Source organism: Oryx dammah, unplaced genomic scaffold, assembly GCF_014754425.2.
Source record: "Oryx dammah isolate SB20612 unplaced genomic scaffold, SCBI_Odam_1.1 HiC_scaffold_2, whole genome shotgun sequence".
Lineage (NCBI taxonomy): Eukaryota > Metazoa > Chordata > Mammalia > Artiodactyla > Bovidae > Oryx > Oryx dammah.
Window position 1 is genome coordinate 113,908,755 of NW_024070186.1, and position 72,089 is coordinate 113,980,843.

The window sequence follows — 72,089 nt, forward strand, 5'->3', positions numbered from 1 at the left end:
TAATCTACACAAATTTTTGACTTTTAATAAAGTAGTAAGTATATTAATGTATGGATATGAGAGTTGGACTGTGAAGAAAGTTGAGCACTGAAGAATTGATGCTTTTGAGCTGTGGTGTTGGAGAAGACTCTTGAGAGTCCCTTGGACTGTAAGGAGATCCAACCAGTCCATTCTGAAGGAGATAAGTCCTGGGTGTTCTTTGGAAGGAATGATGCTAAAGCTGAAACTCCAGTACTTTGGCCACCTCATGCGAAGAGTTGACTCATTGGAAAAGACTCTGATGCTGGGAGGAATTGGGGGCAGGATGAGATGGGGATGACAGAGGATGAGATGGCTGGATGGCATTACTAACTCAGTGGACATGAGTTTGGGTGAACTCCGGGAGTTGGTGATGGACAAGAAGGCCTGGCGTTCTGCGATTCATGGGGTTGCAGAGTCGGACACAACTGAGCAACTGAACTGAACTGAACTGAAGTATATTAATATGAGATCTAAGCATTTCTCTTTAACGTTTTTGCCAGTGAATCTATGACTTTCTTATTTCTCAAACTGTAGATGATTGGATTTAACAGAGGGATTATGACCATATAAAACAGAGAGTCCATCATATCTTGATCATCTGCTTGTGCAGATCCAGGGCGCACGTACATAAAGAGAAGAGACCCATAGTATAAAGAGACAGACAGGAGATGGGCTCCACAGGTAGAGAAGACCTTCCTTATGCCTTGTACAGACTTCTTTTTTAAGACTGTAAGAAGAATAAGTGTATAAGAGAAAAGAACAGTAAGAATAGTGAACACCTGTATTGACCCAGAGAAAATAAATACCATCAGAAAATTAATGGAAGGATCAGTACAGGAAATCTTAAATAATGGTACAATGTCACAGTAAAAGTGATGTAGTATGTTAGAGTTACAGAAGGTCAATCTCAGTAAAAAAGCATTATGAAGTATGGCATGAAAAAGGCCACCTGAAAATGATGAAATTAATAGCTGGATGCATAGTCTTTTGGTCATAATAACTGGGTAAAGTAATGGTTTGCATATGGCCACATAGCGATCATATGCCATTGTTGCCAGCAGAAAACATTCTGTGGTTACACTGACTGCAAAGGAAAAAAATTGTATCTTACATTCAGTGAGAGACATCATTTTGCTCTTTGCAAAGAAATTGACCAGCAACTGGGGTGTCACTGTGGATGATATCCAGGCAGCCAGAAAAGCCAGGTTCCCAAGAAATAAGTACATGGGAATGTGAAGGTGAGGATCATTGCAGATGAGAGCAATCAAACCAAGATTTCCCAAGATGGTGATAAGATATATCATCAAAAACAGCAGGAACAGGGGAATTTGCCATTCTGGTTGATATACGAGTCCTGTGAGAATAAATTCTGTCAGCAATGTTGCATTTTCCTTTTCCATGTCCTCACTGAATGTTACCTGAAATGAAATAGAGAAAATGATTTTTTTTTAAGTCACAAGGAATTTAAAACATGAATATATGTGGAAGAGAGTTGAAATAAAGCATGCATATCAGAATGCTCTAAGTTTGTTATTATCTTTGAAATGAATGAGGTCTCTTTCATTGGAATAAAAATAAATACAATTCAAAAAATGTGAAGCAGTGAACACATTCAGAAAAATGAAAAATTCTAAATATGTGATAAATGTTTGAGCATAGAGTTGAGTGTAATAAGGAAATTCTGTCTGAAACATGGCTATAGGTTCAGGGAAAAGAAGTTTGATGGATCTGGGTAATAAATTGAATGTCATGTGAAGGATCTTGAACACTTCATCAGGTTATAAATATGCACTGAAAATAAGAGATGGGAGTGACACTGTAAGAGTTTTTAAAATAAATATATGTTTCTATAGAAATTGGCTACAGAAATGAAAAAGTAAAATCAGGAAAAAAAAGTCAGGAAGCTGTTGCTATTGTCCACTAATTTCCAAACCAGATTACACCAGATAAACATTTGCTAAGTAACTTTTTGGGCAAAATATAAATGATAACGTTTTACTGTAAAAATTGATTTAGTGGTTCAGAATGAAGTTTAATGATCTGTGTTTTAAACTTACTTTTCAAGTGATTAAAATACATATGAAGTAACTAGTCCTTGGGTGAAGTGATATTCAGAGTGATGAACAGGGTGAAGACGTAGATACAAAAGAATTCAGAGTGTGCTGCTGCTGCTGCTAAGTCGCTTCAGTCGTGTCTGACTCTGTGCGACCCCATAGACGGCAGCCCACCAAGCTCCCCCGTCCCTGGTATTCTCCAGGCAAGAACACTGGAGTGGGTTGCCATTTCCTTCTCCAATGCATGAAAGTGAAAAGTGAAAGTGAAGTCGCTCAGTTGTGTCCAATTTTTCTCGACCCCATGGACTGCAGCCTACCAGGCTCCTCCACCCATGGGATTTTCCAGGCAAGAGTACTGGAGTGGGTTGCCATTGCAGAGTCACCAATACTGAATGTGAAGATGGTTGTAAGTGAAGAATAGAGAGGGGTCTCTTGGTGCTTGAGTAGCTTTTCATTGAAAATAGGTTGATAACTCTTATGCAGGGACCAGTTTGTGGAGATAGTGATCTCTGAACATCTAAGTGATATACTTTGTGGTATGAGTTTTCCTTGAGTTTATTAGAAATAAATGTCTTGGAGTGACTGAGGGTAGCTTAGAGCATACCGGTATATGACATCTTTACTAGAGAATGTGCACCAAGTGAAGAAGGAGAGCGAAAATGAAACATAAGAAAGTATATTAAAGAGGTTATAGAGGATTTATGTCATTTTTTTTTGTATAGCCAATATCTGACCCTCTTTTCCACCCTCCTGCCACCGGTGGCAGGTACCTACCACCTACTCTGGAATCCCAGAGACTCAGAAACTGAGTTTTCCACTCTTCTTGCATCTGGAGTGAGGGGACATGATATAAATTTGGCAAGTCCAATCCACCTACAGAGGATGTGAAATTTAGAGAGAAAGAGTGACAAAGGGACAAGGAGAAAAAAGAGTTTTCTTTGCTAAGGTGGCCGCGCAGCAGTGGAAAGCTTCAGAAAGTGCACCCTGCACCCACACCAGCTCCCTTGTCAGTACGATCAGTGGCATCAGAGCCAGCACCAGTGACAACAGCTCGCAAGGAGCTAATATTGGGACATGACTTTGGTTGTTGATTGGCTGCCTTTCTTCCTTCTGTTGCTGCCATTTTCCCAACAGATTCCTTTAATCTCACTAGCATTTCTGTGTTAAAGAAAATTTCTATTCCAGAAAGCATTTCATGTTGGAACCCGTAGCCCTGTTTGTCAGTGATGAAAGACAGAGAAAGACCAGAAGAGCAGAATGATCAGGAAATCAAGGGGAAACTGGAGATACGAGGGTTATGAACATAAAGAGACGAAAGATACTCAAGAAGATCAAAGAAGTGTATAGTGTCGGTTGCCAAAATAAATGAACTGATGAGACATGGAGTGAATAAATATCATTGAGTATGAAAATTAAGAGATTTTTAAATGACTTTAGTGAGAGTAGTTTCCATTATGTGATGGAGTTGATACCAGAGAATAATGAAAAGAAACACGTGGCACAAATAGTGACAAGGATGAAGTAGAGAATCCAAGATCTGGAGAACAATCTATTGTTCTACTCACCGTAGACAGATATAAAATTTTTTTCCTGTAGATAATTTTTTTAAAGTTTTCAAGAAAAGGAGAGGAAGGCATCAAGAAGAGAAAGGAAGCAGGAGAATTGGAAAGATAAATTTGGGTGGGTGAAAAATTCACAAGATGGAAGAAGAGAAATAGGCATAGATGCATAAGTATAGGCATAGACACATAAGACAAGCCACAGAAGAGAAGAAAGGATATGTAGGAGGAAGGCTGAAGACAGTAAAAAGGGAAAGGCTAAGATGTAGGCATTAAATGTTTACCTTATTTCTGGTTTTCATTAAGAACTGTCAACCATGGGAATCCTTTGTTTTTCTTTTATTCAAAATTTCATTTTTGTATGAAATTTTTATATGAAATAGATTTTCATCTTAAATTTTACCTTAGAAACTTTGTGATGCCCATAAGTATACTATTTCTGCTTATAAAGCTCTTTCCATATTTGAGTTAGTTTATCTTTGTTATTACATTGGTTAGAACTGAATTTCTCTAGAAGTCCTCCGGGTTTTACTTGACACGCTTTTCTCCACCAGATTATTTTTAGCAGAATAAAATTGAGCAAAATACTGACACTTAGTTTAGGCTACATAAATAATCAGCAACAGTATTTGCAGTTGTTATTTTTTTTTTTTTTTGGAATGGACTTCCTTCTATGCAATCCTAAGTCACTAAGTAATTGAAAATTCTCAAACTCAAGTATATATGTGGATCCTTTATTCAGAAATGCTGGAAATAGCAGTGGAAGAGCATTTTCTGCATATTTCCTGATACATGTATATAAAATGTTCAAATAAATTATTGTCAGAAGTATGTGAAGGATAAAGGGGTTAAAATGTAAGTGACTTAGAAATTTTATTCAAAGAATGTCGTCAATTAAATAAAGTGTATTTTTCATTAAGAATAACTGGAGAGAATTCTTAGCTGCTAATCATTATGAAGTGATATTTAAATACTGTTTAAGTTGTTTAATTTTCAGTTCATAAAAATTTATCTCATGAAGTCATTATAATTAAGTTCACAGATAATAAAAAATTTTCTGTGTTTAGGCAGTAATCCAGGCTTACAATCATTTTGCTTGTTTAGAGTATAGTCATTAAAATAAAATACATATAGTATTCACTATTTGTTTTTCATATTCACCTGGCTTTATTAGCATCTTGTAAATCCAACCTCATATTATTGTGAATTCCTTAGAATTCTAACTTTATATGTAAAGAACAATATGTAAAGAATAGTAAATATTACAAAAGTATTTTCTCTTACCTATCTTGTATGAAATTTTTTAAATGCTTCAAAATGTTAAACATTCTAAAATAGAAAAAAATATAATAGTGCAGGAATGGCAATAACAATTTTGGAGGCTTTATTTTCCAAGCACAGGAAAATGCTCTTAATATAAATTTGCTTCAAAGCCAAGAGTCAACTAGTTGTGTAACTGTGTGCTTTTGTCCAAAGAGGAAGTGAAGAACTAAAATTCCCCTAGTAGTGCCCAAGAATTCCCTTTAGGACAAAACCAAGCTGTTCCTCTGGGAACTGTAGATTTGAGCATTCAGGAGAAGTCCAGGTTGCCCCAGAGGGCATTATAGCCTGTGAAATCACAAACATCAAGTTAGTGTAGACAGTTCCAGTTTTAACAGTTGATAATTGCATATTATGTCACTACTTTCCACCAGGTATGATGTTTCTGGAATGTTTGTGCAAACCCCATTTTATCTGTAAAATGTTACTTTGTGTACTCTGATTAGTATGGTCTTGCCTGAGCTAATCATGATTTTAATGAGGCCACCATTGTAGATTCCCTTCAGGAGCCAATAGTTGTCTTCCTCATGCAAAGTGCAGCTCACCTTCCAGACCTATAGGAAACTTGCCTCTTAACCTTAAATCTGATGAACAATCTTACTAAGCAAAAATCTCTGAAGGAACAAGGGAAAACAAAGACAAAGATCTCAATGGGAGGTGCCGGGGTCAGTGCTTCAATAACTTTAATGCCTCTGAATCTCCTGTAAATATTGTTTAAAGCAGATTATTTTTCAGTGGGGTTCTATGAGGTGTGTGGGTTTTCACATATAACAAGGTAATGTCTGTGAAAGCTTGTGATACACAGGGCATTTGCCATACACAGGATACTCCTTTGTCATTGGAGGACATAGAAAATTACAGGGCATATATTATTGGAGTCACATAAAATGAGATTTAAGAAGTAAAAATTACTAGATATAAAATGAATCAGATTTAAGGATGTAATATACAGTGTAGGAAATATAACCAATATATTATAATCACTCTGTATAGAATATAATCAGTAAAAATGTAGAATCATTGTTTTATAATTAAACCTACTATAATATTAGAATTCTAATTTCATTCTTTTACATGTAGCTCTCCAGTTTTCCCAGAACCACTTATTGAAAAGACTGTCTTTGATCCATTGTATATTCTTGCCTCCTCTGTGGTAGACTAATTGATCATAAGTGTGTTGGTTTCTTTCTGGGATTTCTATTCTGTTCTATTGATTTATATGTGTGTTTTCGTGCCTGTACTGTACTTTTTTGATTACTGTATTTTTGTAGTATGGCCTGAAGGTAGGAACGTGATTCCTCCAGCTCTGTTCTTTATCCTCAAGATTGTTTTGGATGTTAATATATAAATTTTAAATTATTTGTTTCATTTCTGTTAAAAATACCATCGATAGGAGTTGCATTGAATCTGTAGATTGCCTTGAGTAATATGATTATTTTAAGAACATTGATTCTTCCAATTCAAGAACAGTTTATTTTTCCATCTGTTTGTGTTGTCTTCAACTTCTTTCATCAGCATCTTATAGTTTTCAGAAAACAGGTCTTTTGCCTCCTTAAGTAAGTTTATTCCTAAGTATTTTATTATTTTTGACTTGATTGTAAATGGGATAATTTCTGTGATTTCTCTTTCTGATAGTTCACTTTTGGTGTATAGAAATGAAACAGATTTCTGTACATTAATTTTTATCTTGCTACTTTACTGAATTGTTTGATGAATTCTAGTAGTTTTCTAGTGTTATTTTTAGGATTTTCTGTGTACAGTATCATGTCATCTCAAACAGTGACAGTTTCACTTCTTCCTTTCCAATTTGGATTCCTTTTATTTGTTTTTATTCTCCTATTACTATCACTAGGACTTCCAAAACTACATTGAATATAAGTGGCAAGAATGTGCATTCTTGTTAAGAAATCACTTTTATCTTAGTTCCCTTATAAATGATAGTGTAATGGAGTACAACTCAAAGTTTATTTTGTCTTTCAGAATTAGCATATTTTCATTTTTGAGACATAATTTTTGTAAACTTTTCTAAACAGTTTATTAAGATGTCTAATATTGTGATACATTTTATCTAGTTGTTTCTATTTTATGATCAGTATAATACATCAGAAATTAGAATAATAATTTCACAACAATAATGAGCACAACAATGTCTTCAAGATGAAGAAAAATTTGTTTATGATATTCCTTATGTATTAAGGAATGTATTTATACATATTAATACATAAGGAATGACACCACCCTTATGGCAAAAAGTGAAGAACTAAAGAGCCTCTTAATGAAAGTGGTGTATTCCTTATGTATTTATGATATTCCTTATGTATTCCTTATGATATTCCTTATATCATTAAAATGAAACAAGTTTCAAGTTTCAGTGAAACTTCCTCTAAGTGTACCTTTATTATCATGAAATTTGAGTATAATTAAATGTGCAGAATATTTTTCCTTTTGATTATTTTGGTATCTATGTAATATTCTTTTGTACAAAATACAAGATGGAAGCTTTTACCCAAGTTTAGTTTCTCAAAAGGAGGTTCATGCTTATGTAAGACAAATTTCCTCTTTTACCATTTAGCTGAATCAGACTCAGAATGAATTAAAAGGTGTCATGGACTCAAGAGACCAGAACAGATCACTCTATAGGGATTGTAAAATTTGTGTAGATTTTAACTTTTCTGAAGAAAGAGAAGAAATAAAGTATTAAAGTGCAAACTATTTTTGTTTAAAAGGCACTTTATCTTTAACCCTCACATCGGTTCTTAAAGGGTACTACTATTTTTCCCATTTAGGAGTAATTCAGATTTAGACTTTCCCTAAATTGTAAAACTTACTGTATCTATGTATTCAACCTATAAGTCTAGTTATCTTGCTATCATTTTATAAACTTTAAAAAATTATAAGATAAAAATCAATTTTAAACTGCTATGATTTTCTTCATGGGGTTGCAAAGTGTCAGACATGACTTGGTGACTGAGAAACAACATAATTTTCTGCTTCAGTTCAGTTCAGTCTCTCAGTTGTGTCCGACTCTCCAACTTCCAGAGTTTACTCAAACTCACGTCCATTGAGTTGATGATACCATCCAACTATCTCATCCTCTGTCGCGCTCTCCTACTCCTACCTTCAGTCTTTCCCAGCATCAGGGTCTTTTCAAATGAGTCAGTTCTTTGCATCAGGTGGCCAAAGTATTGGAGTTTCAGCTTCAGCATCACTCTTTCCAATGAGTATTCGGGAATGATTTTCTTTAGGATGGACTGGTTGGATCTCCTTGCAGTCCAAGGGACTTGCAAGAGTCTTCTCCAACACCACAGTTCAAAAGCATCAATTCTTCGGCACTAAGCTTTCTTTATAGTCCAACTCTCACATCCATACATGACCACTGGAAAAACCATAGCCTTGACTAGATAGACCTTTGTTGGCAACGTAATGTCTGTGCTTTTTAATTTGCTGTCTAGGTTGGTCATAACTTTTCTTCCAAGGAGTAAACGTCTTTTAATTACATGGCTGCAGTCACCATCTGCAGTGATTTTGGAGCCCCCCAAAATAAAGTCTCTCACTGCTTCCACTGTTTCCCCATCTATTTGTCATGAAGTGATGGGACCAGAAACGATGATCTTAGTTTTCTGAATGTTGAGTTTTAAGCCAACTTTTTCACTTTCCTCTTTCACTTTCATCAAGAGGCTCTTTAGTTCTTCACTTTCTGCCATAAGGGTGGTGTCATTTGCATATCTGAAGTTATTGATATTTCTCCTGGCAATCTTGATTCCAGCTTGTGCTTCTTCCAGCCCAGCATTTCTCATGATTTACTCTGCATGTAAGTTAAATAAGCAGGGTGACAATATACAGCCTTGATGTACTCCTTTCCCTGTTTGGAACCAGTCTGTTGTTCCATGTCCAGTTCTAATGTTGCTTCCTGATCTGCATACAGATTTATCAAAAGGCAAGTCAGGTGGTCTGATAGTCCCACCCCTTTAAGAATTTTTCACAGTTTGTTGTGGTCCACACAGTCAAAGGCTTTGGCATAGTCAATAAAGCAGAAGTAGAATTTTTTCTGGAACTCTCTTGTTTTTTCGATGATCCAGCAGATGTTGGCAATTTGATCTCTGGCTCCTCTGCCTTTTCTAAAACCAGCTTGAACATCTGGAAGTTCACGGTTCACATACTGTTGAAACCTGGCTTAGCTGACTGCTTTTGTGCTTTGCTGACTGCTTTCTGGAGGCTGCTGTACTTTCCTGATGTTGTTAGTATTAACACAGTGGGGTTCCCATGGGTTCCTGAAGACTGCCTACTTATATGCACTAATTATCATGAGGATTCTTAAAATCTATTTCTCCTCTAGTTTGTGCTTGAACAATAGGAATCTTGGATTTCCACTGAAAGTTTTCTTTGCTATGAAGTGTTCAGTATTTTCAGATATCTCTAATTTGTTGAATCAAAGCAACTATTTGGATAGCTAAGTTTGGAATTTTACATATCTGTATTTATGATTAACCTTTTTGCTAATTATATGTACATATGTATGTATTATACACGCATATATTTATATATATCCAAATAAGAGATTTTAGTTTTAATAATATAAGACCCTTCTAAAGTTATAAAGTTATAGAAATTCACTCTAAACAGTGGTCATTTAAATTGATGTGCTATTGATTTACAGTCTTGTGTTAGTTTGAGTTGTACAGTCAAGTGATTCAGTTTTATATACATATATTTCAGATTATTTTTCATTGTAAATTATTATAAGATATTGAAAATAGTTACCTGTGCCATACAATAAATCTTTGTGGTTTTTCTAAATCATGTATAGTAGTTTGTACCTGTTAATTATATACTCCTAATTTATCCCTTCTTTTCTTCTCTTTGCACTTTGGAAACCATAAGTTTGCTTTCTGTATCTGTGCATCTCTTTCTATTTTATATATAGACTTATTTGTATTAATTTTAGATTCTACATATAAGTGATATCATATGATATTTGTTTTTCTCTGACTATGGTATGATAATCTCTAGGCCTATCCATGTTGCTGTAAATGGCAGTATTTCATTCATTTATTAATGAGTAAGATTTTATTGTTTCTGTATACCACATCTTCTTAAGCCCATCATCTGTTGTTGAACATTTGGGTTGTTTCTATGTTTGGCTATGGTAAATAGTGCTGCTATGAACTTTGTGGTGCATGTATCTTTTCAAATTAGTGTTTTCCTTTTTTTCAGACATATACCCAGGAATGGGAATGCTGGATCATATGATAGCTCTATTTTTAGTTTTTTAAGGAATCTCCATACTGTTTTCCTTAGTGGATATACCAATTTACATTGTTAACAACAGTGTAAGAGGTTTCGCTTTCCTCCTCTGTCACACTTTGATGGAAGAAACACGAACCACTACCCATGAACCACTACATGAATGTCAAGAAAAATGCAAGGAATTAGGTGCTTTAAAAAATCATTAGGCTTTATTTTCAAGGTCACAACTCTTTGCTGCATCAAGAGGTCAAAAAATTCCTGCTATCTATTTTACACATGGTAATGTAAGTTTCCATGCTACTCTTTCTATACATCCCACCCTCTCCTCCCCTCTCCCCATGTCCATAAGTCTATTCTCTGTCTGTTTCTCCATTGCTGCCCTGCAGATAAATTCTTCAGTACCATTTTTCTAGATTCCGTATATAGATAGCCAATGGAAATTTGCTGTATGTCTCAGGAAACTCAAACAGGGGCTCTGTATCAACCTCGGGGGATGGGGGATGGGGAAGGAGATGGGAGTGAGGTTCAAAGGGGAGGGGATATATGTATATCTATGGCTGATTCATGTTGAGGTTTGACAGAAAATAACAAAATTCTGTAAAACAATTACCCTTCAATTAAAAAATAAACAAATTTTAAAAATTCCTGTTAACATCACTGTCAACTGCTATTGCAGCTCTAGTGTCCCACTCCCCAAAAGCTGATTACTAGACATTGGAACATAGAGGGTATCTGCTTCCCTACTCATGTCATCTTGAGTCTGCTCATTCACTTGCCATGAGAGGGAAAATAGCATCTGCCCTATATTGCTTTCCAAATGTTATATGAGCCTGTCAAATTGAAAAAATATAATTCATTATACATATATAATGTTAGTTGTTAATAAATTTATATAATGTAATTTGTTAGTTTTATAGCAATTTGCTATGGAGAAAAAGGAAAAAAAGCAAAGAGAGGAAAGGGAAGGGAGAGAAGAGAAGGGAGAAGAAAGAAACACAAGAGTATAAGAACTTTACTCTCTTGTTTTAAAACATTCAGTTCAGTTCAGTTCAGTTGCTCAGTCGTGTCTGACTCTTTGCGACCCCGTGAATTGGTCTCTAATAAAAAGCAAATTATTTGGAGAGGTACAAATCATTTGTCTTTTGTCAGTAATTCTTTATTCAGTGAGGATAATGAATTTGCAATTCTTCCTTAAGAAGGAATTGGCATAAAAAAACATATCGTTGATGTTTTAAAAATATCTCCAGTTTCATTTATTTCTCAAAGAGAGTGGAGTGGATTGGTATATTTCAAATAAACATGAAAGCACATATGAGCAACATATATAACTCAATAACTTATCATACATTTATAGCTATGTTTATGTGCTTTAAAATACTGTTTTCTGCTTCTGTTGGGCAGAATATTTTATGCTGTCAGTATGTCAGTTTAGTTGCTATCAACAAAATCACTTATTTTTTTTCTAGGTAATTTCATGATGTTTTCCTGTCCTTTTAACTGATTTGGAACTTCTTGGGGTCTTTAAGGTTGGTTTTGTGTAAGCAGTATATAGTTAAGTCTTACTTTTTTGGTTCAGTCTTACATTTTAGACATTTTTGAAGTTTTTTTTAACACTCACTGTAAACCCTGTGAATCTCTTTGTTTTCCTTGAAAAATAAAGGAAATATGAGAAGATTCTTTTATTGCTATCAGATAATTCTAAAATAGAGGGTACTTCCACAGAGGGGATAAACATCACATCATTATAGCAAGTGGAACATCTTATATATGAAATTTTCTTTTAAAATGATGGTACAAAAGTGGTACAAAAGTTGGCAGTTAGTGTTTTTCTCATGGACAGATTTTATTCCTATTAATTAACCTTATTGATATGGTCCTCAGTGCATCAGTAAGTAGGTGTATGGAATTTCAGTGTTGTCAAAAGAAAGGCAGGAGTGCACCCAAAGATAGGTCTCTCATTGTACTTAGAGTATAGAGTGAGATGAAAACTAATGTTAAAGGACTTGAGGACACAAAATATCCAAAATCTTGCTCATTTTTTTTGTCTTTTTCAGCCACCCACTAGGCACTATGACATTATATTAAGTTAACATTATTTGCGGAGAAGGCAATGGCACCCCACTCCAGTACTCTTGCCTGGAAAATCCCATGGATGGAGGAGCCTGGTGGGCTGCAGTCCATGGGGTCACTAAGAGTCTGACACGACTGAGCAACTTCACTTCCACTTTTCACTTTCATGCATTGGAGAAGGAAATGGCAACCCACTCCAGTGTTCTTGCCTGGAGAATCCCAGGGACGGGGGAGCCTGGTGGACTACCGTCTATGGGGTTGCATAGAGTCAGACATGACTGAAGTGACTTAGCAACTTAGCAACATTATTTGAACTTTTGTAATATGCATTCAAAATCATGTAAACACTGCATTCCAGAAAGACATATATTACTGATTTATTTTAAACGTTTCCCTTTAAAAAATCTAGCAAGATTGACCATTTCGTTCCTATTGTGCCACTTTTTCTTTAAGCCCATCCCAATTAAATTCTGCAGTCTCATCTAGCTTTCTAATTAGGGAAGGTTTTCAGATTATCCTACAAAATACAGGCACAACTGGGAAGTGACATCATAGACAGTGAGAGCCAACTCCCTCTTCTTGTTGCTCATGGACAATGACTGGGCTAAGAGCATCCTCTTAAAATGTGACTCTCCCGACACTGTCTTAACTTGCTTCTCATTTTTTCTTCATTGCTTTCCCCATTTCTTTTTATTTCTCTCTGGTATATGACTGTTGAATCCCCATGGTGATGGGGGAATTCACCGTGTCCCAAATAAAGTAGACTGGAAGACCTTTTGGTCTGCAGCAGAATTCTTGTGATTTACATCATTTCATTCAAACACAAACATTGCATACATTGTGGATTTATATGCAGTTAAGTCTCCAGGCTGTGCAGCTATATACTATCAAAGACAACAGAGTCAAAACCTATTAGAGGAACATTACTATTTCAGTGCCTAATCATTTTATAAATCTACATTATAGAATACACAAGTATGTAAAATATTTTAACTTGTTTCCTGCTTCAATTATTCTAATGTGAGATGAAAATTGTTGAAAATTCCTTGTGCTTTTTGAACAGTATACAGGAATATCTTAAGGAGTATGTTAGTACTAACAACTTAACTCAAAACACTAGAGTAATTATAACTGCAAAAACCTTGAACCTTAACCCAATCTGAACCACATGTAATCTGCACAATTTTGTGACTATTTCAGCAAAAAGAAGAACTGATAATAGTACGACATCTAAACATTTCTCTTTAATACTTTTGTCAGTGAATCTATGACTTTCTTATTTCTCAGGCTGTAGATGATTGGATTTAACAAGGGAATTATGACAGTGTAAAATAGAGAATCCATCATATCTTGATCATCTGCCTGTGTGGATCCAGGGCGCACATACATGAAGAGAAGAGGCCCATAGTATAAAGAGACAGATAGGAGGTGGGCTCCACAGGTGGAGAAGGCCTTTCTTATGCCTTGTACAGACTTATTTTTCAAAATCGTAAGTAGAACAAGTGTATAAGAAACAAGAACAGTCATAATGCTAAGCACCTGTATTGACCCAGAGGAAATAAATACCATTAGGACATTAATTGAAGGGTCAATACAAGAAATCCTTAACAATGGCATGATGTCACAGTAAAAGTGATGTATTATGTTAGACTTACAGAAGGTTAACCTGAATAAAGCACCTACATGAATCATGGGATGAATAAGCCCTGCTACAAATGATGAGACTAACAGCTGGATGCATAGTTTGTTGGTCATAATCACTGGATACAGTAATGGTTTGCATATGGCCACATAGCGATCATATGCCATTGTTGCAAGTAAAAAGCATTCTGTGGTTCCACCAAATGCAAAGGAAAGAAATTGTAACATACATTCAGAGAGAGATATCATTTTACTCCTGGCATAAAAATTGACCAGCATCTTGGGGGTCACTGTGGATGATATCCAAGAATCCACAAAGGCTAAACTCCCAAGGAATAAGTACATGGGGATGTGAAGGTGAGGGTCATTGTAGATAAGATAAATTAGTCCAAGGTTTCCCACAGTGGTGATGAGGTATATCACCAAGAACAACAAGAATAAGGGGATTTGCCACTCCAGTTGATAGGGAAGTCCGGTGAGAACAAACATTGACAGCAGTGTGGCATTTTTAGTATCCATGCTCCCTGAAATGAAATGCAGTAAATGTAAGATATAAGTAGATGTAAATGAACCCATGGACTGTATCCCCCCGGGTTTTTTCATGGGGATTCTCCAGGTAAGAATACCTGGAGTGGGTGCAATACCCACCTCCAGGGGACCTTCCCAACTCAAGGATCGAACCTAGGTCTCCCACATTGCAGGTGGATTCTTTACTATCTGAGCCACCAGGGAAGCCCAAGCAGATGTAAGCTTTATAGAAAGACTATTAGGAGAAATAACTGAAACAAAGTCATACACTTATCAGAGTGCCTTAAATGTGTTTAGTACTAGCACACCCACTCCAGTATTCTTACTTGGGTAATCCCACAGAGGAGTCTGGCAGGCTACAATCCATGGGGTCACAAAGTGTTGGACATGATATAGCAACTAAACAACAACAACAAATAGCAATGGAAACTAATTTTGGAAATTGGTGTAGTGGAAAATGCAATTATTGCATTAAAAATGTGGGAGAATGAAAGGATTTAGAAAAAAGAAAAAGACTCTAAACATTAGTTAAATTTATGGAGATAACTGAATGTGTGAGGGACATTCTGTCTAGGATATGGATGAGATTCCAGGGAAAAGAAATTTGAGCTATTACAAAATGATTTGGATGCCATGTGAAAGATCTTGAACTTTGTCAGACAGCAGGCATGCACTGGGAACTTTTAATACAAGGAGCCACATTATCTTTTTTAAAATAAATATTTGGTAGTGTAGAAATACTCTGTAGGGAAGGGAAACTAGTGTCAGGAATACTAATTAGGGAGCTGATACTCTTATTGAATTGTTCTCAAATCAGAATACACATCAAAATTGGTGAAATATTTGTACAAAATACAGATTATGCAGTATTATTGTAAATGTATGTTCAAGAGGGCAAGAATGAAGCTCAACAATCTGCATTTTAAAAATTCCCTCCAGTTGATTCAAATTCATGTGAAGCTCTAGTCTCTCTGGTATAATTTACTACTAGCACACCCATTCCAGTATTCTTGTTTGGGAAATCCCACAGAGGAGCCTGGCGGGCTACAGTCTATGGGGTCACCCATGATGAGGAGGAAAAAAAGAAATAAATCAGAATGTAGAGTCACTAAGACTCAGTAACATAGATGTGAAGGAGGTGGTCAGTGAAGGAGAAAGGAGACAGTTGGATAGATGGTCATCACAAATTGAATTTGAGAATTCAGATGTTTGGGCTACTTTGTGGAGAAAGCATCTTCTGAATATCCAGGTGGGATAGCTTAGTAGTATGTTTGTTAGCACTTAATATAAAAAATGACTTTGGAGTATTTGGATAACTTATGAATGACCTAACCATTAGAAAGGAAAAAGGAAAAAGGAAAAGGAAAGGAAAAAATAAAAGGAGGATATAGAAAAAAAAAATTCAGCAACTTTTATTAAAGAAGTTTGAAATAGATACATATCATTTTAGATAGCTGAAAATGATTCTCTTTTCTACTACATGAGTCTTGGTATCAGGCAAGTCTACCACTTACTCTAGAAGTCAAAGGAGCCAGAAACTCACTTTTCCATCCCCTTGCAACTAGAGTAAGGGGACTTGATCTAGGTTTGAATAGTCAAACGTACTAACACTGGATTTGTAACATCGAGCGTGGAGCAAAGGGACAGGAAAAAATGAATTTGCGTTGCAAAGTCAGCCACGGCAGCCAGATCAAGACCCTAGGAAATGCCTCTTGCGTCTGCACCAGCTGCATTGTCAGCGTGAGCCATGGCTTCTACAATTCAGCAGCTGCAATAGGAGCTCCTACTGAGCAAGTGTGGAGATTTGATTTGGGCTGCTGTCTCACTGTATTGTTTTCTTTTGTTCCTACCCATTTATCAGCAGATTCCTCCAATCTCCCTGGAATTTCTATGCAATAGTCAATTTCCATTCAGCTAACTAATTTTCTGTTACAAACAAGTGCCCTAGCTTTAGCCAAAGAGAGATCAGTTCAGTTCAGTTCAGTTCAGTCAATCAGTCGTGTCCAACTCTTTGCGACCCCATGAATTGCAGCACCCCAGGCCTCCCTGTCCATCACCAACTCCCGGAGAGATAAGGGAGAGACCAAAAAGATACACTGAGCAGAGTAATCAGAGAAGTGGAAGGTAGAACTGGAGAGTTGAATGTTGTAAACATAAAGAGAAAAAAGACACAAGAACATAATGAAGTGCAACACTGATTGGCAAAATGAATGCTCCCGTAGAACAAGAGATGAACAATCATTGAATCTGGGAAATGAGAGATTTTTAGTGTCTTTAGTGAGAGGAGTTTCCAATTTATGATCGCGTTGAGGCCAGAGAATAGTGAGAAATGAACGGGAAGCATTGCACATAACATGAGGAGAATGTTTTTGAGTACACCAAGAAAAAAATGGATAACAATTATAATTTTTCTACTTCCTATAGACAATTTTTTTTTTCCTGTAGAGTATTTAAATACATATTTTCTAAAGTGTTTAGACACATATTTTCTCGACTTTCCCTGGTGGCTCAGATGGTAAAGAATCTGCCTGCAGTGCAGTAAACCTGGGTTCAATCCCTGGGTTGGGAAGATCCCCTGGAGAAGGGAATGGCAACCCACTGCAGTATTCTTGCCTGGAAAATTCCATGGACAGAGGAGCCTGGCAGTCTACAGTCCGTGGGATTGCAAAGAGTCAGACACAACTGAGGGACTAACACTTTCACTTTCTTTCACACTTTCTGAAGAGAGGAAGGTACCAAGATGAGAAAGAGGGTAGAAGTAGAAAGGAACAATTGGATGAGTTATTTAAAAAAACAAGTGGGGAAATATAAAAAGCATAACAGAGCCGCAGATAAAAAACTAGGAAAGACAAGACAATGAAGACAGGTAGTATCAGATAAACACCAAGAAGGAAATATGGGGAAAATTTGCAGGTAAATATTTGCCGTCATCCTGGTTTTCATTAAATGTTGTCAACACTGGGAATCTTTCTGTATTCTTTTTTTTCAAAATTCAAAGATTATCTTCCTAAGGAATTTGTGTGTGACCCAGAGAATTTAATTTTAAATTTTACCTTAGAAACTTTGACTGTTTTTAAATATATTAGCATTTCTGGAAAGTTCTTTCCATAATTAATTAAAAATTGATTTATATATTTTATTAGAGTGATTAGAGCTGATTTTCTCTAGAAATCCTGCTGTGTTTATTTGAGAGCACTTTCTTCTCCACCAGTTTTTCTAGTAAAATAAAATTGAGCCAAAGACTGGAGCCTAATTCAAGTAATATAAATAACCAATGCCAGTAATTCTAGTTGTCAAATGTATTTAATTTGGAATAGGCTCCCTTCCTTGCAATTCCAAATTAAATGATAATTAAAAATGCTCAATTCAATATGTGTGCGGGTCTTTATTAAGTATAAACTTGGAAGGAGCAATAAGGGAACATTTTATGCATATTTCTTATAATATATATTAAAATAATAAAAAAGTAGGTGAGAGAATAGAGAAATTAATATGTAAGTGACTTACCTTAAAAGTTTAGTCAGCAACTGTGATTAAGAAGAATGAAACTTTTAATCAGAATACCCAGAAAAATTTCTTATGTAGGAAACATGTGACCTATATTTAAAGCCAGTTTAAATTCTTTAAGATTCTAGTTCACCAAAATTTATGAAGTCTTTATAGTTATGTTAGAAAGATAATGAATTATCATTGAGGGAAAATTCAGTCTTACAGTTATTTTGCCTATCTAAATTTAGTCACAAAAATATGATATATAGATATTTCATTAATTGTTAATTTTTTCACCTGCTTTTTTGGCATCTAGTAAGTCAATTTAAAATTATAGATTTTACAGTATTCTGACTCTTTTACCTAAGAATAATATGCCTTACAGAAGTTATTTCTTTTTTACCCATACCTTGTGAGAAATTGTGGCGATCCTTTCAAAGAGGTAGTCTTTTTAAGTAGAAAATAATGCAGCATCACTGGAATGATTATGACACAGGCCAGGATTCCTTGCACATTCATTTCCCAAGGTCAGGAAAATTTTGTTTATGTAAATTAGCTTTGAACAGAAGAGTCAACCAATTAAATGAAAGTGTTCTTTTTAAACAGAAGAGGAAGGAATGAAGCACTAACATTTCCTAATATCATGCATTGATTCCCTTTAGGACAAAACTAAGTTGTTCCTCTGGGCATTATAGATTTGAACCTGTAGCAAAAGTCCAGGTTGTTCCACAGGGCATTACAGACTCTAAAATCATAAATATCAAGTCACTGTAGACAATTCTAGTTTTAACAACTGAAATTGTATTTTATGTCACTACCTTCCACAAGAGATGACACTTCTGGCATGTTTATACAAACTTCAATTCATCCACAAATTTTGATGCTCTCAGTGCTTTGATTAGTATGGTCTTTTCTGAGCTGATTATACATGAATTCAATGAGGACAAAATTCTAGACTACCTTTAGGAGCCAAGTACGAGAAAGTTGTCCTCAGGGTGCAAACTATAGCTCACATTCCAGATCTGCAAAGAACTCCCCACTTTACAGTGAAATTTTTGGAGAAAACTTTTACTAGACATAGGTCAGGGGAAGGAGCAAAGATAAAACAAAACAAAGGATCACAGTGGGAGGTGGCCTAGATCAGTGCCTCTCCAACCTTAGTCCCTGTGACTCTCCTGGTGATTTTCTGAAAGTGCATATTCTGTTTCAATAGGTCAGGGCTGGGTCCTGAGGGTCTTCATTTCTACCAAGGTGCTGCCTCTAGACATTTAGCATCCTCAGGGTTTTCCATCATTGGGAGGCCTAGCTTATCAGAGAACTAGATCATTAGTGAAGTTGGAGGTGGGGTAGGGGGGAATGGGAAAAAAAGGCAGATGGAGCTGACATGCAAAAGAGGAAAGCAAAGAAGAGCCAGAATGGACATGGCAGGCCAGCATGGGTTGAATCACAGCATGGAAGACTAGGCTGGGGACTTTTATCTTTATCTCAAAGGAAAACTACTGAGGGATTTTGAACAGGGTTGTCACATGTTCAGATTTGCCTCTAATTATTAACAGAGTACTTGGCATACAGAATTCATTTAGAAAAATAACACTATTTATGCCAAAAGAACATAATATGAAAATAGTAATATTGTACTTTGAAGAGCAGAAAAATCTTTAATCTCGACTTAGGACATGACTGGCAGCTAGTGAAAAAAAGAAGCATATATTTTGGTAGATTAATCAATCATAGTATTTCTTAGATTTGTGCCAGTGAAACCTTAAAAAGAGATGAAAAAATCATAGATAAAGGAGAAGTCACTGTGAGAACTCAGCAGTGTAAAAGGATGGAGTAAGCAGTATAATGTGTATTGATAGCCTCAATCTAACCCTCACCTGACTTAAACACACTGCCCTCTTCAATTTCATGTAATTACCTTTAAACTCTTTGTTGCCTAATAGTACAAAAGTCTGTATTGCTACTTCCAATAGGAATAGTCTTTTCAATTTTAGTTATTTTAATAGTTGGGTCATGGTATCTCATTGTGGTCTTCAGTTACATATCCTCAAGAACAATGATATGGAGTGTGTTTTTGTGTTCTTATTTGACATATATACATTTAGTTTAGTGACCTGTCTGTTTAAACTTTTTGTCCTTTTTAATGAAGCTATATGTTTTCTTATTATTAGGTTTTGAGAATTTTTTGTATATCCAGTATACAAGGCTTTTATCACATACATGATTTATAAATTTTTCTCTAGAGATTTTTATTTCTTTTCCTTCTACAAGATATCCCACTGGTCCATTATGCTGACGACCTAGGGAGCAAGAAATAACAACTGGTTTAGACTTATTGGCAGACATTTGCCTGTTAGAAGATGAGAAATAAACCCCCAAAATTTCAGGGTCCACTTAATTTAGTGAAATTCTTGAGATTCAGTTGTGTGGGTCATGGGGAATTATAACTTCATAGATATAGATACATTGTTGCATCTAGCCCATCCTGCAACCAAAAAGGAGACAGAACCCTTAGTAGGCTACTATGGATTTTAGAAGGAAAATTATCCTTATTGAGTACATTAAGACAACCACTTTATCAAGGGACCAGAAAAACTGCTTGATTTGGGCATGGCTCAGAACAGGCGAAAGATTTGCAAAAGACCTGGCCTTCTCTCCAAGCTGTGGTGCCACTTGGACCATATGATCCAGCAGAAACAGGTGCTTGAAGTGGTAGTGGAAGATAGGGATGCTCTTTGGAGCCTTTGGCAGGTCAAGATAAGTGCTAAACCTTAGGTTTGGAACAAAGCATTCAGATCTGTTGCAGATAAATACTCTCCATGGGAGGAAGCATAACTTCATGGCAAATAGATGGGGAAAAAATGGAAACAAGTAACAGACTTCATTTTCTTGGGCTCTAAAATCACTGCAGATGGTGATTGCAGCCATGAAATTAGAAGATGCTTGCTCCTTAGAAGAAAAGCTATGACAAACCTAGACAGTGTATTGAAAGCAGAGACATTACATTGCCAACAAAGGTCTGTATAGTAAATTTCATTCCAATTCAGTCACTCAGTCGTGTCTGACACTTTGTGACCCCTTGGACTGCAGAAGACCAGGCTTCCCTGTCCATCACCAACTCCCAGAGCTTGCTAAAACTCATGTCCATCAAGTCAGTGTTGGCATCCAACCATTTCATACTCTGTCATCCCTTTCTCCTCCTGACTTCAGTCTTTCCCAGAATCAGAGTCCTTTCCAATGAGTCAGTTCTTCACATCAGGTGGCCAAAGTATTGGAGTTTCAGCTTCATCATTGGTCCTTCCAATGAATATTCAGGAATGATTTCTTTTAGGACTGACTGGTTGGATCTCCTTGAAGTCCAAGGGACTCTTAAGAGTCTTTTCCAACACCACGATTCAAAGGCATCAATTCTTCGGTGCTCAACTTTCTTTATGGTCCAACTGTCACATCCATATATGACTACTGGAAAAATCATAGATATGATTAGGCAGAACTTGGTTGGCAAAGTATTCTCTGCTTTTTAATATACTGTCTAGGTTTGTCATAGCTTTTCATCCAAGGAGCAAATGTCTTTTAATTTCATGGCTGCAGTCACCATCTACAGTGATTTTGGAGCCCCCCCAAAATATAAAGCCTCTCACTGTTTCCATTGTTTCCCCATCTATTTGCCATGAAGTGATGGGACTGGATGCCATGATCTTAGCTTTTTGAATGCTGAATTTTAAGCCAATTTTTTCACTCTCCTCTTTCACTTTCATTAAGAGCCTCTTTAGTTCTTCTTCACTTTCTGCCATAATGGTGGTGTCATCTGTATATCTGAGGTTATTGATATTTCTCCCAGCAATCTTGATTCCAGCTTGTGTTTCATCCAGCCCAGTGTTTCTCATGATGCACTCTGCATATAAGTTAAATAAGCACAGTGACAATATATAGCCTTGAAGTACTCCTTTCCAAATTTGGAACCAATCCATTGTTTTATGTCCAGTTCTAACTGTTGCTTCTTGACCTGCATACAGATTTCTCAGGAGGCAGGTAAGATGATCTGGTATCCCCATCTCTTTCAGAATTTTCCACAGTTTATTGTGGTCCACACAAATGTTTTGGCATAGTCAATAACACAGAAGTAGATGTTTTTCTGGAACTCTCCTGCTTTTTCAAGGATCCAATAGATGTTGACAATTTGATCTCTGGTTCCTCTGCCTTTTCTAAATCCAGCTTGAACAAATGGAAGTCATTGTTCATATACTATTGAAACCTTGCTTGGAGAATTTGAGTGTTCCTTTGCTAATGTGAGAGATGAGTGCAACTGTGCATTAGTTTGAACATTCTTTGGCATTGCATTTTTTGGGATTGGAATGAAAACTGATCTTTTCCAGTCCTGTGGCCTCTGCTGAGTTTTCCAAATTTGCTGGCATGTTGAGTGCAGCTATTTAACAGCATCATCTTTTAAGATTTGAATTCCCTCAACTGGAATTCCATCACCTTCACTATATTTGTTTGTGGTGATGCTTCCTAAGGCCCACTTGACTTCGCATTCCAGGATGTCTAGCTCTAGGTGAGTGATCACACCACCATGATTATCTGGGTCATGAAGATCTTTTCTGTATAGTTCTGTATATTCTTACCACCTCTTCTTAATATCTTCTGCATCTTAGGTCCATACTGTTTTTGTCCTTTATTGTGCCCATCTTTGCATAAAATGTTCCTTTGATATCTCTAATTTTCTTGAAAAGAACTCTAGTCTTTCTCATTCTATTTTTTTCTATTTCTTTGAATTGATCACTGAAAAAGGCTTTCTTATCTCTCCTTCGTGTTCTTTGGAACTCTGCAATCAAATGGGTATATCTTTCCTTTTCTCTTTGCCTTTTGCTTCTCTTCTTTTCTCAGCTGTTTGCAAGGCCTCCTCAGATAACCATTTTGCCTTTTTGCATTTTGATTTCTTGAGGATGGTCTTGATCACTGCCTTCTGTACAATGTCATGATCCTCCATTCATAGTTCTTTAGGCACTCTGTCAGATATAATCCTTTGAATCTATTTGTAACTTCTACTGTATAATCATAAGGTTGATTTAGGTCATACCTGAATGGTCTAGTGGTTTTCCCTACTTTTTTCAATTTAAATCTGAATTTTGCAATAAGGAGTTAATGATCTGAGCCACAGTGAGATGCCAGTCTTGTTTTTGCTGACTGTATAGAGCTTCTCCATCTTTGGCTGCAAAGAATATAATCAATATGATTTTGGTATTAACCATCTGGTGATGTCATGTGTAGAGTTATCTCTTGTGTTGTTGGAAGAAGGTGTTTGCTATGACCAATGCAGTCTCTTGGCAAAACTCTAGTAACCTTTCCCCTGCTTCATTTTGTACTCACAGGCCAAATTTGCCTGTAACTCCCGATATCTCTTGACTTCCTACTTTTGCAGTCCAGTCCCCTATGATGAAAAGGACAGATTTTTTTGTGTGCTAGTTCTGGAAGATCTTGTAGGTCTTCATAGAACCATTGTATAGTCAAAACTATGGGTTTTCCAGTAGTCATGTACAGAATTGAGAGTTGGACCATAAAGAAGGCTCAGCGCCAAAGTATTGATTAAATGCTTTCAAAATTTAATGCTGGCGAAGGCTCTTAAGATTATCTTGGCCAGCAAGTTGATCAAACCAGTTAATCCTAAAAGAAATCAATCTTGAATATTCATTGGAAGGACTGATGCTGAAGTTGAAGCTCCAATACTTTGGGCACCTGATGTGAAGTGCTGACACATTAAAAAAGACCGTGATGCTGGGAAAGATCGAGGGCATGAGAAAAATGGAGTGACAGGGTGAGATGGTTGGATGGCATCATTAACTCAATGGACATGAGTTTGAACAAACTCCCGGAGACAGTGAAGGACAGGCAAACCTGGCGTGCTGCAGTCCATGTGGTTGCAAAGAGTTGGATGTAATGGAGCCAGTGAAGAGCAGCATGTGACGAACAGCTATTAGCCTGCCCTGTGCCCTATTAGGGGCTTCCCTGGTGTCTCAGACTGAATGCTTAACAACGGGTCATCAGTTTTACATGGCATCTGAGCTGCCTTTCCTGAATTGGGTGTTGTACGATTGCCAGGCCATTAAATTGGGAGTACACTCTCACATCATTATTAAATGCAAGTGGTATGTGCATGTTTTAGCCTGAGCAAGCCTTGAAGGTACCAGGAATGTCCATGAAGAAGCAACCCAAATGCCCACGGTTCCCAGCCTGCTGCACTGGATTCTCTATCCCAGCCTGCACTTGTGGCCTAATAGGAGGGTAGAGGTTGTCTATAATTAACAGAGGAATAGAAGACCTGGATCTGGTTTACCAGTGGTTCTGCATCATATGCAGACAACACCATCCCAAAGTGGACTACTCTAACACTATTCCCGCTCTGTGACTTCCCTGGCAGACAGTGTGATGGAATATCTTCCCAATGGACAGAACTTGGATACCTGATAGCTTACTTGCCTGTAAAGATAAATGGCCAGGTATGTGGTTATATAGTGGTTCATGGGCTTTAACCAATAGTTTGGCTGGATGGTAAGGGACTTTGAAGCAATAATAATGGAAAATTGATGGCAAGGATAGTTGAGAAAGAAGTATGTGGATATTTCCCTCTAAATGGGAAAAATCATAAAGATATTTGTGCCCGATGTGAATGCTCACTGAAGGGTGACTTCAGCAGTGGATGAATTTAATAATGAAGTGGACAGGATGACCCAGTCATGGATACCAGTCAACATTTTTCTTCAGCCACCCTGCTGCTGCAGCAGCTGCTGCTGCTAAGTCGTGTCAGTCGTGTCCAACTCTGTGCGACCCCATAGGCGGCAGCCCACCAGGCTCCCCCATCCCTGGGATTCTCCAGGCAAGAACACTGGAGCAGGTTGCCATTTCCTTCTCCAATGCACGAAAGTGAAAAGTGAAAGTGAAGTCACTCAGTCATGTCCCACTCTTAGCGACCCCATGGACTGCAGCCTACCAGGCTTCTCCATCCATGGGATTCTCCAGGCAAGAGTACTGGAGTGGGGTGCCATTGCTTTCTTCTCAGCCACCCTACCCTGGTCATCACCAAATGGACTCAAAGGGGACCATGGTGGCAGGAATAAAGTTTACCTGTGGGATCAGCAACATGGGCTTCTACTCACCATGGCCAGCCTGGCCATGGCCACATCTTAGTGCCCAGTCTGTCAGCAGAGACCAACAATGAGTCCTTGATAGTGTACTGTTTATCAAGGTGATCAGCTAGCTTCCTGGTGACAGATTGATTACACTGGACAATTTTCCATTGTGGAAAGGTCAAGGTTTTGTCCTTACTAGAATAGGTACTAACTCTAGGTACTGATATTCCTTCCCTGCAGACAAAGTGTTTCTGCCAAAACAACTCTTTGTGGACTTACAAGATTACTTATCTACTGCTCATCTTATTTCAACAGCAAATGAAATGTGGTGATGGCCCCATTACTATTGAGTTCCCTTGTTTTACCTGGTTCCCCTTCATTCTGAAGCTGTTAGATTGAGAGAATGTCAGAATGGCCTTTTATAACTCAGTTACAGTAATTCCTGGATGGACAGTACCATAGGTGATCAAGGTTCTTCAGAAGGCTGTGTGCTTTTAAAATCAGCATCTAATACATAGTACTGTTTCTCAGATAGCCAGGATTCATAGGTCAAAAATCAAGAAGTAGAAATGGAAATGGCACCACTCGGTATTACACCTAGAGATCCGCTAGACAACTAAACTTCATTTTCCAAGATATTATGCTCAGAGGTTGAGAGCCCTTATAGCCAGAGGGAAGAATATTTCCACCAGCACACGTAGCAGTGATTCCACTGCGTAGGATCTTAAGAGTGCTACTGGGCCACTTTGGGCTCCTCATTCCTCTGAATCATCAGGCAAGGAAGGCTAAGTCACCAGAAGTGACTGATTCTGACTTCCAAGGGAAATTGGACTACTGCTCCATAATGGGACTACTGCTCCAAAAGTGTGTCTGGAAAAAGAAAATCCCTCAGAGCATCTCTTAGAAGTACTAGTCTCTGAAACTTACTTCAGTGGCAAACTTCAACAAATGAAGCAACATGAACAGATCTAGAGATTGTCATTCTGAGTAAAGCAAGTCAGACAGAGAAAGACAATTATGATATCACTTATATGTAGAATTTTTTAAAAGCCTACAAATTAATTTATCTATAAAACAGAAATAGAGTTACAGATTTAGAAAACAAACTTATAGTTACTAGAGGATAAGAGGAAAGGGATAAATTGGAAGATTGGGATTGACACATACACACTACTATATGATATGAAACAGATAACTAATAAGGACCTACTGTATAGCACAGAGAACTCTATTCAATACTCTGTAATGACCTATATTGGAAAAGAATCTTAAAAGGAGTGGATATATGTATAACTAAGTCACTTTGCTATTCTGCAGACACTAATATAACATTGTAATCAGCTATTGTTATTGTTGTGTTGCTAAGTCATGTCCGACTCTTTTGCAACCCCATGGACTGTAGCCCACCAGGTTCCTCTGTCCACGGGATTTCCCAGCTAAGAATACTGGAGTAAGTTGCCATTTCCTTTTCTGAGGGATCTTCCCAACCCAGGGATTGAACCCTCATTTCCTGAATTTGCAGGTGACTTCTTTATAGCTGAGCCACCAGGGAAGCCCCCAATAATTTTTTTTTTTTTAATGGGGCAGAACTTCAAATTTTCTAGACTCTTTGAGAATGATGATTTGGGTCACCTTACCAGATAAAGAATAGTGACTAACTGCAGTACCTTATGAAAGTAAAGGGAAAATATATTTGAAAGTGGAAGAAGGTAGTTATAAATGCCATGAGTTCAGTTACAAAATGCCTTGAGTATTTCTTCCTTACTTTGATAAGAGTACATTATGATGTGTGTATGCTTGTGTACAACAAATGTCTTACTTTTCCTTACACTGTTATTCCCTTATCATAAGATGTATTGAGTAAATATCTTATGATTAATCATTGTCAATTTAACATCATTGTATTTGTTATCAGATATTAAAGAGTAAATATTTTCCCTCTTAGTGCCTTTTAAAATAATTTATTTACTTATTTTTGGCTGCACTGGGTCTTCGTTGCTGCAGGAGACTTTCTGGGCAGGCTTTCTCTAGTTGCGGCAAATAGAGACTACTCTTCCTTGAGGTACATGAGCTTTTTATTATGGTGACTTCTCTTGTTGTGCAGCTCAGGCACCAGAGTGCACTGGCTTCAGCAGTTGTGGGTCGCAGGCTCTAGAGCACAGGCTTAGTAGTTGTGGCACACAGGCTTAGTTGTCCCTTAGTTGGCATGTGGAATCTTCCTGAACAGGGATTGAACCCATGTCCCTTGCACTGGGGAGGCAGATTCTTAATCACAGGACTGCCAGGGAAGCCCCTTTTTGATGCATTTTTGATTGTACACAGCACAATTGCATCATCATTGGTAGAATTATGCCCTTACTGTTATCTTTACTTGAAGTTTAATTACAGTTTAAAAAAGTGTTTGTGGGTGCCAAGTTGACAGTGGGTACACTTGAAGATCTACAAGACTTCCTAGAACTAACACTGAAAAAAGATGTATGTCCTATTCATAGGGTATTGGAATGCAAAAGTAGGAAGTAAAGAGATACCTAGAGTAACAGACAGATTTGGCCTTGGAGTACAAAATGAAGCAAGGCAAAGACTAACAGAATTCTGCCAAGAGAATGCACTGATCATAACGAACATCCTTTTTCAACAACACAAGAGATTACTTTAAATATGGACATCATCAAATGGTCAATACTGAAATGAAATTGATTACATTCTTTGCAGCCAAAGATGGAGAAGCTATATACAAAATAGACCTGGAGCTTGTTTTAAAGAAAGTGGGGAAAACCACTAAGCCAGTCAGCTGCGACTTAAATCAAATTTACAGTGGAGGTGACAAATAGATTCAAGAGATTAGGTCTAGTAAACAGAGTGCCTGAAGAACTATGGACAGGGGTTCATAATATTGTACAGGAGTCAGTGAGCAAAGCCATCCCAAAGAAAAATGCAAGAAGCCAAAGTAGTTGTCTGAGGAAGCTTTACAAATAGCTGAGGAAATAAGAGAAGCCAAAAGCAAGGGATAAAGGGAAAGCTACACTCAACTAAATGCAGAGTGCCAGAGAATAGCAAGGAGGGACAAGAAGGCCTTCTTCAATGAACAATGCAAAGAAATAGAGGAAAACAACAGAATGGGAAAGACTAGAGATCTCGTCAAGAATATTGAAAATATCAAAGGAACATTTCATCTAAAAATGGGCACAATTAAGGACAGAAATGATAAAGACCTAATAGATGCAGAAGAGATCAAGAAGAGATGGCAAAAATATACAGAAAAGATCTTAATGACCCAGATAACCACAATGGTGTGGTCACTCACCCAGAGCCAGACATTCTGGAGTGTGAAGTCAAGTGGGCCTTAAGAATCACTGCTGCCAATAAAGCTAGTGGAGGTGACAGAATTCCAGCTATTTAAAATCCTAAGAGATGATACTATTAAAGTGCTGCACTTAATATGTCAGCAAATTTAAAACCCAGAAGCAGCCACAGTACTAGAAAAGGTCAGTCCTCATCCCAATTCCCAAGAAGGGCAGTACTAAAGAATGTTCAGACTACTGGACTATTATACTCATCTCCCATGCTGGTAAGGTTATGCTCAAAATCCTTCAAGCTAGGCTTCAGCATTTCATGAACTGAGAACTTTCACATGTCCAAGGTAGGTTTAGAAAAGGCCCAGGAACCAAATTGCCAACATGTGCTGGATCATAGAAAAGGAAGGGAATTCCAGAAAAACACACATGTAGGATCTTCCCAGACCAGAAATTGAACCGGTATCCCCTGAATTGCAAGGTGGAGTCTTAACCACTGGACAGCCTGGGAAGCCCTATTTGAACACTGTGTAGGATAATATTCTGAAACTTCCCAACAGCATAAGATATTGTAAAATGATGAGAAAAAAATGTTTATAAAGGTACATAAAGAGAGAGGAACCGTGGAGTCTTTTAAATCTCTAAGTTAAGAACATCAGTACAGCTCCATAATAAAGAGTATTTATGTTATATTATTAGCATCTCCAATGTGTAGTTTAATCCAATATAAGTAGTGTTCCAGACAACTGGATGAACTTAGCATTGTCATAAGCAATGTGATAGTTCATTGCATCTAAATACCATTAAATAATATATATGTAGTTTAATTTCATAGTTTCTTGAGCTTTACTCAAGTTCATACTTGACATCTTTTCCAACATGATACTGAAATGACATACATGATATACAAAAATGAAAAAAAATGTTTAATAGAAGTGAGAATGGGAAAACATCAGTGAGGAGATTTGGTGAATTTCTGGAGAGCATAAAATAGTTAAGATCTTTTTTGAAAGACACATCAGAAGAGTAGGATCTTTTTTAGACATGTTCAACAGAAGGCTACATAGGAAGCCTGAGTTTCTGAGAGACCCCTAGTGCCTTCTTCATACCCATCTAACCTAAAGAAGGACTTGACAGGTAAACCATGCTCACATACTCATAGCTTGTTGTCAACCTTTTCATTCAAACAAAAGGCCAATTAGGGAAACAAACCTTTATGATTATAAAACACATATATCATTTGCTTATATTAGCAGTGTAGTCTTTGGGTCATAACTGTGTGTGTATGAAAAAGCAAAACTTTAAATTACAGGAAAAAAATCAGAACAATGGGAATATTATATAGCAATGAAAATGACTGCATTATAGATATATGGAAATACATAGATTCCCTAGTGAAAAATAATGAAAGCATCATGACTGTTATCGTTTCATTTGCTTTCTGGGGTTTGGTGATGTCCCTCAAGAAGCAAAAGGAGAGCAGAAATCCTGTTCTAATCTTGTGATCTGCACCTCCAAAAATATGTAATAATGTTATTTGTTATAAATATTTATATGGTTTGTATCTTTAACCCAAATGTCTAACTAAAGAGCTTCACCCTGATATTTTGTCATACTCTATCACTGGGGCTGATCCTCTTTCTAAGAACAAGATTAATTCACTTTAGGTATGTGATGCTTGTGATCATCTTGAAAGAAACACATGAAGGTGCATTGACATAGAGTAGCCATCCCAGGCCTAGTAATCTCTGTGGGCTCATTGCAAGACTGAAAAGTAAGTGATGCATTCATACTTCATTTGAAATATTTGTGCTGTCAGAATCATTTCAAGTTTACATATATTGCATATTTATTTAGGACCTCATGTGTGTAAGCAACTGTGCTAATCATCACATAGGAATAAATGAGAGAATAGTGAGATTTCTAAACTGTAACCTAAAAATGGCTTATAGGCCCAAAATAAGAATTACAGTGTTATACATGGCCTAAGAGTATAAATAAACTATTCAATGTTTCAAAATGAGGGAGCATTCTTTTTCTCTTTGAGGTGTTCTGGAAATGTGTTGTGGAAAATATAACATTTAAGACAGACCTTGAAGGAAGGACTGTTACAATTTCAAATGAAGATAGACATACTTGGGGAGAATGTTCCAGTGGAGAGACCTGTATGAAAAAAAAAAAATGTACCTGAGAGGAAGATTTGTCCAGAAGAGTTTCAGTGATTCATTTTTGTTATAGCATTGGGGCCATTAGGAGAATAGCGGAAGAAGAGAATTTGGCGTTAAATCAAGATTTTTGGAGGGAAAGACCCCAAATAATGCCAACATGAACAAATGCAGGGTAAGTTATAGTTAAGGATAGATATGTTTATAAATCATGCAATGTGTTGGTACACATAAACAAATAAACATATACATATGCATATAGAGATTCCTAGATAGGTATTCAATATATATACATAATCTGGTAGCAATACAATTCATTAAAAATTATTGAAGAGAAATATTAATCAGAGTTCTTTTCATAACAAATAATCTGACAACGATGTTTGGAACATAACCAAGTAGTAGAAGTATCAAGAATGTTGAAAATGACAGATGTGAGTAGTTTTAGAGTGAGGGCATCAATGGTGTTAGTAGGAATGTGTATGGGATCAGTGGTGAGACTGGAAGGTCAGGGATATGCCTGAAGACGAATCACTTATTATTCTTACAGTATGGATTGTGACAAAAGCTAACATTTAAGGATCGTGGGGGCACAAATCATGCAAACTTTGGCTCATTTTCATGTCTTTCCCAGCTACTCATTGAACTCTGATAGATCATTTTAATGTTATTTGTACTTTGGTAATATGCACTTGAAGCCTCTTGTTAACAACACATTCTAATAATCTATACATATTACTTCTTTTTTCTGATTAGTTTCGTATTTCTTAAAGTTGTATGAAAGTTGAGACCATTTCCTTCCTATTCTGCCACTTCTTTTTTTCCTTTCTATGCCCATCCCAATTAAATCTTCAGTCTCATTGTTTAGCTTTCTCAATCAGTAAAGCTTTTCAGATTACCTTACAACATACCCCCACACTGGACAGAACCATTCAAGAGGAAAGATCGTGAGAGACACCCTCCCTCTTCTTGTTAGACATAGACACACACTGAGCTAAGAGCATACTCTTGCATTTGACCTGATTTTCCCTGCTTTAACTCCTTCTCATTTTTCATTTTTATTGACTACTCATTTCTGTTGCCTTTTTTGTGTGATTAGAGAGTTGCATGGCTTCCCAGGTGGCTCAGTGGTAAAGAACCTGCCTGCCAATGCAGAAGATGCAGGCTCTATCCTTGGGTTGGAAGATCCCGTGCAAGAGGAAATAGCAACCCACTCAGTATTCTTGCCTGGGAAATCCCAGAGGAGCCTGGTAGGCTACAATCCACAGGGTTGCAAACAGTGAGACACAATTGAACAACTGGGCACAACTGGAGCACAGAGAGTTGAAACTCTACAAAAAAGTGAAATTTACTATGTCCCACATAGAGTCAAATGGAATACTTTTCGATGGCTAGCAGAATTCCTGAAATTTGCCCACTGTTTATTCAAACACAGGCCTGTCACCACTGGGGAGTTTAAACATGATATGATTCTTATGCAGTTTCTTAATATCAAAGATATCATATTTCAATCCTTTTCAGAGTGAATATACTATCATAGCACTTAATGCATTTATGAAGACCTATTGAGAAGATATGTGCAGAATATTTTAATTTGTTTTCATCTTTAATTTTTTTGGTATAACATGAACACTTGATTAGAATTTTATCTACTTTTTTGAGTAACATGTACACAGAGCTTCAGATGCTTATTAGTACTCTCAGCTTAATTCTTTAAAACACTAGGGTAATAATGATAACTGCAAAAAAATTTGAACCCTGGTTAACAGTAGCAACATCTAATCTGCACAATTTATGACTATTTCAGTAAACAGTGAACTGATATGAGTATGAAATCTAAGCATTCTTCTTCAACACTTTTGCCAGTGAATCTATGACTTTATTTCTCAAGCTATAGATAATTGGATTTAAGAAAGGAACTAGGATCATGTAAAACAGAGAGTACATCATATTTTGATCATCTGCTTGTGCCGGCCTAGGGTGTATATACATGACGAGAAGAGGCCCATAGTATAAATAAACAGATAGGAGGTGGGCCCCACAGGTGGAGAAGGCCTTATATATGCCTTGTACCAACTTCTTTTTTAAGACTGTAAAAAGAATAAATGTATAAGAGATGAGAACAGTAAGAATGCTGAACACCTGTATTGACCAAAAGAAAATAAATAACATCAGAAAATTAATGGAAGGGTCAGTACAGGAAATCTTAAAGAGTGGTACAAATTCACAGTAAAAGGGATGTATTATATTAGAATTACAGAAGGTCAATCTTAATAAAAGTTATATTATGAAGTATGGCATGGAAAAGGCCACCTAAAAATGATGAAACTAATAGCTGAATGCATAGTTTATTGGTCATAATAACTGGATAAAGTAATGGTTTGCAAATGGCCACATAGCAATCATATGCCATTGTTGCCAGCAAACAGCATTCGGTGGTTATGCTGGTTCCAAAGGAAAAAAAAATGTATCTTACATTCAGTGAGAGACATCATTTTGTCCTTTGCAAAGAAACTGACCAGCAACTGGGGTGTCACTGTGGATGATATCCAGGCATCCACCAAGGCCAAATTCTCAAGAAATAAGTACATGGGGACGTGAAGGTGAGGCTCATTGCAGATGAGAGCAATGAGGCCAAGATTTCCCATAATGGTGAGGAGATATATCACCAAGAACAGAAAAAAACAGGGGAATTTGCCCTTCTGGCTGATATGTGAGTCCTGTGACAATGAATTCTGTCAGCAACGTTGCATTTTCCTTTTCCATGTCCTCACTGGGTATTACCTGAAATGAAATGGAGTAAACCAGAAATAAAGACACAAAGAATTTTCAACATGAGTAAATGGGAATGAGAGTTGAAATAAACCATGCATATCAGAATGCCCTCAATTTTATTTTCTATAATAGATGAGATCTATTTGGATGAAGTATGCCTGCATGTGTGCTAAGTCACTTCAGTCGTGTCTGACTCTTTGCGACCCTGTGGACTGTAGCCCACCAGGCTCCTCTGTGCATGGGACTCTCCAGGCAAGAATACCGGCGTGGCTTGCCATCTCCTCCTCCAGGGGATCTTCCCGAACTGGGGATTGAACCTGCCCTCATGTCTCCTGCACTGGCAAGCAGGTTCTTTACCACTAGCCACCTAGCCCTGGGTAAAATGACTTTGAGAGGAGAGTGAAGAGAATGCAAAAGAATTCACAATGTAGAATCACCACTTTGGTGATATATTTGATGTGAAGGGGGTGGTCAGTGAAGAACAGAGGAGTCATTTAGTTGACTGGATAGATTTTCATTAAAAATTGATTGATAACTCATCAATCATATAACTCATATGCAGTCTGTTCCATTGTTCTATATGTCTGTTTTTGTGCCCCAAACATTTGCTTACTGTAGCTTTATCATATAGTCTGAAGTATAGAAGGGTTTATATATATATATATATATATATATATATATATATATTCAAGCTTTGTTGTTATTTTTTCCCAAGACAAATTTGGCAATCTGGGGTCTCGTTGTTCCATATAAATTTCAGGTTATTTGTTCTATCTGTGAAAAGTATCCTGGACATTTTGATAGGGATTGCGTTAAAGGCACTGATTGCTTTGTGTACTATGGCCACTTTAGCATAATTAATTCTCCCAATCCAAGAGCATGAGATATCTTTCCAATTCTTTAAGTCATTTTCAGTTTTATTTATCAGTGTTTTAAAGTTTTGTATATAGGTCTTTCACTTGCTTGGTTAAGTTTATTCCTAGTTATTTTTTGATGCAGTTTTAAATGGAATTGTTTTCTATTTTCTTTTTCTGATATTTCATTGTTAGTGTAAAGAAATGCAACCGATTTCTGTATAGTAATCTTATATCCTGATACCTTGCTGAATTAATTTACTGGTTCTAATAGGTTTTGCGTGGAGTCTTGGAACTTCTCTATAGAGAGTGTTATCTCATCTGCAAATAGTGACAGTCTCACATTTCCCTTTCCAATGTGAGTACCTTTCATTTCTTTTTCTTGTCTTGTTTCTGTGACTAAGACTTCCAATACGATATTGAATAGAAATGGTGAGAGTGAGCATCTTTGTTTCTTTCCTAAATTTCAGCTCTTCATTATAACACTCCATTGAGTATTATATTGGCTGTGGGTTTGTTGTAAATGGGTTTTTGTATATTGAGATATGTTCCCTCTATATCTACTTTGGTGATAGTTTATTCCTAAATGGATGTTGAATTTTATCAAATGTTTTTTTCTAAATCTACTGAGATGATCATGTGTTTTTTTTCTTTCCTTTTGTTGATATGGTGTTTATTGATTTGCGTATGTTGAATCATCTTTGACCCTGGAATGAATCCAGCCTCATTACGGTGTATGATACTTTTGGGTAGTGTTGAATTTGATTTGCATCTACATCCTTCAAAGTTATTGCACAGTAATATTATTTTTTAATAATGTCTTTGGTTTTGGTATCAAGGTGATGGTGGTAAACATTAACAGAATAAATTTGGGAATGTTTTCTCACTTTCTGTCTTTTGAAATAAGTTCTTTGTATGCTTGGTAAAACTTTTTAGTGAAGCTGTTCATTCCTGGATTTTGTCTGCAGGAAGTATTTGACTATTTTTCTCCTGTTCTGCCATTTCTCTCTTATTCTCTATGTCTATCCAATTTAAATTATCAGTCTAATCTGTTAGCTTTCTGAATTAGTGAAGTTTCTCAGGTTGATCTATAACATACAGACACACCTAGAAAGGACATATAGAAGAATCATCCACAGTTAAGAGGCAACTCACCTCTTTCCTTTTCTCTAAGAAACATATTAAGGTAAGAGGATCTCTTAACAGTGTAGCTCTGTCTTCATTGTCTTAACTCCCGTACCATTTTTCCTCATTGCTTTCTCATTTCTCTTTATTTCTCTGTGTGGTATGGAGTTTATCCCCAAAAGAAGTGAAATTTACCATACCTCAGATAATGTGGAATAATAGGACTTTTGATTGCTAGCAAAATTCCTGGGAATTACTTCTGTTCACTCCAAACACAAACCCGCCTCCATACGGAGTTAAATTTGATATGAGTTTCCAGGCTACATGGCTGTAGAAATAGCAAAGATATCATAATCAAGTCCTGTTCACAGGGCCTGCACTATTTTACAACTGAATGTATTTATAGAGCCACAATGAACAACATATAAGCCTGTAAAATTTTTTCATTCTTGTTTTCTGCTCTAATTTTTTAGGCATGACATAAATAATTAAAATATGAAGCTGTTTAAAGAAACTTATTAGATACTAACATCTTGTATGCTTAGTCAATGCTATGGTTTTTCCAGTGGTCATGTGTGGATGTGAGAGTTGGACTGCAAATAAAGCTGAGTGCAGAAGAATTGATGCTTTTGAACTGTGGTGTTGGAGAAGACTCTTGAGAGTCCGTTGGACTGCAAGGAGATCCATCCAGTCCATCCTAAAGCAGATCAGTCCTGGGTGTTCATTGGAAGGGCTGATGTTGAAGATGAAACTCCAATACTTTGGCCACCTGATGCGAAGAGCTGACTCATTGGAAAAGACCCTGATGCTGGGAAAGATTGAGGGCAGGAAAAGAAGGAGATGACAGAGGATGAGATGGTTGGATGGCATCACCAACTCAATGGACATGGGTTTGGGTGAACTCTGGGAGTTGGTGATGGACAGGGAGGCCTGGCGTGTTGCGGTTCATGGGGTTGCAAAGTCTGACACGACTGAGCGACTGAATTGAACTGAACTGAACTGATGCTTAGTTGCTGAGTCGTGTTTGACTTCTTGAGACTGCATTGACTGTAGCCTGCTGGGGTCCAGCCCCGGTGGATCCAGGGTGATTCGAAGGGGAGACGGAGTAGGCGAGGAAAAAACTTATTTATTTATTAATATAAGATTAGATTAGGAAGAAATAGTGTAGTTGGAAAATTAAGTGGAGAAAAGAGGCTGAATAACTCGGTTTACGTGGAAAGCCAATAAAGTTCCAGACAAGCAGCTTGCACCATCTACGTTAGGCCACCGGTGTCCGTTTGAATATAGGAGAGTGCCCTGCCTTGGGCTCTCTCTCTTACGGATCTTAGAAGCCGGGACAAGTAAGTAGACATGGCGAGCCTCCATGCCCAAGATGGGAATTCAGCCTGAAATTAGAGTAAAGAGGAGACACGGGGGAAACCAGTCCTTCCAATGAGTGGCCCAGCCTCTATTGTCTAGAAAGGCCTTTTATACCTTTTTGATTGTACATAGAGATCAATGGGTAATGCAAAGTTATGCAGCATTAGCAGCGCAGACTCTTATCAAAACCAGGCTTTTCTCTCTGCATACCTAATTGTATACACAAGTCTTAGGTGATTTACATCATCTTCTGGCCAAAAGGGCCAATTAACATTTTACAGCCTTTTTTCTGATAAGGGTTTGTCAACCAGAAGACTTATTTGTGTTGTTCTTCTCAAAGTCTGGTGCCACTCTCAGAAAACACTAAATAAAGTTACATTCTTACATAGCAAAGATACAGCAATTTATAACAAGTAAAAAGAGTACAGTGATTTGTAACAAAAGAAAAGTAATTAACTCAAAAGTCTAGTGTTGCTAACATCAAAACTACTATATATCCTTTTTTATATCCCATTTACATTGATTAACATCCTCCCAGGTGCCTAAAAGATAAAGAATATGGAGGCCTGGCAGCACTCATTGAGTCAACAGTGAAATCCTGTCACCAATATGATTTTTGGCTCTTTAGAAAAGGCTCTGTATCTTTAAAATTCTTTAAGCTTTGTGCCTCTCGCGGTTGGGGGGCTGTAAGCAAATTCACAAGCTGTAAGAGGTCGCGGGAACCTGTTAGGCAAGCTAGAGAGCTATCAGAGGGGGTTTAACTGAAACATCCCTTTCAAATGCAGAAGACTAAAGCCCTGAGTTAACTTTTTCCAGAGAGTGTCAGAAAAGTGAAAAAGCAGAGTACAAAGGCTGGCAGATTTTTGGTTTTGGGGGTACATGCCTGGGAAATACCAGGGGGACACCCTGAGATTTGACTCGCCTTGCCCATCAAATCTCTGCTGCATGACCTTGTCACAGGTGGGACTCCTCACGCTGGCTTCCAGCAGTAGCCCACCAGGCTCCTCTGTCTATGGGATATTCCAGTCAAGAATACTGGAGTGGGCTGCTATATACTCCTCCAGGGGATCTTCCTGACCCAGTGATCGAACCCACACCTCCTGTCTCTCCTGTGTTGGCAGGCAGATTCTTTACCACTGAGCCACCTGGGAATAAGTCAATAAAAGAATAGTACAACTGTAAATGCAAAAACTTTTACATAATAATCAACACATAGACACATCTAATTGTATAGTTTTATAGTATTTTAATGAAAAGAGAATACTTATTAATATGGTATCTAAACATTTCTCTTTAACATTTTTGTCAGTGAGTCTATGACTTTCTTATTTCTCAGGCTGTAAATTATTGGATTTAAGAAAGGAATTATGACAGTGTAAAACAGAGAGTCCATCATATTCTGATCATTTTCTTGTGCAGATCCAGGGAGCACATACATGAAGAGAAGAGGCCCATAGTATAAAGAGACAGACAGGAGGTGGGCTCCACAAGTGGAGAAGGCCTTCCTTATTCCTTGTAGACACTTCTTTTTTAAGATTGTAACGAGAACAAGTGTATAAGAGACAAGAACAATGGAAATGGTGAATGCCTGTATTGATCCAGCAAAAATGAACACCATAAGAAAATTAATTGAAGGGTCAGTACAGGAAATCTTAAACAATGGTATAATGTCACAATAAAAGTGATGTACTATGATGGAATTGCAAAAGGTTAATCTGAGTAAAAAAGCATTATGAATTATGGCATGGAAGAGGCCACCTAAAAATGACAAAACTAACAGCCAGATACATAGTCTATTGGTCATGATCACTGGATAAAGTAATGGTTTGCATATGGCCACATAGCGATCAAATGCCATTGTTGCCAGCAGAAAACATTCTGTGGTTACACAAATTGCAAAGGAAAAAAATTGTATCTTACATTCAGAAAGAGAGATCATTGTGCTCATGGCAAAGAAGTTGAGCAGCATTTTGGGGGTCACTGTGGAGGATAACCAAGTATCCACAAAGGCCAGATTCCCAAGGAATAAGTACATGGGGATGTGAAGGTGAGGGTCATTGCAGATGAGCGCGATTAGACCAAGGTTTCCCACGATGGTGATGAGGTATATCATCAAGAACAGAAAGAACAGGGGGATTTGCCACTCTGGTTGATGTGTAAGTCCTGTGAGAATGAACTCTCTCAGCTCTGTTATGTTTTTTGTTTCCATGTCCTTGATAGATGATCTCTGAAATACAATGCAATAAATGGAAAAAAGAACATTTCACAAGAATTCTTAAAAGAAAATTCATTGAGAGTAACAGAACCATGCACTATGATGAATGCCCTTTATTTACTCTTACTAAAAACATAAAAAGTATTTGTAGCAGTTGTTATTTTGGCAAAATGCAATCATTTTATTTTAAAATGTAAACAGTTATGAATAGATGTAGAAAAGAAAGACATTCTGAACATGAGCAAATTTATGGGAAAACTATCCCGTGTTTTCAAGGTGAATATAGTGTCAAAAGTAAGTTGTCAGAAGGGCCTGGATTATAAAAGTAATCAATGCGAAAGATCTTGAACTTTATTCTTTAAGGATAGGCATTCATTGAAAACTTTGAAACAGGGATTGGCATCATGAGCTATTTTTCAAATTAAATATTTGGTTGTAGAAAATAGACTGCAGGGTGAATGACCAGTTGTGAGAAATGCTAATCAGGAATCTATGACTCTTGTCCATGATTCCCAAACCAGATTACACGTCAGAGTTCTCTGGGGGAGTTTTGGTACAAAAATAAATTCTGAGGTATTATCATAGAAACTGATTCAGATGGTCATGAATAAAGGTAATATGAATTTTACAAATGTCCTTCAGTGATTAAAATGCATTTGAAATTCTTAAGTTATTGTGTGCTTTTGAGGAAGACCAACAGATCAAAATTAATTAGATTTAAGTCAATAGCACTTGATAGCATAATAGATATGAAGGACAGTTAGTAAAAGAGATTGTCACTTGGTAGCTGAGAAGAGTAATCAAAAATTGAGATTGAGAACTCAGATGCAGTGGCCCATTTTTGCAAGGAGCAATCTCTGAACATCCAGATCACATAAACTTAGTATCATTCAATAAGGACTTAATAGGAATAATGACTTTGAAGTCATTGAAGTTACTGAACTATAGCATATATAACTAACCCAGTGGATGGTGTTCATAATGTTAAAACAAGAAAGCATGAAAATAAAGGTGAGGAAGTTATGTTAAAGAGATTGAAATGTATATACATCATTTACTAGATCTGATTGACTTTTCTATTACAAATGTCTTGGTGGCAGACAAAAGTTGTTTACTCTAGAAGCCAAAATTTCTAGAAACTGACTTTTCCTCAAGAGAGGGAAGTAGATCTATTGTTAACCACTAAAACACTACATTTGAAATATGTAGAGAGGGGAGAGATGTCAAATGTGAACGGAAGAGATTTGCGGTTCAAAGTCAACCAAGGGAGCAATAACAGGACCCCAGAAAATGCATCCTGCACCCACAACATGGCATTTTCATTGTGAGTTGTAGCACTCATGTTCAGCAGCAATGACAGCCCTTATTGAGCTAGCACTGAAATGTGATTTCAGCTGTTGACTGCTTACCTTCTTACTTTATGTCCCTGCCTATTTCTCCAGTGGATTTCTCCAACTTCCCTAGCATTATTTGTTAGAGCGAGTTTCCTTTCAGTTTAGTCATTTTGTCTTGAAACCAGGAGCTGTGGCTCACACAAAAGGAAAAAAAAAGGAAAGAGCCACAAACGGCTACTGAGCAGAGTGATCAGAGAAACAGGAGGAAACTGGAAAACTGAGACTGAAAAGTTAAAGAGAGGAAAATATGCAAGAACAAAGGATAGTACAGTGCCTAAAGCAAAATGAATGTTCTAGTAGGATAAGAGTGAACAGAGATTACTCAGTGTGAGAATGAAACTTATGTTACCATGTGTAAAATAGATAGCCAATGGGAATTTGCTGTATGACTCAGGGAGCTCAAACTGGGGCTCTGTGACAATCTAGAGGAGTGTGATGGGGAGGGAGATGGGATGGAGGTTCAGGAGGGAGGGGACATATGTATACCTATGGCTGATTCATGTTGATGTTTGGCAGAAACCAACACAATTCTGTAAAGCAATTAACCTTCAACTAAAAAAAATAAATTTAAAAAAAGAGAGACTTCTGGTGGCTTTAGTGAGAGAAGTTTCCATTTTATGATAGAGTAGGGGTCATAGAATAATGAGAATTAAATGAAAGCAAGTGACACAGCATTGAGGAAGATGAAATAAAAATGTGGAGAACAGATGTGGATTTTCTTTCTTGTGGAACAATGTCATGAAAGTTGTCAAAAGAAAGAGAGGTGGGAATTGAGAGGAAAGAGGATACAGAAGTAGAAAGGCAAATTTGGGTGAAAAGGAAACAAGAAGCAGGAAGGACTGCCCTGGTGTTCCAGCGGTTAAGAATCCACCTGCCAAAGCAGGGGACACGGGTTCAAGCCCATGCTCCACAACAAGAGAGGCTGCTGTCATGACAAGCCCGTGTACCACAAATAGAGAGTAGCCTCTGCTCTCCACAACTAAAGAAATCCTGTGCATAATGGTGAAGATTGAGTGTAGCCAAAAATAAGTGAATAAATAAAATTTTTAAAAAATAAGAAGCAGGAAAAGAGGATAGGACATAGATAGATAAATAAATAAATGTATATATAACACATATTTCTTATACTAAAAACATTATGACCTAAATCCCTAAATACATTTTTAATTCGATTAATGTTTTAGTTCACCATAATGTATTGTATGGAGTCATTATAGTCAATCTAATCAGACATATCATTAAAGAGTATAAAATAGTCTTAGAGCTATTTTGCACATCCAGATTTTACTTTTAACAATAAAACAGATTATTTACTTCTTATTATTGTTTTCCATTTTCAAATGCCTGTTTTGACATTTTGTAAACCAAATCAAAATTATTATGTTTAACAGTATTTTAATTTTCCTTGAAAAATAATGAATATTATAGAAATCATTCTCTTACCAGTATCTGTTAAGAAACTGTCAAGATCCTCTCAGCATTTGGTTTTCTGAGGTAGAAATAATACAGGAGAACTGGAATCACAGTAACACAAAGAGCAATATTTTATACACTGATTCATTTTGGAGACTTCATTATCCAGGCTTAGGAAAATGTTGTTTATTAAAATTTTTTTAACACAAGAATTAACCATTTGTAGGACTGCCAGCAAGGAAGGAGTGGAGAACTAATGTTCTCCTGATAGTGTCCATGGAATTCCATTAGGACAAAGCTAAGCTGGTCTTCTGGGCATTGAAGACTTGGGCATGTATGAGAAATCCATGTTGTTCCACAGGGCATTACAGACTCTGAAATTATAAGCAGTAGTCATTGCAGACAGCTCCAGTTCTAACTATTAAAATTGTACTTTATGCCATACTTTCAAACACAGATGACATATTTGACATGTTTGTGCAAACTCCACCATATCTCTAAATTTTGGTACTCTGAGAACTTTGCTCAGTATGAACTTGTCTGAGCCAATCACATATGATTTGAATGAGGTCAATGTTTTAGATTCCCTCCAAACTCCAATTGCAAGAAAGTTGACCTTTCTGTGTAGCTGGAACTTTCATTCTCTATATGATCAGAGAGCCTGGATCATTGGAAAAACACAAAAAAGTAAATATGGCTTCCAAAGAGAGAGGCAGCAGGAGCGAGATAGGGTCAGGGAAGTGAGCATATGTGGATAGCACAGAGTCTGGAGGCCAGATTATGGAGTTTGTTCTTTACCACATTTTAGAGGAAAACTATTGAGGGATTTTGAACATGGTGATAACAAATTCAGATTTGTGCAGTAACAGAGACAGTTGTTCATGAATGTTCATTCAGAAAAATAAAGCTTACTTTACTTGTTTGTGACATTTTGATGTGATATCTGAAAAGAAAAAAGTGCTTAACTTCCACTTTGGACTTCCTGGTTAGATAGGAGGAGAGAAAAAATGCATCATTTTAATAGACTGATTAATCACTTAACCTGCTTCCTTATATTTTTGCTGGTGAAAGCCAAAAGAGAGGAGATAAGTAATATAGGAGAGAGGGGTTCCTGTGAAAAGTACACAGGACGGTGGAGTGGGGAATGTAATGTGCACAGGTAGGTTCAGCACAACTAACACTTGGATAAAATTTACAGCCTTCTTCAACCTTGTGTAATTGTCTCCTAACTTATTTGGTTGCCTATCTGTGAGCACAATGGCCTGTATTACTGCTTCCAGTATGAGTAGTCTTTTCATTTATGATCATTTTTAATTTTTATTACCTCATTGTGCTTTTTTTGCTTTCCCTAGTGACTTCATAATATCGTGCCTCTTTTTGTGTATCATTCTTTGACATCTGTCTATCTTTTTTGGTGAAGTGTTTGTTCAAATAGTTTGCCCAATTTTTAATTGGGTTATTTGTTTCTTTATTATGAGTTTTGGGAGTGCTTCATGTATTCCAGTGAAAGTTTTTTTTATCAGATATATGCTTTGTAAATATTGTAATGTAACACACTAATTTGTTACATTGATGACATTATGCTGATTGGTTATAGTAAGCAAGAAGTATTTACATTGGTAAGACATTTGCAAGAGACATAGAAAACAAATCTCACAGAAATGTGGGAGCCTTCTGCTTTAGTGGAATGTCTAGGTGTCCAGTGATATAGCACATGTAGAGATAATTCTTCTAAGTGAAGGATATTACTTCTGGCCCTTCCTGAAACTAAAAGAGAGGAACAACAGATAATATGTTATGTTAATCACTCAGTTGTGTCCAACTCTTTGCGACCCCGTAGACTGTATCCTCTGTCCATGGGATTCTCTAGGCAAGAATACTGGATTGGATTGCCATTCCCTTCTCCAGGGAATCTTCCCGACCCAGGGATCGAACCCTGGTCTCCTGCGTTGCAAGTGAAGTCGCTCAGTCGTGTCCAACTCTGTGCGACCCCATGGACTATAGCCTACCAGGCTCCTCCCTCCATGGGATTCTCCAGGCAAGAGTACTGGAGTGGGTTGCCATTTCCTTCTCCATGCCTTGGTAAATTTTGGAGGCAATACTATTGTTATTTGGATGTGTTACTATAGCCCATTTACTGAATGATGGGAAAGGCTGATAGTTTTGATTGGGGCTCAGAACAAGAGACATAGGACATGTCTAGGCTTTTGTGCAAGCTCTTCAGTCCCTTAGGCTAAGGGTCCCCAACTCCTGGGCCCTGGACCATTATCTTCTGTCAGATCAGAAGCAACATTAGATTAGAAATAAAGTGCATAATAAATGTAATGCTCTTAAATCATCCTGAAACCATCCTCCCCATCCCCTGTCCATGGAAAAATTGTCTTCCATGAAATCAGTCCCTGGTGCCATAAAGGTTGCAGACTGCTGGCTTAGACCATATGCAAGAGATGCAGTGGAGCTTGAGTCAGCAGTGGCAGATGCTTGGAGCCTTTAATAGGCCTCTAGAGGCGGAGAAGGCGATGGCACCCCACTCCAGTCCTCTTGCCTGGAAAATCCCATGGATGGAACCTGGTGGGCTGCAGTCCATGGGGTCTCTAGGAGTCAGACATGACTAAGCAACTTCACTTTCACTTTTCACTTTCACGCATTGGGGAAGGCAATGGCAACCCACTCCAGTGTTCTTGCCTGGAGAATCCCAGGAATGGGGGAACCTGGTGGGTTGCCGTCTCTGGGGTCGCACAGAGTCAGACACAATTGAAGCGACTTAGCAGGAGCAGCAGCAGCAGAGGTGGAAATAGATGCAGGCCTTTAGAATTTTGAGCACAACACTTCCATCCTCTGTGGATAACTCCTCTACTTTAGGAAAGTAACCATTGTTTGTTGCTCACTCTCTGCTAGTGAGCCTCAGTAGAAAGTATATGTTTAACCATGGCCAAAATTTGCCATGATGCCAGAGCTGCTCTTGCTAAACTGAAGGTTATCTGACCCACAAACCATAAAGTTGCGTGTACACAGCAGCATTCTTTTATCAGATGAAACTGGTAGATACTTGATCAAGCAGGAACAGGCCCTGAAGGCACAAGTAAGTTACTTGAAGAGGTGGTCTAAATTCTGTTGGTGTCTACTCCTGCTACAGTGGTGTCTCTCTCACAGTGTGGACCTGTGGTCCTATAGGGAGTTCTCTGTAATTAGTTTACAGAGAAGAGAAGACTGGAGCCTGCAGATCCAGATGAATCAGAAAGTGGACGTCTGCTGCACTACAACTCCTCTCTGTGACCTTTCTGAAGGACATTGGTGATGGGAAAACCTTTTAGTGGTCAGAACTTTGAGCATCACACCTGGTTGTTCACTCTATTTGGAAAGAGAAAGGGGCAGGTATGTAATTATATACCGGTTCATCGGCTGTGGTCAATGGTTTAGCGGATGTTCATGGACTTTGAAGGAAAATGACTGGAAATAGAAGAAAATTTGAGAAGAAATATGTTAATTGATCTCTCTGAATGGGTAAAAATTACATGAAATGTTTGTGTCCCATGTGAATGCTCACCAAAAAAGTGATTTTAGCAGAATGAGATTTTATCATCAAGTTATTAAGGTGACCCAATGTATGGACACTAGTCACTCTTTCTCAAGCACTCTGTCACTACTCAGTGAGCTCACAAATAAAGTGGTCAGTGTGTCAGAAATAGAGGCTATGCATCTTCCTAACACCTAAATTTGACGTGTGCTTCCTAAGGCCAGCTTGACTGTGACCTCTGTCGAGTGCCCAGGTAGCCAGCAGCTGAGACCATCGCTGAGTCCTGATGGGGCACCATTCATTGGCATGATCACCCATGTGCTTGGTTTCAGGTTCATTACTTTGAACAGTTTCCATCGTGGAAATGGGAGTGTTTTGTTCTTACAAGAATAGACACTTACTCTAGATACAGATATATTTAGGTATACGGGATTCCTTGCAGAAAATGCCTCTGCCAAAATTATCATCCTTCCATCTTTATGGTATTCCCTATCCACTGTCATAGTACTCCTGACAGCACAGCTTCTGATCAAGGACCTCAACTTAGTGAAAAAAAAGATATGTTAACATGTCCACCCTTGTGGAATTCACTGGCTTTACTCTATTTCCCACCATGCTGAAGCATATAGTTAGATAGAATGATAAATAGCTCTCATAAAGCCTCAGTTAACAGCAGAACCAGATGGCAATATCTTTCAAGGCTAGGGCAGGGACCTCCAGAAGACTGAATATTTCTGAACCTCCAGTATTTGGTACTGCTTCTGTCAAAGCAAGGATTCATGGGTCCAGGAATCAGGAGACAGAAATGGGATTGGCGTCGGTGTCTACTGCCCTTAATGACCACTACAAAATATTTGTTTCCTGTTCCTGTAGTTTTCTCCTCTGCTGGCCTTGTGGACTCACTTCCAAACAGAGGAATGCTTCCACCAGGAAACACAACAATGATTCCACTAATTGAAAATAGACTGCCCCCTCAATCCTGTTAACTCTATGCTCCTTTGAATCCTCAAAGAAGGGAGTTACTGTGCTAGTTGAGGTGATTGATGGCAGCCACCAAGGGGAAATGGGACTGCTCCACAAAGGGATTAACGAAGAGTATGTCTGAAATACAGAAAACCCACTAAGGTATCTCTTAGTATTTTCATTCCCACGATTCAGGTCAATGAAAATGCCAACAAACCAATACAGACAGTAGTTCTTATGGCCCAGACTCTTCAGGAATGAAAGTTTGTGTTACCACACAAGGTGAAGAACACTGTCCCCCTGAGGCAAAGGGAATACAGAATGGATAAGTTAGTTAAAATATCAGCTTTCATGTGATCCTTTACAGCTATGAAGACTGTAATTACCAAGAGATTTCCTTCTTAGTGTGATATGAATACATTTGTGTGTGTGTGGCAAATTTTTTCACTTTTATTCCCTTATTGTGTGACATAAGAAGTACTGACTTTATTTATACTAGTTAAATAATATGATATCAAATTAATAACACTCAAATTACCAGATATTAAGGAGAAAAATAAATATCACTCAAAGATTTTACCTCCTCAAGAAAGAGATAGAACATTTTTTGTTAAACATATATAAGTGTATTAGGTGGAATAAAGCTTTGTTGTTTTCTTTATGTGAAGATAAAATATGGTCTTAGGAGATGTTTACAGGTGCCAAGTTGACCATCGGTAGACTTGGGCAAATTCCCTTGTGGCTCAGATGTAAAGCGTCTGCCTACAATGCGGGAAACCCGGGTTCAATCCCTGGGTCGGGAAGTTCCCCTGGAGAAGGAAATGGCAACCCACTCCAGTATTCTTGCCTGGAAAATCCCATGGACAGAGGAGCCCAGTAGGCTACAGTCCATGGGGTCGCAAAGAGTCGGACATGACTGAATGACTTTAATTCACTTCACTTCAGACTTGTAATGGTTTGTTTCGTGTGTCAACTTTGTTGGGCTGTGGGCTGTCTAGAAATCTGATTAAACATGATTTCAGTGTGTGTCTGTGTGGGTGTTTCCATAAGTGGTTAGTATGGAATTGGTGGACTCAGTAAAGCATATGATCCTCCCCAATATATCTGGGCATCATCCCCATTTGCAGTGGGTCTGAGTGAAACAGTGAGGCAGAGGAAGGTTGAATTCAGTGTCTGCTTGCCTGGTTGACATTGGTCTTCAGCTGCTCTTGGTGACCATGATTCTATGAATTTCATACACAGATAAGAATATATACCATGCTTCCCTGGTGGCTTAGATGGTGAGGAGTCTGCCTGCAGTGTAGGAAATCTGGGTTCAATTCCTGGTTTGGGAATATCCCCTAGAGAAGAGAATGACTACCCACTCCAGTACTCTTGCCTGGAGAATTCTATGGACAGAGATGCCTGGTGCTCAGTCCATGGGGTCACATAGAGTTGGACACAACTGAGTGACTAACACTAACTACTGACTCGAACCTTTGAATTATGACACTTGCTGTCCTCAGTTTCCTACTTGAAGAGGGCATTTCATGGAGTCTCTCAGCCTCCATAATTGTGTGAGTCAATATCTCATAAAAATGACTTTAGTTTATAGGTAGACAATAAGTACTCTTGCCTGGAAAATCTCATGGATGGAGGAACCTGGTAGGGTGCAGTCTTTGGGGTCACTAAGAGTCAGACACAACTGAGTGACTTCACTTTCACTTTTCACTTTCATGCATTGGAGAAAGAAATGGCAACCCACTCCAGTGTTCTTGCCTGGAGAATCCCAGGGAGAGGGGAGCCTGGTGGGCTGCCATCTATGGGGTCGAGTCACATAGTCAGACACGACTGAAGCGACTTAGCCGTAGCAGCAAAAACAGAGGTACATAGATCTTCTTAGTTCTGTTCCTCTAGACAAACATGACTACAACAGAAATTTACTGTACATTTGGTGAACTTGTTTTATCTTGTATGTTATAGGAAATGTCACGATTCAACAGTTAGATTTGTTCCAAAAGGTCTCACTACCTTCTCAGAAGTAGTAAGCATCACATCATTACAACATAAGGAACATCTGTATATGAAAGTTCTTTTGAAAAACAGGTGTAAAAACTAATCTAGGTTGATAATTGTTTTTCAAAAGGAACAGAAATGCTTCCCATTAACCTTCCTGAAATCAGGCACCAGGTTTGCATTGGTTATCATTAATGTTAATCATGGTTTCCAGGAAAAAGTAATTTTTTTGAAGTCTAAAATACTTCATCCCTTGAAACATATACCCTATCTGTGTCCTTCTGTTCAAAATTGGAAGGAAAGTATAAACAGAGGGTAGAAACTTTCAGAAATATTTCATAGTGCTTTTTCAGTAGGAAATGGAGGATCCCATGGAGAAGGATATGGCAACCCCCTCCAGTATTCTTGCTTGGAAAATCTGATGGACAGAGGAGCTTGGTGGGCTATAGTCCATAGGGTCGCAAGAATTGGATACAACTTAGTAACTAAACCACACCACAGAGGATATGTAGAAATTCCATTCTGTCTGCTCTCTAAATATCTTAATGCTATACCAGTTTTGCTTTGCTGCTGCTGTTACTGCTGCTAAGTCGCTTCAGTCGTGTCCAACTCTGTGTGACCCCAGAGACAGCAGCCCACCAGGCTCCCCCATCCCTGGGATTCTCCAGGCAAGAACACTGGAGTGGGTTGCCATTTCCTTCTCCAATGCATGAAAGTGAAAAGTCAAAGTGAAGTCGCTCCGTCATGTCTGACTCTTAGCGACCCCAGGGACTGCAGCCTACCATGCTCCTCCGTCCATGGGATTTTCCAGGAAAGAGTACTGGAGTGGGTTGCCATTGCTTTACTGATTGTTTAAAGCAATTATTCTTCTATCTTAGGCTGCAGTGATAGAATATCATTGACCTTCTATCGCACACATTTAGTTTTTACATTCTGGAGAAGGAGACGTTCAAGAACAGTGGGACTGCAGATATTGTACGTGTGTGTGCTCAGTCACTCAGTCACGTCTGACTCTTCTATCTATGGAATTTTCCAGGGAGTGGGTTACCATTTCCTACTCCAGGGGATCTTTCCCACCCAGGAATCGAACAGGAATCTCTCGCATATCCTGCATTGGCAGGGGGATTCTTTTATCACACTGCCACCTGGGAAGCCCATTGTACATGGTGAGAGCTTACTTCCTGCCTAGTAATAGGCTGTCACCTCACATGAACTTTCCTGATTGAGTATTGTTATAGAGGACAATAGTTGCCTTACCTATTCCTCTTGTTTTAAGGGAACTAATCCTATCATGTAAGTCTTATCCTTATGACCCAATTTGAGAGTAATTACCTTCTAAAGACTCCACTCAAAATAACACCACATTAGGGGGTTAGTGATTTAACATAGGAATCTGGGGAGAAACCAAACAGGGGTTTACCTTGTGTAGCTGCAGTCCATGGGGTTGTGGAGAGTCAGAGATGACTTCGGACTGAGCAACAAAAAATAAAATAGAATCAGAAACTCTAATGATGACACCTTTCAATTTGTCTCTTTAAATGATTCGGATGCCTGCTAAATTTTGAGAATTTTGCTTTAGAAGAGCAAAAACAACAAAAGGGAAATCCTATACCAGAGAAGTATTGACATGTAGTAAATAATATTTTGCCAAAGTTATTCAACCACCAGACTTTAGTTACATAGTTCTGGCTTTGATTGATATCTGTTTTTATCTAATCATAATCATGTTGAACACCATCTAGAACAATTTTATCCACAGGCTCCTGAACAGCATGTCTCACTCAGTACTAAGGTATTCTAAGGTGATGAGAAAAATCATATATAAATGTATATAAGGAGAGAAGAATTGTTCTTTCCTTTTAGTCTCCAGATTAAGAGAATAAATGCACTTCATGATAAACAGTGTCTCAAGTATATTATTTGTATTTCTAAGGACTGATTTAATCCAGCATCAGCAGTGTTTCAGACAACTGATGAGTTTAGCAAAATGATCTCATTCTATACACCTAAATAACTGTTAAATAGTACAGATTGAATTTCATAGTTTCTTTTTAAAGGAATCAGAAGAATACTTTTTTAAAATGTGAATATTTCACAGGTGCATCTTTTACCTCTTTTCCAACATGCTAGTGAAATGACAAAAATAATCTACAAAATGATCAGAGGTGAGTGGGATCACCTCATTTGACTAGGGATTTTTGTAATTTCTGGAAGGCACAAAGCAGTTAGGATTGTACTGAAGGTCAAAACAGAGCAGAGGAATCTGTAGAGGAGACGTCTACAAGAGAAGACTACAAGGAGACCTAAGTTTCTTGGAGGCTTCCAACTATTCCATAGTCACCAAGCTAAATTAAGACTTGACAGGTGATTTACCCCACTCATATACTCATAACTTGACATCAAACGTCTCATTCAAAGAAAAATCCATTAGGGAAAAGTCCTTAATGATGGTAGAAAAAATATATACATGATGCCTGTACTTTCAGTTAATTTGGGGGTCATTACAATGTACGAAAAAGCAAAAATCCATATAATTGACAGGAAACCATCTGAACAATGGAAACATTGTACAGCAATAACAACAAATTATGGACATATACAATAACAATGATTCTTTAGGGAGAAGAGTAAAAGCACCTGGACTGTGATCAATCCATTTCCTTTTTCTAAAATGTGGAGGGAATGCCTTAGAGGAGCAAAATCAGATAGATGACCTGGTCTAATCTTGTGACTTGCACCTCCGGGAATATAGATTAATCCTATTTGTTGAAATACGTGTATCTTTAGTCCAAACTTCTTAATTAGGAGGCTATTTTCAGATATTTTGTCATACTCTATCCCAGGACCCAATCTTATGTATAAGGAGAATTCACTTTAGGTGTATGATATTTGCAATTCACATTAAACAAGTTTAAAAAGTGAGCTGACATACAGCATCCACCGCAGGCCCAGTAATTTCTCTTGTCTCATTACCAGGTTAAAAAAGAGTGATACAAACTTACACATTCTATGTATTTGTGCTGTCTATCATTTTAATATTACAAATATTTCACTAATTCCTATTTAAGACCTCATATGTATAAGCTATTGTGCTACATACAAGAAAAGAGAGAAAGACATATAAATTGTAGTCTAAAAGAACTTATTATATAAGGCCAGGTGGGGCCAAGAAGTATAAACCAGCTGCTAAAATGTTAAAATCAGTGAGCATTCCTAGTTTCTTTGTGATATTCTGGAAATATATCTTGGAAGTTGTAGCATGTGAGAGAGATATTGAAGAAATGATACCATTTCAGTTTTAAATGAAGATGAAATATTTGAGTGGGGAAGGCACTCTATGGATAGACCTGTGTGAGCAAAAGCATGAACCTGAGAGAGAGAGAGGTTTGTCCAGAAGGCTTTCAGCAACTCAGTTTGAATATAACATAGGAGAATTGTGGAGGAAGAACTTTCCAGTTTGAACTAGGTTAAACTAAGGTTTTATTTGAAAGGACTTCAGATATTGTCAGAGTGAACAAATGCTGGATAGAGAATAGATAGATGGTTAGGTAGTGTATTTATATACAATATAATCTGTATATATAGATACATTTCAATATATACAAATATTTATACTTTTATTTATATATCATATAATCTGCCTACACATGAAAAAATAATTACAGTGCATCTGTATATCTATAACTCTAGATACATTTATCATGTATGCTTACAATCTGGTAGCAATGACAATCCTTTAAAAGTAATTGAAGAATGATATGGTCTAATTACAGTCCTGTTTCTGAAGGTTAATCTGACAGTTGTGTTTGGAAAGGAAGGAAATATTAGCAACATGGAGGAATCAATAACTAGAGTTTTACAGATCACAGACACTGATAATTTTGAAGGTGTGGACCTGAGTGGAATCAATAGGAGTGTGTGTGAAATTTCAGTGCGGAGAGAAGGGCGGACATGGATCTGGAAATGTATCACTTATCATACTTAAATAATATGCAATGTGAGAAAAGCCAATTTTCAAAGACTTTTAAGACAGAAACTATCCAGATTTTTGCTCATTTTCATGCCTTTGCCACCAACACATTGGGAGCTATGATATCATGCTATTGACATTATTTGAACTTTGATAATATACATTTAAAACCCTTGGAGGTTAACAACACATTTAAATAAATATTATATACTACTGACTTCTTTAGTTTACAAACTTTTTTTTTTTTAATTTTAGGAAGATTGAGACCATTTCCTTCCTATTCTCCAATTTCTCTTCTTCCCACACCCATCCCAACTTAGTCATTCAGTCTGAACTCTTAGCTTCCTGAATTAGTGAAGATTTTCAGTTACCCAGCAACAGACATAGCTAAAAAGGGCCTTAGAAGGCATTATAGACAGTGAAGTGAAGTGAAGTGAAGTTGCTCAGTCGTGTCTGACTCTTTGCGACACCATGGGCTGTAGCCTACCAGGCTCCTATGTCCATGGGATTTTCCAGGCAATAGTCCTGGAATGGATTGCCATTTCCTTCTCCAGGGGATCTTCCCAACCCAGTGTTCGAACCCAGGTCTCCCGCATTGTAGACAGACACTTTACCGTCTGAGCCACCAGGGAAGTCCTTTATAGACAGTAGAAGTAACTTACTTTTACTTCCTTATAGAAGCACACTGAGTTAAGAGCATCTCGTATGGTTTGGCCTGCCCTTCAATGTTTTAACTCCCTTCACATGGTTTTCATTACTTTCCTCTTCAGTTTATTTTTCTGTGTCACATGAGAATTGAATCCATATGAAGCGGGATCACCAGGGACCAAATAAAGTAGAATAAAACCTTGAATGATGTTTGGCAATATTCCTGGGGTTTACTTCTGCCGGGGTCCAGCCCCGGTGGATCCAGGGAATTCGAACGTGGGGATGGCGTCAGCGTCTTTGGAAAAATACATATTTAATTACAGATATATAGAGAGATTAGAAACGGATAGTGTAGTAGCAGATAGTGTAGTGGAGAAAAGGAGGCTGAATCCAGATGGGAATTCAGCCAGAGAAACGGGAGCAAGAAAGAAGCGACATGGTGGAATCAGTTTTTCCGGAAACTGATCCAATTTCTTTATTTTTGGGTTTGCTTATATAACTTTTGTTACACATAGGGATGAATACACAGAGTCACGCGGGGGTCAGCAGTCCTGACCTTTATCAAAATCAGGTGCTTCACATAAATGTATAACAAAGAAAGGTCTAATCATCTTCTGGCCATGAGTGAGACCTGCTGACATTCTATGGTCCTTTCTTTCTGATAACCAAAAACCTTATTTCTTCCAAGGGTGTTTTTTCTTAAACCAGGCACCACCCTCCAGATAAAGCTGCATTCCTATAGGATGAGGGTGTAGTGAGTTACAATCAAGAAAGGAATTTATTTAACCCAAGGTTAACAGGATTAATCTTAAAGGTTAATGCTTATTTCTCCTATATGTTAGTTATATTCATTATAAGGGAATATGGAGATTTAGCAGCAAACATCAGCCCAACAAATGAAAATCCTTTCACCAATGTTCCCCTTAAGATCTATTTGGTCTTAAGATAGTGATAAAGTTACATTTTTACATAACAAGGACACAGGGATTTATAATAAAGTACAGTGATCTGTTACAAAAGAGAAAATTCATTAACTCAGAAAGTCTAGTATTGCTAACATCAAAAACTACTATTTTTCCTTTTCTATATTCCAAATACATTGATTAATATATTCCCAGATGCCTAAGGATATGGAGGCCTGGTGGCAATCATTGACTCAATGATAAGAAAAAGCCCTATGCTAATTAAGACTCTCAAAATACTCCAAAACTCTCTGTGCTGTTTATGGTTAAGAGGTAGTAAACAATCATGTGGCAGGAGTATGGATAATCCTGTCACACAAGCTAGTCTGTCAGCAGAGAGGTTTGACCTGAGACATCCTTGTCCCACCCAGAGCAGGGAATTAGCAGCAATTATTGACACAACAAATGAAAAACCCTTCACCAATATAATTCCTAACCAACACACTATACTAATAATTTCCAACTCCCCAAGAGAATTTGCCTTTAGTAAGTCTAAAACATCTAGTGCCTCTCAGATTGGGAGGCTGTAAACAATCACATGTGGCCGGACGAACCTATACAGGTGGGTTAGATAACCTTCAGAGGAGTTCGTAAGCTGAAACACTCTTGTCACGCCCAGGAATTTTTATTGCCTTGGAGCTGCACGTTTACTCCTTCTCCGAGAGAAATGGTTATGGGGGAGAGCCCCCCGTAAAGTCAGAGGTGTAGGCGAGAGCATAAAACAGACTCTGGTTTGGGGGTAGATGCTCGGGAACAGGGGGTTTCCTGAGGCTTGATCACGCCTTTGCATATGCCAAGCCTCCTTCCTCATGACCTTTGCCATGGGCGGAGTTCCTCACGCTGGCCCCCAACATACCTCTGTGCACTCAAACACAAAAATGCCCACTCTGTGAAGTTAAATGTGATATGAGTCTCCAGGCTATAAGAATGTATTACTATCAAAGACCCCATCTCAGGTATTTTTCAGAGGTTTTAGTACTTGTGTGCTCATTTGCTCAGTAATATCCAACTCTTTGTGACCCCATGGACTCACCCATCTCCTCTGTCTGTGGAATTTTCCAGGCAAGAATACTGGAGCTGGTTGCTGTTTCCTCCTCCAAGGGATCTTCCTGACCTAGAGATCCAAATCACATCTGCTATGTCTCCTTCATTGGCAGGCACATTCTTTTACCACTGTGTCACCTGGGAAACCCATATTTTAGTGCTTAATACGTGTTTAATAAATCTACTTTAAAAACCACAATAAGGAATATAAAGCATGTAAAGTTTTTTTCATTTTAATTTATTTGCCTGTGCCATGCAGCCTGTAGTATCTTAGTTTCTAGACCAAGGATCAAACCCAGGCCATCACTGATGGTGTGTAGTCTTAAGCACTGGACAGCCAGGGAATTTCCCATTTTAAATTCTGCTTCACTTACTTTAGCATGATATGAACATTTGATTAAAATTCCCTGTCTCTTTTAATAAGGTATATAAATACCTTAAAAAATTTATTGAGTACTGAAATCTTGTCATTAAAATAATAGGGTAGTTATGAATGCAAACAAAATTGAACTCTAATCTACATAGTTTTGTGTTGTTTTCAAGTAATAAAACACATACTAGTATTGGACCTAAATATTTCTCTTTAACATTTTTGTTAGTGAATTTTTGACTTTCTTATTTCTCAGGCTGTAGATAATTGGATTTAAGAAAGGAATTATGACAGTGTAAAATAGAGAGTCCATCATATTTTGATCATCTGCTCGTGTGGATCCAGGGAGTACATACATGAAAAGAGTCCCATAGTATAGGGAGACAGATAGGAGGTGGGCACCACAGGTGGAGAACGCTTTCCTTATGCCTTGGGCAGACTTCTTCCTTAAAATCGTAAAGAGAACTAGTGTATAAGAGACAAGAATAATAAGGATGGTGAACACTTGAATTGAACCAGAGAAAATAAATATCATCAGCACATTGATAGAAGGATCAGTACAAGAAATTTTAAACAATGGCATGATGTCACAATAAAATTGATGTATTATGTTAGAATTACAAAAGGTTAATCTGAATAAAAAGCTTGTGTGAAGTAAGGTATGAAGAAGGCCACCTGTAAGGGATGAAATTAACATTCGCAGGCATAGTCTGTTAGTCATAATCGCTGGATAAAGTAATGGATTGCATATGGCTACATAACGATCATATGACATTGTTGCCAGCAGAAAACATTCTGTGGTTCCACTGACTCCTAAGGAAAAGAATTGCACTATGCATTCAGAGAGAGAGATCCTCTTATTCCTGGGGAAGATGTTGACCAGCATCTTGGGGACCACTGTGGAGGATAACCAAGTATCCACACAGGCTAAACTCCCAAGGAATAAATACATGGGGTTGTGAAGGTGAGGGTCATTCCAGATGACAGCAATCAAACCCAGGTTCCCCACGATAGTGAAGATATACATAACCAAGAAGAGCACGAACAGAGGGATTTGCCATTCTGGTTGATATGTAAGTCCTGTGAGAACAAACGCTGTCAGCTCTGTTGCATTTTTTCTTTCCTTATCCTTTATAGAAGGCCTCTGAAATCAAATATAGTGAATGTAAAAAGGAGAGTCATCAATCATTTAAGAAAAAAACTTTGGTGAAAATAATTGAAATAAAACCATACCCTGAACCTGAATGCCCTTTACATTATTTGCTCTTCTAAAATACATGAAAAGTATTTAGAAAATTATTAGATTAGAAAAATGCAACTATTTTATTTCAAAGTATGTACAATAATTAACAGGTATAGAAGAGGAGACATTAAGACATTATGCATCAAAAGTAAAGAGGTGGAGCTTCCCTAGTGATCCAGGTGTTAAGAGTGTACCTTGCAATGCAGGGGACATGGCTTTGATCCTTGGTCCAGGAAGATCCCACATGCTGTGGGGCAACTCAGCCCATTCATCACAACTACTGACCCCTTTTACCACAGCTACTAAAGGCCGTGGGCCCTAGAGCCCGTGCTCTGGAACAAGAGAAGCCAGTGCCACGAGAAGCTTGCACACCACAGTGAAAAGTAGCCCCTGCTCACCACAACTAGATAAAACCTGCATACAGCAACGAAGACCCAGTGCAGCCAAAAAGAAAAAAACAAGATGTTAGAAGGGCCTAGATTATAAAATGAATTGAATGCCATGTGAAAGACCTTAAATTTTCTTCTTCAAGGAATAGACAGACATTGAAAATTTTTGAGATGTGGAGTGTCTTCACCGTTTTTTTTAAAATAAACACTTGACTGTAGAAAATAGGCTGCAGGGTGAAGACCCTGGTATCATAAATATTGATCAGTAAACTGGAACATTTATGCAGGGATTTCTGTACCATATTACATAACAGAATTGTCTGGGGGAGTTTTGGTACAAAATATAGATTCTGAGGTATTACTGTAGAAATTGACTCAGTAAGTCATAGATTAGATCTAGTAGTATGTATTTTATAAATATTCCCCAAGTGATTAAAACGTTTGTGAAGTTTTTATTCCATGTGTGATATGGCATTGAAAATTTTGAGGAAGGCAGACAAATCAAAATAAATCAGGATGTAGAATCACCATAGATGGGAAGAGTTATAAGTAAAGGTAAAATAGTCAGTTGGTGTCTGGTTAGATGATCATCAAAAATTAAGACTGAAAACTCAGATACAGTGACCAATTTTTGCTAAGAACATCCTCTGAACATTTAAGTGACATACACCTAGCAGTATGATTCTCCAAGAGCTTAATAGAAATGACGACTCAGGAATCATTGAGGTGGCAGAAAGCATACTTTGTATGACTTACCCAGTGGACAGCATGCATAAGGTAAAAAGAAGGAAGTAAATGTGAAGGAGTTAAATTAAAATGGATTTTGCTACATCATCTCATCCTCTTTTCTGCCACATGATTCTTGATATTACACAAAAACTGTCATTCACTTTAGAAGCCAAAATTCTGAAAACTGACTTTCCCCATGAATTTAGAGTGAAGGAACTAGATCTAGGGTTAACTATTCAAACTACCACACAATTGCACTCATTTCATATGCTAGCAAAATAATAGTGAAAATTCTCCAAACTAGGCTTCAACAGTACCTGAACCGAGAACTTCCAGATATTCAAGCTGGATTTATAAAAGGCAGAGATCAAACTGCCAACATCTGTTGGGTCATAAAAAAAGCAAGAGACTTCCAGAAAAACATCTACTTCTGCTTCATTGATTACGCTAAAGCCTCTGACTGTGGAGATCACAATAAACTGTGGGACATTCAAAAGAGATGGGAATACCAGACCATCTTACCTGCCTCCTGGGAAATTTGTATGCAGGTCAAGAAGGTTAGAACTGGTCAAGGAAAAACATACTGGTTCCAAATTGGGAAAGGAGTATGTCAAGGCTATGTCAAGAGTATGTCAATTATGTCTCCCTACTTATTCAACTTATATGCAGAGTACATCATGTGAAATGCTGGGCTGGATGAAGCACAAGCTGGAATTAAGATTGCTGGGAGAAATATCAGTAACCTCAGATAGCATCACCCTTATGGCAGAAAGCAAAGAGGAACTAAGGAGCCTCTTGATGAAGGCAAAAGAGGAGAATCGAAAAAGCTGTTTTAAAACTCAGCTCAAAAAATGAAGATCATGGCATCTGGTCCCATCACTTCATGGCAAATAGATGGGGAAACAGTGGAAATGGTGGCTGACTTTATTTTCTTGGGCTCCAAAATCACTGCAGATAGTGACTGCAGCCATGAAATTGAAAGAAGCTTGCTCCTTGGAAGAAAAGCTATGACAAACCTAGACAGCATATTAAAAAGTAGAGACATTACTTTGCCAACAAAGGTCCGTCTGGTCAAAGCTATGGTTTTTCCTGTAGTCATGTATGGATGTGAGAGCTGGACTATAAAGAAAGCTGAGCACTGAAGAATTGATGCTTTTGAACTGCGGTGTTGGGGAAGACTCTTGAGAGTCCCGTGGACTGCAACTCCAACCTGTCAATCCTAAAGGAAATCAGTCCTGACTATTCATTGGAAGAACTGATGCTGAAGCTGAAGCTCCAATATTTTGGTCACCTGATGTAAAGGGCTGACTCATTTGAAAAGACCCTGATGCTGGGAAAGATTGAAGGAAGGCGGAAAAGGGGATGGCAGAGGATGAGATAGTTGGATGGCATCACCAACACAATGTACATGTGTTTGAGCAAGCTCTAGGAGTTGATGATGGACAGGGAAGCCTGGCATGCTGTGCAACTCATGGGGTTGCAAAGTTTGTTTTTCTATGGAATTCGTGTATGGAACAGGAACTTTCATTTTAATTTTACCTTATAAATTTGTATTGTTAGTAAATATACTATGAGTGCCTAGTATCATTGCTATTACTGTGCTTAGAGCTGACTTTCCCTAGAATTTCTGATGGATTTACTTGACAGCTGTTGCTTTTCTACCAGTTTGATAGCAGAAAAATAGAGCCAAAGACTGAAATTTCATATAGGCAATACAAATAATCAGTGCCAATAATTACAGTTATTAAATGTATGTTTATTTGGGCTGGTCTTTCTTCTCTGCAGGACTTCCCTGGCGGCTCAGATGGTAAAGTGTCTGCCTACAATGCGGGAGACCTGGGTTTGATCCCTGGGTTGGAAATATCCCCTGTAGTAGGAAATGGCAACCCATGCCCGTATTCTCGCCTGGACAATCCCATGGACAGAGGAGCCTGGTAGGCTACAGTCCACGGGGTTGCAAACAGTCGGACATGACTGAACGACTTCGCTTTCACTTTTCCTCTATGCAGTCCTAAAACTAAATAATCAAAATGTTCAGCTCAATGTGTAGGTAATTATTAAGTCATAAAGCTGAAAAGAGCACTGGAGGAACATTTTTTGCATTTTTCTATATATATGTTTTTTTCAGCGAAACTGTTGTCAGAAGTAGGTTACAAAGTAGAGGTTACTATTTAAGTGATTAACTAGTTAAGTGACTTAAATGCAGAGAATCTGCTTAATTAAATGAAATAAGTGTTTTGATACAATTATCAGAAAAGTTTCTTTTACAAGAAACGTTCTGACTTAAATTCCTAAACTGCCTTTTATTGTTTAACAGTCTGGTAACCAAAACTTAGGCTATGGAATCATTCTAATTATTTTAATCAGATAATAGTATATCATTAAAGAATACAGTGTAGTCTTAGAGCTATTTTGCTTGTCCAAATTTTACTCACAATAATAAAATATGCAGATTATTCACTGTTTTCCATTTTCAACTGGATATTTTGATATCTTATAAACCAAATCAAAATTATTACAAATTTAATAATATTTCAACTTCCTATAAAAATAATAAATATTATAAAAATCATTCTCTCTCACCAATATCTGTTAAGAAATTGTGGAAATCCCTTTAGCATTCGACTTGCTGAAATATTAATAGAAAATAGAACTCAGGCACTGCAATTGCAATAACACAGGCAGCATCATTTTGTACAGATTCATTTTGGGAGCTTCATTTTCCAGGCCCAGGAAAATGTTTATATAAATTTGTTTTGAACAGAATTGTCAACCATTGCATAACTGTATGCTTTTGCCAAAAGAGGAAGGAATGATGAACTAAAATTCCCCAGATAGTGCCCAAGGATTCCCTTTAGGACAAACTTAAGCTTTTCCACTGGGCATTATGTACTTGGACATTTATGAGGAATCCAGGTTGTTCCACAGGGCATTGCAGTCTCTGAAATCATAAACATTAACTTATATTTGCATAACACAGAACACATTTCTGACATGTTTATGCAAACTCCAGTTTATCTATGAATTTTGATATTCTGCCAGTATGGTTTTAATTAACTATACATGATTTTAATGACATCAAAGTTCTAGATTCTCTTCAGAAGCAAACTACAGGAAAATCCTCCTACTCACGGAAATTGTAACTCACATCCAGACCCACACCTAACTCCCCACTTTACAGTGAAAATTGATAAGAAATCTTCCTAGGAAGAGCAAAGGAAAAGCAAAATGAAAGACCACAGTGGTAGGTAGCCAAGATCAGGGCTCCTCAAACTTTAATTCCTATGAATCTCCTGGTGATTTTCTTAGAATGCAAATTCTGTTTTGGTAGGTCAGAGGTGGTTCCTGAGGAGCATCATTTCTCACAGAGTGCTGTGTCTGGATATTTGCCATCCTCAGAGACTTCCTTCATTTGCACGCCTAGCTTCTCAGAGAGTTGGATCATTACAGAAACAATACAGAAACAAAGGAAAATGGCAAATGGAGCTTGTGTGCAAAGAGAGAAGCAAAGTGGAGACAAAGTAGACAAAGGAGGCCAGTGTGAGTGATCACAGAGGATCTAGAGGCTGGTCTGGTACTTTGTTCTTTACCCAACTTAAAGGATAACTACTAAGGGATTTTGAACATGGTGGTCACATGTTCAGATTTGCCTTTAGATATTTACAGAGAAGTTGCCATTAAACATTTATTGAGAAAAATAATGACATTATTTATGTCAAAATAGGAGAGAGAGAAAGCTGGCTTAAAACTCAACATTCATAAAACAAAGATCATGAAATCTGGTCCCATCTTTTCATGGCAAATAGAAGGGGGAAAAGTGGAAACAATTGCAGATTTTATTTTCTTGGGCTCCAAAATCACTGTCGATGGTGACTGCAGCCATGAAATTAAAAGACATTTGCTTCTTGAAAGGAAAGTTATGACAAACCTAGACAGCATATTAAAAAGCAGAGACATTACTTGGCCAACAAAGGTCCATATAGTCAAAGCTATGGTTTTTCCAGTAGTCATGTACAGATGTGAGAGCCAGGTCATAAAGAAAGCTGAGTGCCCCAAAACTGATGCTTTTGAATTGTGGTGTTGTAGAAGACTCTTGAGAGTCCCTTGGACAGCAAGGAGATCAAACCAGTCAATCCTAAAGGAAATCAACCCTGAATATTCATTGGAAGGACTGATGCTAAAGCTGAAGCTCCAATACTTTTGCTACCTGAAAAGACTCTGATGTGGGAAAGACTGAAGACAAAAGGAGAAGAGAATTGGAGAATGGAATGGTTGGATGGCATCATCAACTTGATAGACATGAGTCTGAGCAAATTCTGGGAGATAGTGAAGGACAGGGGAACTTGATGTCCATGGGATTGCAAAGAATTGGACACTACTAAGCTACTGAACAACAACAAAGAAGTGTCTTGGCTTTGGTGCATGATGAGTAAAAGATTTTAAGGGTCCAGGCTCCTTGAGGGGGGAATGTTACAGCATGCAGGTAGCTAGGGAAGAGCAGCGAAATGGGGGCAGGAAGCAGGAAATCATGCATCTTGTAAACAGCAAGAGTCCATTGACAGACAAAGAAAAGCAGAAACCTCCAGACTGACAGAAAATTGGGTGATCAGGGTCTGAGTAGCAGATGAAGAAAGGTGAGGAAAGGTGAGAATCTCTTGTAACCAAATGTAACCTTTTGTTCACTGTGCTTTCATAAGCACAAAAAGATTAGCCTGACAATAAGAAGCCTCTATGGATTTCTGAGGCAATATTATCCTTATCTGGGTGTATTCCTCCAGCCCATTTGCCAAGTAACAGGAAGGGCTACTAGTTTTGAGTGAAGCTCAGGAGAGAAGGGACTTCCCTGGTGGCTCAGACGGTAAAGCGTCTGCCTACAATGCGAGAGACACGGGTTCAATCCCTGGATTGGGAAGATCTCCTGGAGAAGGAAATGGCAACCCACTCCAGTATTCTTGCCTGGAAAATCCCATGGACAAAGAAGCCTGGTAGGCTAAAGTCCATGGGATCACAGAGTCTGACACGACTGAATGACCTCACTTCTCTTCAGGAGAGGAGGCTTTCCAACATATCAAGGCTAACGTAAAAGCCATTGTGCTCGTGGGCCATATCCAGCACAAGAAGTGGTTCTGGAGGTGGCAGTGGAAGAGCTCGGCACCTTTAACAGACTTCTAGAAGTAGATCATAGTGCATGCCCTTAGAATTCTGAGCAAAGCACTGCCATCCTCTAGATAACTACTCTAATTTAGAGAAACAACCATTGTCCTGCTAGTGGGCCTTAGGAGGAAAAGAATGTTTAACCATGGCCATCAATTTTCCATGATACCAGAGCTGCCCTTGCTAAGCTGAATAGTATCCCTGTCACTTTCTGTCAGTTGGGTATGCACAGAAGCATTTCTTCATCAAATGAAATTAGTATATATAAACTTGATCAAGCAGGAACAGGCCCTAAGGGCACAAGTAAGTTACTAAAGCAGTGGTCCAAACTCTATTTGCCTTCATTCCTGCTGCAATGGCTTCTGTCTCCCAGCCTGGGCCTATGTCCTTATGATTAGTTGACTGAGAAGACTGAGGCCTGAGGTTCTGAATGGCATGCATGCACCATCATAAAGTGGACAGCTGCTGCACTACAGCTCCTCTCTGTAACATTGCAGAGGACAGTGGTGAAGGAAGAACTTTCCAGTGAGCAGGTCTTTGACTATTGCACCTGATTGTACACTTTCTTTGGGAGGAGAAATGGACAGTTGTGTGATTATATGCCAATTTATTGATTGTGTCCAGTGGTTTGGTGGAATATTCATTGACTTTGAAGGAATATGATAGGAAATCAATGACAAAGAGATCTGTAGAAGAGTTATGTTAATAGCTCTCTCTGAATGGGCAAAAAACATGAAGGTATTTGTGTCCCATGCAAATGTTCACCCAAAAAAGTGATCTCAGCAGAATAGGATATTATCATTAAGTGATTAAGATGATGGTAAAGAATCCACCTGTAGTGCAGGAGACCCGGGTTCTGTCTCTGGGTCAGGAAGCTCCCATGGATAAGGCAATGGAGACCCACTCCAATTTTCTTGCCTGGAGAATCCCATGGAGAGAGGAACCTGGTGGGCTACAGTCCATGGGGTTACAAAGAATCAGACACGACTGAGGAATTAAACACACAATGTATAGACACCAGTCAATCTTTCTCAAGCACCTCAGTCACCACTCAGTGGGCTCCCAAATTCTGTGTTTTTCTGTCCTTCTGGACTTACACTCTAACAGAAGGAGGAATGTTTCTACCGCAACACAAAATCATGATTCCACTGAGCTGAAAGTAGATTGACACTCAGTACCTTGGGTCTGCATTCCTCTGAATCAGCAGACAAAACAAGAAATTCTGTAGTGGCCGAGGTGATTGATGACAACTACCAGGACGCAGTTAGATTATTCTACAAAGGGAGCAAGGAAAAGAGTGTCTGGGGTAGAGAAGATTCTCTAGTCTCTCAGTGTTTTCATTCCCATGATTAAGGTCATTGAACGACTTCAACAAACAAGCCAGACAGTACTTCTAATGGCTCAGACTCTTCAGGAATGAAAGCTTGCTTTACCCTACCAGGTGAAGAACAGTGTTCACCTGAGAGCCTTCCTGAAGCCAATAGGAATATAGAATATGTAGAGAAGTAATTCAGTTAAAATATCAGCTACAATCGTGTGAGCTGTTACAGATATGAGGACTGTAATTGCCAAGAGATTTCTTCCTTAGTGTGATGTGGATACATTTGTGTATGTGTAGAACAAATGACTGAGCGACTGAACTGAACTGAACTGAACAGAGAGTAAATGTCTTAGTTTTCTTTCCAGTCTTCTTTCCTTGGCATGTGCATAGGATATCTTGACTGTATAATATAGAGGTTGAGGGTTGTTCATTTGCCATTATAGTATTTAAGTTACCGTTTATCATGGAGAGAAATAAATATCACTCAAAGGATTTACCTACTTTTCTGGGGAAGGAGATAGTACTTTTCCATTATCCACAAATGGGTGTGTTATGTTAGGTGGAATATAACTTTATTCTTTTTATATGTGGAGATAACATATGGCTTTAGGAGATATGTATGGGTGCCATGGTGATTATGGATAGATTTTAAGGTTAGTTTTATGTGTCAGCATGGCTGGGATGTGGGCTGTCCATTTATCTGATTAAACATTATTTGGGAGTGTGTCTGTGAGACTGTTTCCAGAAGTGATTAGTATGGAAGTGGTGGACTGAGTAAAGCGCATGATCCTCCCAATGTACCCGGGCATCATCCAGTCTGCTAGGGGTCTGAATGTCCTCCCAATGTACCCGGGCATCATCCAGTCTGCTAGGGGTCTGAATGTAACAGCAAGCCAGAGGAAGGTTGAATTCAGTTTCTGCTTGCCTGGTTGACACTGATCTTTAGGTGCTCTAGGTGATCCTGATTCTCAAGACTTTGTACTCAGGCAGGAATCTATACCATTGGCCCTCCTGTCTCAGGCCTTCTTTTGAATTATGACACTTGCTGTCCTCAGTCTCCAGCAGTGTTGCAGGCAACTGGCTGAATTTAGTAAAATGGTATCATGCTAAACACCTAAATAACTGTTAAACAATACAGATTGATTTTCAAAGTATCTTTTTAAAGGAATCATATTCTCTAAATACAGAATATATATTCTTTATATGTGAAATATGTTTTCTGAAATCTGGATTTTTCAAAAGTGTATATTTTACCTCTTTCTTAATGTGCCACTCTAGTGAAAAATAATGTACTCAATTAATAACTCTGTAACAGAAGGTGAGTGGAATCACATCATTTGACTGGATATTTTGATAATTTCTGGAAGGCATAAAGTGGTTTGAATTGTACTGAAGGTCAGAACAGAGGAGTCTGTAGACCAAACATCTGTAGGAGAAGGCTACGAGGAGGTCTGAGTTTCTTGGAAGCCTCCAACTGTCTGTTTGGTACTCACCAAGCTAAATTAAGACTTGATAGGTTATACAGTCCACTCATATACTCATAACTTGACATCAGACTTCTCATTCAAAGAAAAATCCATTAGGAAATGTCCTTAATGACAGTAGAACAAATGCATACATTTAGCCTGCACTTTCAGTTAGTCTTTGGGTCACTACAGTGTATGAAAAAGCAGAAATCCACATAATTGACAGGAAACTATCTGAACAATGGAAACATTGTATACCAATAATAATCAACAAACTAGAGACATATACAATTAAAATGAATCTTTAGAGAGAAGATTAAAAGCAACTTGAAAGTGATCAATCCACTCCATTTTCCTAGAACTGAGAATGCTTCAGAGAAATTAAAATAAGACAAATGAACTGGTCTAATCCTGTGACCTGCACAAGACTCTAGGAATATAAAGTAATGTATTTTTTTAAAAATACTTGTAGCTGAAAACCATTCTGTGGTCACCAGTTAACCTCTTTCTCCAGCCACACTTGTCATCACCAGATAAGCTCATGAAAAGGCAAAATGATGATCAGAACAAAGGTTACATGTGAGCCCTACATCATTTACTTCCACTTAACATAGACAGCTTGCCTAAGGTCATGTCAGAGTGCTCCATTTGCCAGTACAAAGTCCAGCATTGAGTCCCCAGTATTTCACCATTAATGGGGGTGGTTAGCCAGCTACATGGTAGTAGGCTGATTACTTTGACAGTTTTCCATCAGGAAAGAGTTGGTGTTTTGTTCTTACTAGAATAGATATTTACTCTAGATAGAGATTTGCCTCCCCTACAGGCAGTGCTTCTGCTGAAACAACTATCTGTGCATTTACAGGATTCCTTATCCACTGTCATGGTACATTTCATTCCACACTGTCATTCCATATTTCATTGCCTCTGATCAAGGAATTTACTTCATAGCAAATGAAATGTCATAATGGCCCCGTTATTATTAAATTCACTTGTCTTATCCTGTTCCCTAAAATTCTGAAGCAGCTAATTTGAGTGAAAGATACAATGGACTTTTAGAACTAAGTTACAAAATTTCCTGTATGATAATACCAGAAAGTTCAAAGTTCAGAAGAATGTATATTTTTTGAATCTACATCCAATACATAGTACTGTTTCTCAGATAGGATTTGCTCTGCTTCATGGATCACAGCCCTGCCATGGCAAAGAGGCTGTGGAAACTCAATGAAGCTATGAGCCATGCCATGCAGGGCCACCCAGGATGGACAGATTATAGCAGAGAGTTCTCACAAAACATGGTTCACTGGAGGAGCGACTGTCAAACCACTCCAGATTTCTTGCTACAAGAACCCCATGAACACTATGAAAAGGAAAAATGATATGATATTTTTGGGGTGACAAATATGACACCACCACCCCCAAGCTCAGAAGCTGTCCAATATGCTACTGGGGAAGAGTGGAGGACAAGTACCAATAGCTCCAGAAAGAATGAAGAAGCTGGGCCAAAGCGGAAATGACACTCAGGTGTGGATGTGTCTGGTGTCTGGTGGTGAAAGTAAAGTCTGATGCTATAAAGAACAGTATTGCATAAGAACCTGGAATATTAGGTCTATGAATCAAGGTAAATTGGATGTGGTCAAACAGGAGATGGCAAAAGTTAACATCAATATCTTAGAAATCAGTGAACTAAAATGGAAGAGAATGGGTGAATTTAATTAAGATGACCATTATATCTACTATTGAGGGCAAAAACCCCTTAGAAGAAAGGGAATAGCCCTCATAGTCAACAAAAGAGTCTGAAATGCAGTACTTGGGTAGTCAATTCCAAAGAAGGAATGTCAAAGAATGTTCAAACTATCATACAGTTGCATTCATTTCACGTGTTAGCAAGGTTATGCTCAAAATTCTTCAAGCTATGTGTGAATCCATCAGCAGGATGTGAAGTGAGAACTTCCAGATATACAAGCTGGGTTTAGAAAAGCAGAGGAACCAGAGGTCAAATTGCCAATATTTGTTGGATCATAGAGAAAGCAAGGGAATTCCAGAAAAACTTCTATTTCATTGACTACACTAAAGCCTTTGACTGTGTGGATCACAACAAACTGTGGCAAATTCTTAAAGAGATGGGAACATCAGACCACCTTACATGTCTTCTGAGAAACCTGTATGCAGATAAAGAAGCAGCAGTTAGGACTGGATATGAAACAATGGACTGGTTCCTAATTGGAAAAGGAGTATGTCAAAGCTGTATACTGTCACCTGCTTATTTAACTTATATGCAGAGTACATCATGCTGGGCTGGATGACTCACAAGCCGGACTCAAGACTTCCAGGAGAAATATAAACAACCTCAGATATGCAGATGATACCACTCTAATGGCAGAAAGTGCAAAGAGGAACTGAAGAGCCTCTTGATGAGGGTGAAAGGGGTGAAAGAGGAGGCGTGAAACTCAAGATTAGTAAAGCTGAGATCATGGCATCCCATCTCATCCCATGGGAAAATAGAAGGGGAAAAAGTGGAAGCAATGACAGATTTTATTTTCTTGGGCTCCAGAATCACTGAGAATGTTTACTGCAGCCATGAAATTAAAAGATGCTTACTCCTTGGAAGGAAAGTCATGACAAACCTAGGCAGCTTATTAAAAAACAAAGATATCCATTTGCCAACAAAGGTCCATATAGTCAAAGCTGTAGCTTTTCCAGTAGTTACATAAAGATGTGAGAGTTGAACCACAAAGAAGGCTGAGTGCTGAAGAACTGATGCTTTCATGTTGTGGTGCTGGAGAAGATTTGAGAGTCCCTGGTACAGCAAGGAGATCAAATCAGTTAATCCTAAAGGAGATAAATTCTGAATATTCATTGGAAGGACTGATGCTGAAACTGAAGCTCCAGTATTTTGTTCCACCTGATACAAAGAGCTGACTCATTGAAATAAACCCTGATGCTGGGGGAAATTGAAGGCAATCTTTTCCTTTCTTGCCGGAGAGGGGGGTGGCAGAGGATGAGATAGTTGGTTGGCATCACCAACTCAGTGGACATGAATTTGACCAAACTCCAGGAGATAGAGGACAGAGCTGGTGTGCTGCAATCCATGGAGTCACAAAGAGTTGAACATGACTTCACAACTGAATAACAACACAACAGCAATTCACAACTCAGACTGAGAAATATGGTTCTAGATTTAGTAGAGTTTGTTTTTACTTACCTTGTGATTGTATTGATGTTTTGAACACTGTAAAGGATAATGTTGTCAGCAACTTCTCAATATCACAAGGTGTAAAATAAGGAGAAAAAAATATTTACCCATGTATATAAGGCAGAGGAGCTATAAATTCTCTTAAATCTCAAGATTAAATAATTGATATATCTTCATAATAAAAGGTATTTCTGTTGTATTATTAGTGTTTCCAAGTAGCATTTTCATCTGATATCATCAGTATTTCAGACAACTGGATGAATGTAGCCTGATAGCTTTTACATCTCACTAACATTAAATAATACATATGTCATTTCATAGTTTCTTTTTTTAAAGATATCTGGACAATAATTCTAAAATGTAAGCTTTGTAAGGGTTTATATTTTACATCTTTCCCAACATTCCACTGCAATGACTTATATGATATACAAAATGAAAAAGAAAAACCCACTTTAACAGAAATAAAAATGGGAACACATCAGTGAAGAAATTTTAATGAATTTTGGAAGGCATAAATTAGTATGGATTTTTCTGAAACATACATCAGAGCACTAGAATCTATAGATTAGACATATTGAAGAGAAGGCTCCATAGGAAGTCTGTCATCTGACAGGCCTCCAGTGCCTATTTCATACTTACCCAATCTAAAGAAGAACTTTGCAGGTGATACATTGTGCTCAACCTTTTCATTCAAACAAAAAGCCAGTTATAGAATCAAACTTTTGTGGTTATCAAAGAAATATACACCAGTTGCCTATATTAGAAATATAGGCTTCGATTCATAACAGTTTGTGAAAAAACAGAAATTTAGATAACTTACAGGGAAAAAAAATTAGATAACATACGGAGCAATGGGAATATTATACAGCAACAACAACAAAAAAAACAATCCAGGGCAATATGCAATAACATGGATCCTATAGTGAAAAATAATAAAAGTATCTGGACTGTGATTATTCACTCCATTTCTGAGGCTTAGGGATGTCCCTTAGGGAACAAAAACAAGATAAATGAGTTGGTCTAATCTTGTGAGCTTCACTTTTGGATATATGTAATAATGATTATTTTACTTATACTGTTTAATTGTTAATCCAAACATCTACCTAAAGAGTTTCTCTTACTATATAACAGGAGATAATCCTCCTGCTAAGTAGAGCAAGATTAATCACTTTAGGTATATGATACTTGCAATTGTCATGAAAGAAACCTAACCCTGGTGTGCTGCAGTCCATGGGGTCACATAGAGTTGGATATAACTGACCGACTGAACAACAACAGGAAGGTGATCTGACATTCAGTAACCATTGTAGGCTTAGTAATCTCCATGGGCTCATCCCAAGATTGATACTAAGCCTTGCACTTTTACTTCATTTAAAGTATTCATTTCAATTCTCTCTCGATTATTTATAGACACAAAGTCCTGCGATTGTCCTCCATTCACTCAAAAACAATCCTAACTTTACTATAAAATTAAATGTAATGTAAGTCCCTAGACTACACAGAGCTTTTGCTATCAAAGACATTATATTCCATTTTCTTCAGTGATTATACTATTGTATTGCTTAATGCATTTATGAAGCCACACTGAGAATATATGTGTGAACTATAATTTCTCTCCTCCTTAATTATTCTAATATTACATGAACACTTGATTAAAATTTATCTTTATTCTTGGTTTTGAGTTACATATTTGCATATTTTAAGATGTTTACTAGAAATCCCACCTTAGTGAGTCATTAAAATTCTAATATAATTATAAGAGGAACAAACTTATACACAAAACTAAAAATAGCAACATCAGATCTCCACAATTATATGACTGTTTTAACCAGAGGACAGATAGTAATATGAATTTTAAGCATTTCTTATCAACGTTTTTGCCAGTGAATTTATGACTTTCTTATTTCTGAGGCTGTAGATAATTGGATTTAAGAAAGGAAAGATGACAGTGTAAAAGAGGGAGTCCATCATATCTTAATCATTTTCTTGTAAAGATCCAGGGAGCACATACATGAAGAGAAGAGGCTCATAGTATAAAGAGACAGATAGGAGGTGGGCTCCACAGGTGAAGGTCTTCCTTATGCCTTGTAAAGACTTCTTTTTCAAAATTGTACAGAGAACTAGTGCATAAGAGATAAGAACAATAGAAATGGTGAATGTCTGTATTGACTCAGCAAAAATGAATACTAACAGAATGTTAATGGAAGGGTCAGTACAAGAAATCTTAAACAGTGGCATAATGTCACAGTAAAAGTGATGTACTGTGTTGGAATTGCAGAAGGTTAATCTGAGTAAAAAAACATTATGAAGTGTGGCATGAAGCAGACCACCAAAATATGACAAAATAGTCTGTTGGTCATGATCATTGGATAAATTAGTGGTTTGCATATGGCCACATAACGATCATATGCCATAGTTGCCAACAGAAAACATTCCGTGTTACACAGATTACAAAGGAAAAAAATGTATCTTGCATTCAGAAAGAGAGATCATTTTGCTCATGGCAAAGAAGTTGAGCAGCATCTTGGGGGTCACTGTGGAGGATAACCAAATATCCAAAAATGCCAGGTTCCCTAGGAATAAGTACATGGGGATGTGAAGTTGAGGGTCATTGCAGATGAGAGTGATTAGACCAAGGTTTCCCACGATGGTGATGACGTATATTATCAAGAACAACAGAAACAGGGGCACTTGCCACTGGTTGATTTGTAAGTCCTGTGAGAATGAACTCTGTCAGCTCTGTTGCATTTTTTGTTTCCATATCATTAATAGATTGCATCTGAAATACAACGCAGTAAATGGAGAAAACATTTCTCAAGAATTTTAAAAAGGAAATTTGGTTAGGGTAATATGAGTAGAGCCATATACCAAGCTTGAATGCTCTTTATTTTATTTACTCTTACCAAATGCTTGAAAAGTATTTGCAGAAATCATTTTATTGGAATAATGTAATTATTTCAGTTCAAAAAATGTACAGGTATGAATGGATGTAGAAGAAGACAAAGACATTCTGAACATGACCAAATTTATGGGGGATTATTAAATGAAATTGAGGAAACGTGTTTAGGGCATGGATATAGTGTCAAAATTAAGACATTAGAAGGGCCTGATTATAAAATAAATTGAACACTAATGAAACTTTATTGAATTTTATTCTTTAAGGAATAGACAAACTGAAAAATTTTAAAACATAGAGATGCATCCTCAGTTATTTTTAAAGTTAAATAACTGGGTAAATAAAGCAGACTTTCGGGGATGTAGCCTGGGGTCAGAAGTACTAATCTGGAAGCTGTGACTATTGATCATTGATTGTTACAACAGATTACACATTAGAAGTGTCTGGAGAAGGAGTGGTACAAAATAGATTCTGAGGTATTATTATCAAAGTTGATTCTCTAGGTCATGAATGTTACCTAGTAATTTTATCAATGTTTCCTAGGTGATGAAAATAATATGCAGAAATATTATTCCATTTG

At 37.8% G+C, this 72,089-nt stretch overlaps 4 protein-coding genes and 2 pseudogenes across 4 annotated transcripts; all 6 read right to left on the reverse strand.

Annotated features, from left to right (window-relative positions):
* Positions 1–491: 491 nt before the first annotated feature.
* LOC120852887 (olfactory receptor 5H2-like) lies at positions 492–1,439 on the reverse strand. Its single transcript, XM_040226365.1, has one exon. The coding sequence runs from the start codon at positions 1,419–1,421 to the stop codon at positions 492–494; it is 930 nt and encodes a 309-aa protein (XP_040082299.1). The 5' UTR covers positions 1,422–1,439.
* A 12,062-nt stretch (positions 1,440–13,501) lies between these two features.
* On the reverse strand, positions 13,502–14,431 carry LOC120852897 (olfactory receptor 5H2-like). Its single transcript, XM_040226374.1, has one exon. The coding sequence runs from the start codon at positions 14,429–14,431 to the stop codon at positions 13,502–13,504; it is 930 nt and encodes a 309-aa protein (XP_040082308.1).
* A 17,919-nt stretch (positions 14,432–32,350) lies between these two features.
* LOC120852905 lies at positions 32,351–33,289 on the reverse strand (annotated as a pseudogene).
* A 4,617-nt stretch (positions 33,290–37,906) lies between these two features.
* On the reverse strand, positions 37,907–38,857 carry LOC120852912 (olfactory receptor 5H8-like). The gene has a single exon (XM_040226396.1). The coding sequence runs from the start codon at positions 38,834–38,836 to the stop codon at positions 37,907–37,909; it is 930 nt and encodes a 309-aa protein (XP_040082330.1). The 5' UTR covers positions 38,837–38,857.
* Positions 38,858–55,317: 16,460 nt separating this feature from the next.
* Positions 55,318–59,398, reverse strand: LOC120852921 (olfactory receptor 5H2-like). The gene is made up of 2 exons (XM_040226410.1): positions 59,391–59,398; positions 55,318–56,236 (listed from the first exon to the last, which is right to left on the reverse strand). Exons 1-2 carry the CDS (start codon positions 59,396–59,398, stop codon positions 55,318–55,320), a joined length of 927 nt encoding a protein of 308 aa, XP_040082344.1.
* Positions 59,399–70,467: 11,069 nt separating this feature from the next.
* On the reverse strand, positions 70,468–71,374 carry LOC120852926 (annotated as a pseudogene).
* Positions 71,375–72,089: the final 715 nt, after the last annotated feature.

Excerpts from the sequence above, each read along its gene's own strand:
- LOC120852897 (XM_040226374.1), bottom strand. The coding sequence starts at position 14,431 with ATGGATACTAAAAATGCCACACTGCTGTCAATGTTTGTTCTCACCGGA.
- LOC120852887 (XM_040226365.1), bottom strand. The coding sequence starts at position 1,421 with ATGGAAAAGGAAAATGCAACATTGCTGACAGAATTTATTCTCACAGGA.
- LOC120852912 (XM_040226396.1), bottom strand. The coding sequence starts at position 38,836 with ATGGAAACAAAAAACATAACAGAGCTGAGAGAGTTCATTCTCACAGGA.